The following is a 72089-nucleotide window of genomic DNA, read 5'->3' on the forward strand; positions in this document are numbered from 1 at the left end:
TGTCTTACTACACTTCTGAACCTAACTCTATGGGTAGCATACCTTTTGTCAGAAAAATGAATACTCTTTATGAGGATATTGGTGTTTGTTTTCTTGAAGACTCACCACTAATGGGAACCTTTGCACTCCCTCCACCGAAATTTCCTTCTAATTTTTCCGAGGTTAACATGATTACATCAAGAACTATGGAATCTTCTGCTCCGTGGATAATGCCTTCAGAGTTTGAATTGACCTCCTATGGAAATGAGATTCCTTTAAGCCCATTTGAGTTAGCATACCAGACAATTCAATCATTTTCTAACCCATCATTTTATGAGATTGATTGATTGAATACGGTAAATGATGATTATTCTCCTTTACCTTGATTAGAACCAGTTTCACTCCTGATCCTTTCGACCATATGTTTCCGAGTGATGAAAGTATTATGGAGGTCATGACTTCGGATGAAATTCCATGGAATGATTATCATCATCATTCTTATTTTATCCCTAACCCTGATAATATCGAGAATGAATTTTCAACTATGTTTTCTCCTGAGATTGTAGATAGTCTGGAACGGCCCATGTCAATTTTCCAAGCTGACTCCAAAAGGAAATTGGGAAACATACCTACAATGATTGCCATTGATATCTTAGTCAAAACAAGAATTATTGAAAATATTCACATAGGTGCTTCTTCCTCATTCAAAGATGTTCGAACGTATAAAGCCCTATTTCCAGAATTTCGTGACGTTTTTGCTTGGTCCTCTGAGGAAATGCTAGTTGTCACCTACTACAAAATGTGTTTTAAGCTGCCCAAAGTACAAAAGAGAAGAAAATTTTGCAGTCATCTTCCAAGCCATAGAAGGAATCAAAGTCTAAATCAGACCACCTCCATTGGATAGTGCTCGGAATAATCTTTCCAACTATATGTGGAAGTCCAAAAATGGACTTTTGGATCAGAAGATATGGCCTGTTGAAGTTTAAGGGTTTTGTTTCTTTTGAAATGAAGAAGAAGAGCATATCAGAGGTCCCTCAATATCAATAGTCGGTAGGTCCAAGCCATATCGCATATATCAATGATTGGTGTTTTCAAAATGTCAACTTTAACAAAGTTGCAATCAATAAATGCCGATAGTGTTAAATCGCCGGGATTGTGCCTTAAATGTTGAAGTGCCTAGAAAGACCGAAGATGAATTAACAAAGGACTTTAGCGAAAAACCATAGTAGGTTCGGACCTTTTCTCTTTCCTCTAACAAGATGCATGGAAATGTAATATTGGTTCCGATAAGGGACACATGGTGAACAGAGAATGGTTGTTATAAGGGGCATATGGTGAACAAAGATTGGTTCCGATAAGAGACATGTGGTGAATAGGGATTGGTTTCGATATGCTACGTGGCGGCTGACATCATCATGATGTGGAAGTATGGTGGACATGTGGCAGGTAGATTCGACATTTTCAAGGGTCATAAGGGGCCAAAAAAATGGTGACACATGTCACCACTCATGAGGTTCCATGTGGTAGAGGATGACGTCAAATCGCAAATTGACGTTCGCAGGTTGAGGCATGTTGTTTCATTAAAGTAAAACTTCTAATTGAAATATTCCAATTGAGGGCTCTAATATGAGGGTTGGCATGCGATCGCGAAGAGTTAAAGAACCAAGGGCTAAGGCTGAACATAGAGGGATAGTTGGCAATCAACGATTGGTGAAATTGAAATGCCGTAACTCCAAGTTAAATCCTCGATTGGAAATCACTGATAAGGGAGCTCTGATATAAGGGCTAGCCCACTGTCAATGGGAACTCAAAAAGCCAAGGGCGTGGGGCTGAGGCAAAGCACATAGAGATATCGAAAATCAACGATTTGAATGCCACAACAATATGAAGTTTGCGATATGGGACTTCTCCGATATTGCACTATGGCGACACTACTGGGCATATCAGTTTTTGATAGTGTAATACAGGGAGCGGTCTAAAGAGATGGAGGAGTCGGAAGACGTGATTCTGCAACACCACCAAGGCCACCACAATTAATCAACTACCATCTCCAGAGGTGGGAATTCAAGTGGTTAAGGTGACAGTGACGGGAACCGACCAAACAATAAGAGAGGCACATTGAGGCAGAGATGTGGCCTAAGAAGAGGCCATAACAAGAATGGCGTGAAGTCACTGTTGGCATGGTTTTAGTTCAGGAAGAAGAATTGAATGAAGAGAATGTGATATATTACTTGAGCAGAAATCTGACCAAAATGGAAGCAAAATATGCACATGTGGAGAAATTGGCCTTGGTAGCCGTTCAAGCTGTCCAACAATTTCATTGCTACATTCTATTGCATAAAACTACTATGATTTCCAATTCCAACCCCATGGTTTACATTCTTACGTGACAATTTCTAGGGGGAAAATATTTCGAATGGATAGTTATCATGCAGGAATTCGATTTGGAATTCATAAAATCTAAATCTAAGAAATTGCTAGTATTTACTGAATTATTGTGTGACTTTCCCCATACTGAGATGAAAATCGTGGAAGAGGATTCTCTTCTAGACGAATATCTCTTTCTTATCATTACTTTATACCCTTGGTATGGAGATATCATCATTTATCTTCAAACCCAAACATTTTGGCCAGAACTGAGTCGAATTGATCATCATCATATCTGGTACCAATCCCAACAATACAATATTGTTGGCAATGCACTTTATCGTAGTGGTGTCGATTCCATATTTAGACGATGTTTAAATCACGAGGAAGCTGAAAATGCATTGAATGACTGCCATTTTGGAGCTTATGGCGGTCATATGTCACTATTTTCCACTGCTCTAAAGATCTTGCACGCATCGTATTTATGGCCTTCTATGTTCAAAGACTGTATAACTGCGGCCTAGAAATTCCACAATTGTCAAATCTATGATCAAAAAATGCGTGCAAACCCAACTCCTCTTCACCCAATCATTGATGTAGGTCCTTGTTACAAATCCATTTGGGCACATCAACCCCAACTTACAGATCGATACTATTAGGGCCCATCAACCCCTAGTGCAATTGTTACATGCCCTAAAGAAGTTAGTCATCAGAATGCCTCACTTCCCAAGAAGTTCCATCACTGAAAACATCCAAAAACTACCTCTAAGAAGATCAACACAGGTAGGCCTTCATTAGGGTGCACTGCAATGCAAACCATACACTGACAGGGTGCTATGCAATGCACTTGGTCCCTCTTTGGCCTATGCTGGGCGAATTTGAGTGAACTTCCGTGAGGGTTTGAAGATTCCTTATCCATTGGAAGCCTCTAGAAGTTTCTCAATGCCACCTACTCCTTTGAGTTTGCATTTGGATGAGGAAGGGAGTTAAGGAACATCAATCCCCTATCCCTTCTTCCATGGAACTAATTTCTAAATTTATAAATGCATTCATTATCACCATTGATGGCATAACCTCCTTCATTCACCTATAAAAAGATCACTCATCTAAGAGATCAGGGGCTGGAAAATATTGAATTGTAGGGAGATGCTGGTGATATGAGATCAGAGTTGACTACAAAGTGTTGTATAGTGTTGAAGTGTCTTGCTTGTTATGAGGTGAAGAGGGATTGAATTGGAAGAGTGTCACTGGATCGAGCACATATGGGTTGTAATTCTTCCTCTTATCAATAAAGTCTTCAAAACTTTTTCCTTATGCTTGTGTTATATGTTGATGCTTTCATATGTATATCATGTTCTCGATTCCATGTTATTTATAAGCAATAGATCATTATCATTTGCCTTGATGGGTTTTTGTCTCTGTGATTGTGAAGGTACTTTTCAAGCGGTTTAAGTACGAAAAGGAGTGGCAAGATCGATCAAGGGAGACAAGGAGCTAGCGAAAACTACAAGTAGGTTTCTCTTCTCTCTTGTTTTATCTATTGATTATAGAAAAGGTAGAGATTACTTTGTCTGTTGTTTCTAGACCTGCTACTAAGTCTAGAGGGTTAGGCGTTTGTCCAAGAACACTAAATTTTCCCAAAACAAATTGGCGACTCTGTTAGTGATATTGATTATCCATCTTAGTAGCTTATTAGCCTCTTTAGACATTTCTACATACTATACTTGTGGTCGTTGATTGTTTTCAGTCCTCTTTCATTGAAAATTAAGTCGAAACTGTGTCAAAATTTCCTTCAGAATTGCTTACTGTCATCATCGCAGTCTAATGAAGGACATAGTGCACTGTAGTGCACTCCCTGCATAGGTTTAGTGCGATTCCTCGCACTGTCTCTAACTGTTGCCTACGCTGATCCCTTTAGTTTCCCATCTAGGGACTGAAAATTTTGCCAATTTTCTCTTGTTTGAATGAGTTGCTTAATGTCAATGATGTTTTGTCTCTGAAAATAGTTTTTCATCTCCTTAATTTGGCCCTACTTAGACTAGGATTGATAAATGTTTCTTATGTATTTACTTTATCATTTTCAATCTATAGTCGAAAGTTAGTTTTAATCAATTGATCTTTAGCGAAAGAAAGTGTCGTAAAATCGTCTTTTCCTTCGAAAGTTGAATTGTCATCAAATCTTCATTCATGAAAGATCAATTGGTTGATATGTGCATATGATTAGTTTTTTCGTTGAAAGTGTCGTAATTCCTCATTTCTTTGAAAACGAAAGTGTCATAGAGTCTTCCTTTCCTTGAAAAGAAATTGTTGCAAAATCGTCATTTTTATGAAAAGAGTTTGTTGATCGTTTGTGCATTAGTTTTCCTTTTTGAATCATTCACATTAAGGGAAATTGAAAAGAAATACATGCATCTTGCATTGAAAAGAGTTTGTGTGTGCTAGATGGAATAGTGTAGGGAATTTTCATTTAGATTGTGCTCTTTGCTCTTTGATCAAAAGAAATCTGATTGCTCTATCCCTAAGTAGTTAGGATTTTCATTGTTAAAACTGAATGGAAAGAGTGCTTATCATGATAGTTGCATTCCTAGGAATTTCAGAATACATCACGCGGTGAACTTGAAAGACAAATTCCTAAGCAAGATCAACTTAAAATAAACATCAATTTACCTAATGGAGCATTGTCATTAATGAAAACATTTAGTGGTTCTAGGCTAGAGACGTGTTCTGATGTCGTTAAACCAAGCAGCTGTTGCTAACTTGTCTGCAATACATCCCGAGTGTGATACCTCATTCCACGTACGTGAGTATATCGTAGCTCGTCCACGTACCTTTGGGTATATAGGGTGGTGTTACAGTACGTAAAGTATATGGGAATGCTCTCACTGTGCGGTTTTGCATTAGACAACGCTTATACAGACTGGGCCTCCACGTACCTTTGGGTATATATGGGAGGACAACACTAGGTTTCTATCCATCCTTAAGTAACCGAGTTGGCTGCCTTGCAAATGTGATACACCAAACACAACATTCGGGGAGATTTCCTGCCCGTACTTCTTGGTTTGCCAAGAGGTATTCTGCAGTTCACAGTTGCCTGGTAAACCTTTTGCCTAGTTATCCCTTTTTGTTTATTTCTTTTTGATAATAAAATTAATCAGCAATTGTGGAGGAACATCAACCCAAACCCCGTCATTCACGGAGAACAGCGAGCCAACCGCCTTTGCCTCCCAAAGCAACACCAATTCAGACAAAGCGGTCTCATTTAACTGAGTCTAGTACATCAAGAACTCCTAGTTCTTCATCTGGATTACCTGAAACATCTGTTTCAATAGCTACAAAGACTTTAGTTACTCTGACTATTTCTGGTACATCCGTTCCTAAAGAAGAAGTTTCACAATTACCTGAGGACATTAGCACTGATCCTAGTGAAACGATAACCGAGGTTGTCCAACAACAAGTTGATACTCAACTTGAAATTGTTCAACAAGAAAGTGATGCTGAACTTGGAACAACTCAACCAGAAGTTGGTCCAGAATCTATCCCAGTTCAAATAGAAGTTACATCTGAACCTAAAATTGTTCAGGAACCTCCATTTGAAACTGTTGTTCATTTACCGGAACATCTAGACTTTGAATTTCGACATTCAGAAGTTGTTACCCCTCAGACATTAGTTGCTGTTGAAACTAAGTTCTTCCACCAGATTTGATTGCCATAGAGGAGGAATTAGTAGAAGATTCCACATCTCGAACCCCGTTTCACTTTGGAACTGGGCTTAATATTTACCCCACTACTCCTGATTACTTTGCTTCATCTGATCCTGCTTCCTTTCAAGTACCCGTCGAATATTTAGGACAACTTTTGGGCCAGTTAACTATGGCTGAACAACTGTTAACATCCCAGACTGTATCATTTGATACAGCTACAGTAGAATCTTCTGTTGTAACTCATTTGATATTTTCTACCACACCTGAGTCGCACCTGTATGGTGAATCGTCCGTCCCGATCGGTTACCAATCATTGTCAGGAACCCACTCAGGGGTTGCTTCTGCACCATGGTCATCACCCATGTCCTCAAACAAAATTCTACCTGCTTCTTCTCTAATGGGAACTCAGTAGTTTGATCCTGCACATCAGTATCATGCTGGGCAATCTGGTCAACAAAGACCCGTGTATCCATTAAATACTAGATTTCCACCATATGGAGAGCAATATGCTTATTCATTGTATCCTCCTTATTCCGGAGGAAAACCATATGGTAATTTCCCACAATATTCAAGTCAACCTGGAATTAGAGTTTGTCAATGGAAACTAGAAATTCCAACTCAACCAAGGCTTGTGTATCCAACACAACCAATGCAAACCATGTCAACTATTCCTACTACACCTGTTGTTACTACTGTGCCACAGTCACAAGCTCAAAATGTTGTATCTCAACCGGTACAAACTGATCCTTCTCCCTTGCAACCACAAGTTTCAAGTCAAGAGGTTCAAGTTTCTCAAGTTGTTATACAACAACCACTTGTTTCTGGAGCTCAGCAACAACCTCAGGTTAGTATACCTTTATTTGGATTGACCCAAGCTTACACTGGTATAGTTGATTCACAACTTGGTCAACCTTTCATTGCTGGGCAACAACAGTTGGTTCAACAACCGTGGCTGCCGCAATTCCAACAACCCAAGTTCCAGCAGTTCCAACAGTTCCAGCTTCAGTTTGGACTTGGTTCACAAGCTCAACCTAGTTTTGGTCAATATCAAGCTTACCAAGGTCCTGGGAAACAAGGCTTTGCAGGTTATGGACAACCACAAATTCAATCTGGTTATCAACAACCACCTTATACTGGTTTTGTTCAACAACCATACCAAGGTTACCAAATGCAGATGCCCTATGATGGTTTGCAAAGACCTATTGCACAGGCAATTCCATCATATCCTGGGTATGCTCAACCTGACTTGAATCGACAGTTGCCATTCGTAGCAACTTTAGAATTACCAAATTTAAACTGGCTCACCAATGATCCAATCACATATGTACCTTGGTGGCCGGTAATTCTGCACAAGTTACCATATGATATTTCGAAGTTTAATGGAAATCCTGGAGAAGACCCATTGAATCATGTTATGACCTTTCATTTATGGTGTTCATCCAACACTTTGAATGATGATTTGATCAGACTTCATCTTTTCCAAAGAACACTTACTGGTCTAGCTGCTAAATGGTACATTGAATTACCAAGAGCTTCTTTCGGTAACTTCACCACTTTAGCCACTACCTTTTTGACCCACTTCCAGTTACCTATCAGATACGAGACTGGAACAAAACTCTTGACCAACTTTAAACAGACTACTGCCACCCATATATCAGATCATATTCATGAGTGGCGGTGTCGTCGTCAAATGGTTAAGACATACGTTCCCGATCAGCTTTTAGCTGAGTGGTTCATAAAGTCCTTGTTGCCATCAATCACCAAGGATGTGGCAAAAGGTGGAGTTGTCACAGAAGAGCAAGTTATCGCTTGTGCCCAATACTTGGATTTGATTTACACACAATCCGACACGCTCTATGATAAAATCCCCAATGCACCTAGACCAGCTTACACCATTCCACCACTCCCATAATCGAGTAAGGACTCTCATGCTAGCAACGGTGTGATTGGTTCTTCAAGCACACAGGCAACAGGAAGACCATCTAGTCAAACTCTTGCTATTTCCAATCAAGCTACCAATGTGTCAGAAAACACTCATGCCTTAGAGATTAATTCCGTGGCATCTGACAAAGGAAAAAATCCAAAGCAACCAGGAGGTAATAAAAAGGGGAAGAATAACAAAAAGAAATAAGAAAATTCCACCCTAGAGAAATCATCTGATTCCCCTATCGTGGCTAGGAAACCTTGTTATCCATGTCTGATATGTAATGATGAGCATTATACAAGATATTTTCCACATCGCTTCAAGGTCTCTAAATTTTTAAAGACTTCAACCACATCAGCAGTGTTGACAGATCCGTTTCCAACCCCAAAGACACATTTGGTTGCAACTGACCATGCTTCCACATCCCAAGTACTCATGTTATCCATCACAAATCCACAAAATGATGTTTTGGTGTCAACAAGAAACAAAGATTATGGAAATTCGTTGTCGTCGAATAACCAGGCCACTGATCAACCTAGTACTTCGACCTCGACTTCATCAGAAGTTGTTCCACCAATTGTACCTGAATTGACGATAAAGCCACCAAAGGGAGTTGTGCACAAATCAACATTTAATCCTCGCACTTGAGCATATCAAAACTATAATATAGTGGAAGATCTAGCTCAATCACCTTCCGCTATGTCGACACTCGAGGTGTTGCAAAACTGTCCCTCCCAGAAACAAGCTTTATTGTCAACAATAGGTGAAATAGATCCTACGGATTCAAATCTTGTGGTTTTTAACCATGCGAGATATTCACTATAGTTACCAGCGCAATTAGCTTTCTTAATACAAGTAAAAGCTCTCAATAAGAATGTCCACCGAACTATTATTGATGAGGGGGAATCTACTTGCGTTATGTCCATGAGATGCTGGAAAACACTTGGTTCACCGCCATTGTCACGATCACCAACTATGTTAAAAGCATTTTATGGAAGAACATATACTCCATATGGGATTTTGAGTAACCTGCAAGTTGAACTAGGGGGCAAGATAGTTACTATTGACGTTGAGGTAGTTGACAGACTCCTCAATTACAACATTTTGCTATGAAGGACTTGGGTATATGCTATGGCTGCTATCGTTTCCACATACTTTCATACAATTTCATTTACTTTCAAGGGTGGAATCATAGTCATTGATCAACTAGCCTTCTTTGCCAATAGTTCATAGGCTACGGGAAGCATTTCGTTGATACACAGAAACCCACTGTCACTTAAAAGTGTTGGAGTAGGTCTCCTTAAAGATCCTTCCTTGATGGGCACTTTTACCCTCCCATCACCATTTGGTTTGGCGGAAATGGCAAGAGTAGAGACCTGCAACATGATTTCTTCTACATCATCTGACTTTATGAAGATTTCCAACTACTTTGAAACTGATGGTCATAGTGAGGCGTTGCCATTATGCCCCATTGGATCATCATAACAATAAATTTTTCAGGCTTGTGTGACAAACCCTAATCCACACTCAACAATTGTATGGGTAGATAGATCATTAGAATATGGTACCTATTTAGATCCTTTTTCACGTATACATTCTACCGATGGAGGAATCATCTAATCAATGATGATAGGAGAGATGTCGTGGGAGGATTATCATCATCGTTCCCACCTTCGAGATGACAATGAAGATTATTCAAATGAACTAAATCACCCATCGATCGTTGATCTCTTGTCAAATTCTGTAAATAATATAGATTCTGAGCATAATTTGTCCAACATAGAAGAAACGATTTCGATAAACATTTCGACCAAGCCTAACATTGTAGAAAACATTCATGTTGACAAATCCTGTTCTCCATTGGAACTTCATAATTACTGTGCTCTTTTTCACGAATTTTGAGATATCTTTGCATGGTCTTATGAGGAGATGCTAGGCATTGACTCAAGTATTGTTGAACATGAGATTAAAATGTACCCTGATGTCAAACCAGTACGACAACAGCTTCGACCTATTCATCCTAAGAAAGTCGCTACCATTAAAGCAGAGGTTGAAAAGCTTTTGCGTGTTGGTTTCATTTTCCCTGTACCTCTTATTAATTGGGTATCTAATATTGTTCCAGTGATGAAAAAACAAGGGACAATTCGAGTGTGCGTCGATTATAGGGATGTAAACCAAGCATGTCCAAAAGACAATTATCCTACACCTTTTATCGACCAGATTATTGATGAATGTGCTGGATGTGAAATCTTTTCATTCATGGATGGATTTTTTGGCTACAATCAAATCAATATCCGCCCACAGGACCAATCGAAAACCACTTTTATTTGTTCGTGGGGCACATTTTCCTATCGAAAGTTACCTTTTGGTTTGAAGAATGCAGGGGCTACATTTCAGAGGGCGATGAATTATGCTTTCCATGACATCAAGCACATTGTTCAACCTTATCTTGATGATTTTCCTGCTCATTCACGAAAACGGACTGATCACCCGCAACATTTGAGAGCAATATTCTTATGGTGTTGACACTACAAGATAAGACTCAATCCACATAAATGTGTGTTTTGTGTTGGCTCTGGTCGATTGCTTGGATTCATAGTTTCAAAATATGGAATTTGACTTGATCCCATTAAGGTTCAGGCAATCCTTGACTTGCCTCCACCTTCAAACTTGTTACAGATACAAAGACTTCAAGGGAAGGAAAACTTTCTGAGGAGGTTCATTCCAAACTATGCTGAATTAGCTAAAGGTTATACACGTCTATTGAAGAAAGGGGTACCCTTCCATTGGGACCAAGTTGCGCAAGCTTCTTTTGATGCTCTCAAAGATTCCCTGATTAGAGCATCATTAATGTATGCCCCAAACTATCAAAAAGACTTTTACCTGTATCTCGCTGCTACAGATACAACCATTGGTATGGTTTTAGTTCAAGAAGAAAGTGGAATTGAACATCCTATTTATTATTTGAGTTGTAATCTCAACGATACAGAAAGTAAGTATTCACATGTCAAAAAGTTAGCCTTGGCAGCCGTTCAAGCTGTGCAGAGATTTCGTCATTACATCCTCCTCCGCAAAACTACCATTATATCAGATTGCAACCCTATGACATACATTTTGTCACGTCAATTGCTGGGGGGCAAGTATTCTAAATGGATAGTTATCTTGCAGGAGTTTGATTTGGAATTCATCAAATCTAAATCAAAGAAATCTCTTGTCTTTGCTGAGTTACTTTGTGATCTTCCCTCATCCTCCAATGATTTAACATTAGAAGCATCAATCTTGGATGAGTCTCTGTTTCTTATCTCGTCAAGTGATCCATGGTATGGAGATATACTGGTCTATCTCTAGACCCAAGATTTTCGGCCTAATACCTCTCGCTCTGAATAATGATGTACTCGATACTAAGCCAAAGATTATCCAATTATTGGTGATACACTTTATCATCGTGGTGTCGATATAATCTTACGTAGGTGCCTTACTCATGAGGAGGCTGAAAAAGATTTGAATGAGTGTCATTCAGGTGCTTGTGGGGGGAATTTATTTGGTTACGCAACTACAACAAATTCTACATGCTAGTTACTTCTAGCCAACCATATTCAGAGATTGCATTATTGCTGTCAGAAGTTGCCATGCTTGCTAGATATTTGACCGTAAAACCAGATTACCACCTGCACCATTGCATCCAGTCATTGCTATTGGCCCATTCGCAAAATGGGGCATTAAATTTATGACATGTAACCCCACCTCAGCCGGGGGGCATGGGTATATTATAGTCGCCATTGACTATTTTACCAAATGGGTCGAGGCAATGCCAACATTGAACAACAGTGGCGAAATGACTACTCTATTTTTCTTCAACCATGTGGTTGCCAGGTTTGGTGTACCACAAGCTATAGTTACAGATCATGAGTTGCATTTTTGCAATCACATGATGGTCAAATTAACTGCGAAATTAGGATCGTCACATGATAGTTCTACTCCATACTACCCGCAAGCTAATGGACAATTTGAGGCTATCAACAAAATCATTAAGCGCATGTTGCAAAGAATGATTGGAGTTCATAAAAGGAACTGGAATTTAATCCTGTACTTGGCTTTGTGTGCGTATCGAACCTCGGTGATAAATGCGACCGGATTTACGCCTTTTCAATTGGTGTATGGTTTGGAAGCAGTCTTACCAATCCAATGTGAAATCTCGTCTCTCAAACTCACGATTGACCTACTACCTAACACTTCTGAAGAAGAAGCGCGTTTCTTGGAGTTAATCCATCTGGATGAAACCCGTCGTGATGCTGCAGTGGCTAACGAGGCACATAAAAAACACATTAAAGCGCAATATGATAAAAATGTTAAGCTTCATGTCTTCTCAGAAGGTGACCTGGTCTTGCTTTACGATTAGGATTCTGATAAACTTGGAGCAGGAAAATTTGAACCACTATGGATGGGCCCTTATATTGTTAAACGTGTGTTGACGAAAGGTGCCTACGAGTTAGTGGACTATGATGGGATTCCATTGTTGCAGCCCCGAAACGGGCTGTACCTTAAATGTTACTATGCTTAGTTAAGTGTAGTAAAACTCACTGTATATATGCTTTTATTGCATTTGTGTGTGTGTTTTCTTTTAGAGTTTTTATTTGGTTAGGTAATCCACTTTGCATTTGTTGCAGATGTCGAAATTTTCGGAACCATTTGTTGGTTATGTTGATGGAGCTAGTCGTAGTACGCAGAATTTATCTTCTGCAGCATGGGCCATTTTCGCTCCAAGCGGTGAGTTAGTGAGTTTTAGAGGGATATGTATTGGACGATCGAAAAACAATATCGCTGAGTATAGCACGTTGATTGAACTCCTCTCTGATGCCATTTCACTTGGCATACACCGAATCATCATTAGGCTAGACTCACAACTTGTTGTACTACAACTTACTGGCGTCTATACCGTCCGAAACCCAACAATTCATCGCATGTTCCTTAGAGTTCGTATTTTGGAAAGGTATTTTGAGTTTATTCAATATCAGCATATTTCCAGAAATCTAAACACATTAACTGATTCTCTAGCAAACTATGTGTTAAATAGACATTTGCGACATATGTAAAGTAAACATTTTCAATTCACATCATCATTTGAATAGGATTGCATCACTTAACCATAATAAAACTCTGAAAGTCAAATAGATAGCTGTATATAAGTTTTTACAAATAGTTTGTGTCCAAGACAAAAATTGGTCATCTGACCCAAAAAACTCAAAAATGTATGCAGAAAATATCCAAGTAGACTAGTGCTGCTCATGATAACAGGTCACAGCCTATGCTATCATGCGTAGGAGTCTCATCCAATGACTCGACATGCCAATGGTATGGCGCTGCAATCGCATAGGTAACTCCTCGATCCGGACATCTGGAATACCTAGGGTCAAACCCTCTATGTGATCCTGTAGCTCGACCAATGTCTCTGCTAAATCCAAGTCTCAGAGAACTGCTCTCCCAACAGCTCTCTGTATTGGCGCACCTGCCTCTCATTGGTGTCCCACAGGTCAAACAGATCCAACATCTGCATGCATATAAAAATGTTTGTTTAGTCTTGGCAATAATCCAAAAAACACAAAAAAAAGTAGAAACTTTAAAAACAAAAACACTTTGGTCAAACAATTTACCAATATCACTCCACTGCGCTCCAACCAGTAACATCAGATCTGGATCACCACAGAAATCCATTCTTGAATATGGATATTCTACGAAGGCCATGTCTTGTTGGTCAAACCACTCAAAGAAAGCAGGGGTAAATGAGATCAATGACTGGCCAACATGCCTAGCCATAAGATCTACCCACCTCTGCATCTGTGGGTCTCTAGGTCCAGGTACTCCTAGTGAGATGTGTTGTGGCTGCATGAGTGGAATTCTCTCCAAGGCAAAATAAATCAAGATAGACCCATAGCCAAAATTTTTTGTCTTTCCATTCTTTACCTTGGTCAGTTGTTCTTTCATGGATGAAAGAATTGCCTCACACTAGTTGAACACTTTTGGCTCCAAACACTCTAAAGCATATTGCATATATGACCTATTTTCCAAGTGTAAAGTTGCGCTGCCAGCCAATTTGGCGAGGGTAAAAAGGATTGTTCTCAATGGTAAATCACTAACATCCTTGATGTTGATCTTTCCGTCTCTGCTAGGTTGAGCTCCTTCTCGGCAGAACTATCGTATATAGTCTCTCATTGATTCACCTCCTCTGGTAAATCCTGATAATGAGATGGGGGCACCCCGCCTCGACAGTCCAGTCAGAAAGTAAATATCATCGATGGTAAAGGGGATCATTTTGCCCCTAATGTGAAAGACCTGATCGGTAGGATCCCAAGAACGAACAAGGTACTGTAAAAGCTCAATTTGTTTCCGCATGCTAGATAATCGAAAATACTTCAATAACCCACAATTCCTTAGGGCATCAATTGTTCTTCGATTATTTAGGGCAATCATGTCTTGTTCTTCATGCTCTCGTTCTCTCTGTATAATCACCATTTTGATTCGATGAATGTCTGAAATGCAACCATTAGACAAATTAGGATCCATTTTTTGCAAAAAATAGTGGAAAATTTGGGAGAAAACAACTGTCAAAAATTTGGTTTTTACGCCCATCACACCCCTTCCTTAGAGACAGTGCGCTGCAATGCATACAAATTTCTAGGCGTGTGCAATGTAGTGCACCTTTCGATATTGAAAGGGTATGCTAATCCAGAGTGTGAAAAATGAAACCCTAGGGGCCTCAAAAACCAATTTTTTTTTGCTTAAAATTGAAAATAAATGGAATAAAATGGAAGAGAACAGGGATAGCTCCTACCTAGTCTGGACGACATGAGAAACAGTCCACTGAATCCTCCGCAATCAGCTAGTGAAATTTGAGGTGAAAAACTGCTCCAAAGCACCAAAGTCAAAGGGTAAAAATGAAATGGTAAAAATGAATGATAAAACTTGTTTTTATGTTTATTTTTTGCACATTAATTGAGTAAACGTTAGTTTTTATTCATTTTATCCATGAACATGTATTTTTAATCCTCTTTGATGGAGTTTTGAGCAGGTTTAACAACTGAAAGCAGAATTTGACGCGCTCAAGTGTAAATTGAACATCTTTGACCACAAAGCAAACTTTTGTCTCTTTTTCGAGCTTTGTTAAAAACGAAAAAGAACCCCCTTAGAGTCCTCTTTAAACTCTTTTCAGACTCTCTAAATATGAAAATATTGTCGAGTGCTTGTCTATTCCAGCTCGTTAAAGGATTGGAAACGATATCTCTCTTGTATTATTTTACGCTTTTTCGGACTTGAGAGATTATTTTATGAAAAAGAACTTATGGAGTTTCCTTTTCATCCCTTTTCAAACTCTCTAAACATGAAAAGGACCGAGTTTTCTTTGTCGTTAAACTTGTTAAAAACATCAAATAGTGACAAGCTTGTCCATCTAGACAAGGTCGAGTTTCACCTTCGCTAGACTCGTTAAAGCATCAAATAGCGATGGATTCACCCGAATGGTGAAATTATACAACAAACATATGTTATCTTCCTCAAGATTGATAAAAAATAAAGAGGTACTGGTCAGCAATGACTGGGGAAAAAGGAAAAAGCTGAGAAAACTTTATGGTAGCAAGTCGCTCTTGAACATGACACTTTCACCTCATCACCGTGACTATGTGAGTTGGGTCATTCAGCTTGATGGTTATCACACCGTTGGTCTATCATACCATCCATTACTTTGTTTTGGGTCAACGCTACCAATTCATCTTAGTGTCGCTGACATGTTCAAGAGAAGTCATTCAATTCAAACTTCATCCTTTGCAATACCGTAAACCTTCATTTTCATGACCGCCATTCCTGAACTTTGTGTCACTAGTTGATTTTTAATCTCCAAAATCATTTATCTCGTTTCGTGTCGTATATGTGGGATACATCAAGGCCCTCCTATGATGAGTTGCTTCTTGTCGACATCAGCACATCATCCAAGAAGTTGACTTAGAAACACCCCTTCAGTACCTTGAAGCTTGCATACATCAATGGTAGGTTTCTCGCTTTCGGCGATAGGTTGACATCAATGGCCTTCGACCGAAAAACTTTGTATGGTGTTAGACATAAAATCATTTATTCACACCATGCAAAATGTACTGTAGTACCTTGAGGGTCATTATCATTATCAATGATTCCTCTCGTGTTTGTTAACGACTGACGTCATTGGCTGGTAATCAGACGATGTCTTTCCATTTTCAACTTCAAAACATCTATTCACATGGTTAGACTTGTACATGAGCAAAAGATTGAACAAGATTGAAGACATCAGTTCTAGTTTCATCCATCCGGGCTACGATATTTTCAGGAGTACTAAATCAAATGTACAATGGCCTTACATTCATGGTCAACCATTCATGGGTCTATATTTGTAGACGACTATATTTGTACATGTAATGAAAGTTTATAAGTTGAGCATGGGTATGCCTTCCCTCAACTAGTTCATGAGAAAAATCAAATTATCATGATATATGTATTGTAATTGATGTAGGTCACGTTCCATTTCAAAACCTCCTCTCCTCGTGATAAATCATTTCACTTGACATATATATTTACGACTTCATGTTTTAGGGGGAAACTATTACAAATCCATTTGGGCACATCAACCCCAACTTACAGATCGATACTATTAAGGCCCATCAAACCCTAGTGCAGTTGTTACATGCCCTAAAGAAGTTAGTCATTAGAATGCCTCACTTCCCAAGAAGTTCCATCACTGAAAACATCCAAAAACTACCTCTAAGAAGATCAGCGCAGGTAGGCCTTCATTAGGGTGCGTTGCAATGCAAACCATACATTGACAGGGTGCTATGGAACGCACTTGGTCCCTCTTTGGACTGCGTTGGGTGAATTTGAGCGAACTTCCATGAGGGTTTGAATATTACTTATCCATTGGAAGTCTCTAGAATTTTCTCAATGCCACTTAGTCCTTTGAGTTCACATTTGGATGAGGAAGGGAATTAAGGAACATCAATCCCCTATCCCTGCTTCCATGGAACTGATTTCTAAATTTAGAAAGGCATTCATTATCACCATTGATGGCATAACCTCCTTCATTCACCTATAAAAAGATCACTCATATAAAAGATCAGGTGTTGGAAAATATTGAATTGTAGGGAGATGTTCGTGATATGAGATCAGAGTTGACTACAAAGTGTTGGATAGTGTTGAAGTGTCTTACTTGTCATCAGGTGAAGAGGGATTGAATTGGAAGAGTGTCACTGGATCGAGCACATATGGGTTGTAATTCTTCCTCTTATCAATAAAGTCTTCAAAACTTTTTCCTTATGCTTGTGTTATATGTTGATGCTTTCATATGTATATCATGTTCTCGATTCCATGTTATTTATAAGCAATAGATCATTATTATTTGCCTTGATGGGTTTTTGTCTCTGTGATTGTGCAGGTACTTTTTAAGCGGTTTAAGTATGGAAAGGAGTGGTAAGATCGATCAAGGGAGACAAGGAGCTAGCGAAAACTACAAGTAGGTTTCTCTTCTCTCTTGTTTTATCTATTGATTATAGAAAAGGTAGAGATTACTTTGTTGTTTCTAGACCTGCTACTAAGTGTTGAGAATGCAACAAGATGATGGAGCTTAGTGGAAAGGAGTCGCCTTCACTAAGTGGGCCCGCAAGAAAATTATGGCTCAAAGTCTATTTTTAGACATATGGATCATGGTCTATGAGTTGCAGAATGCTGTTTATGGATGATTGGTCATGTTGGGAAAAATAGATGGACTTCTATTTTTGGATCACAGCAGGAGTGATCAGAGTCTATTTTTAGACTGCTAGTCAAAAATAGAAAAGTCAAATATTATTGTCTCATAATAATATTTAGACTATAAACTTTATCTTATCCTCTTGGAGCACTTCAGTTTGAGCTACAGATGTGGCACATGCAGCTGTCAGAAGGAAATACGCTTTTCTTGTGAGTCAGTTGAGCTATTGCATGCAGGACATCAGTTAGAACTCATGCATGTGAGTTCTGTGGAGTTGGATGTGGAGTTGATGGAGTTGTGTTTAGTTTGACTTTGTTAAACTAGTTGTAATTAGTCTAACTACAAATAGACTCATGATGAGTGATGTGAATTAATTGATTAAATTAATTCACTAATTATTAACTCATAATGCAACTGAAGAATACATCAGTTAACTCAGTGCATGTATAGTTCAGTGGAGACAGGTGTTAGAGGTTGAGATTGCTATCAGTTGTGACTATAGTTGTGCATGAGATCTTGCACAAGCAATGTATTGAGTATGCCCATGAGGATTGCACAACATATGCCCAGTAGAATAGCCTGTGCTCATGTGATTTCCAGTGTGAGTGATTTTCACAAGGTAAATAGGAGTTTGGATTAGCCATTCATCATTCATTCTCTTGCAGGGTTGTGCAGTGGAGGCAGGCAAACAGTGGAGGAGATTTGAGGCATAAGATCTAAGCTAATTTGTGTGTAACAGGTGGAGATAGTGCTGGATACTTGTGAGGAGTATTGTACTAGGTATTGTTACATGTTCTCAATCATTAATATATAGATAGTGTGGGGTTTTCAGCTGTAAGCTTTCCCCGGGTTACATACTGTGTTAATGTGTGCAAGCGATTGATGTTTCATTGTTTTTAATGCTGCTAAATTGATGATCAATGTAGAGGAGGTTATGTATTATGCATGTATTCCGCAATAGTGTATAATCAGGATAATCTCTGTTGAATATGTGTTTATTATTAAAAATTTCTACATGGTATCAGAGCTGTTGATCATCAGATCTACTATTCAAGAAGTGTTTACATCTTATTTCTTCAGGCAGAGTCTGTAGTCGGGTGAGGTAGCCTCTGGATTCATCCTTCCCTTGGAAGGTGAGATATCTGGTAAAAGCCCATACAGTCAATCTCTGTACAAGAAATACTTTATTCTCACGAATCTTAGATCAGAGGCGGTTGAGTTTGGAGCTGGTGGAATTCGAATTTGCAACAATGTTTTCTTGGTGTCAAAGTTGAAATGTCTTTCAACGGATTGCGATTGGAGTATGCTCTTGAAGGCAGCTCGAACTATATTGCATGGAAAGACAAGATGGAGGCGGTGTTAGATGATAATGGGTTGAAGGATTTCATAGAGGCTGAGGTCCCAAAACCTACTGATGCTGCTAAAGCTGTGGTTTGGAAAAAGAAGATAGCAAAGTGTCGAAGGATTCTGTTAGAGGGCATGAAGGATCACATTGTGTCCAGCCTGCATGGAAAGGCTTCTCCATACTTGATGTGGAAAGCGTTGACATATCTATTCCAAAGCAAGAGTGATCAGAGGAAGCTGGCGCTCAAAGATAAACTTAGAAACATTAAGTGTGAGAATGGAGACAGTATGCCCAGGTATCTCACGAAGTTCACCCAGTGTCGGGATGAGCTGGGAAGTGTGGGGGTGATTGTTGATGATGAGGACTTGGTGAGCTTGGCTCTCCTTGGTCTTCCGAAGAGTTGGCATTCCTACCAAGACTCTATCAATGGTCGGGAGAAATTGCCAGGATGGGAGAGACTTTGGTCAGATCTTGTGCAAGAGGAGATCAGACGGAGCACCATAGATAGTTCTTCATGCATGCATGATGAGGAGAACTGTGCCTTAGCGAGTAAGGTGAAGAAGGGGAAGGTGAAGGGTTCTCTTTCTGAATCCAGTTCTTCTAATGATGGGAAGAAGGTTGAAAAGTCGAAGGTGAGATGCTTTCGTTGTCATGAGTTGGGCCATTATGCTACTAATTGCCCAAAGATGAAATCCAAGAAGGGATCCGGGGAAGGATCTGAAGGTGAGGCACTTGCTTCATAGTTTGAGTTGGATTTCACACTCTTCGCATGCATGGTTTCATCCATGGTGGGAAGTGGTTGGTTTCTTGACAGTGTAGCTTCTTTCCACATGACCGGTGACAAAAGTTTGTTCAGTACTTTGGAGGAGAAAGATCTCTAGATACTCATAGGGATGGGTAATGATGAGAAGTATAGTGTCTCAGGTGTAGGCACAATTATTTTTCAGAGGGAGCATGGAGCTCTCCTTACCTTGACCGATGTCAAGTATGTAACAAGACTGAAGAGAAACTTGGTGTCGATTGCGATGCTGGAAGACAGAGGCTATGATGTAGTCTTCAGTAAGGGAAAGGTTTTCCTTAGACACATCATCACTAGACAGGTGAAGCAGATTGGTTCACAGGTCAAGAAATTGTATGCTCTTGAGGTTCAAGATGCATGCAAAGCCTTGAGCAGTGAGGCAACTGATGGAGACTTGGTGGTTGTGAGGGAGGGTATATTACTGCTCAACATGCAGAGCCAGAAGAAGTTTCACACAATTATGGAGGAACCACGATTGGTGCAGCAGCTTCAGGAGGTTGTGGAGCAGCCACAACAAGGGAAGCTGAGAGGAGATCGAGTAGAGACATATACTCATGTAGAGACCTCCAGTAGGGGGAAACTTCGAGCTAGGTGGGCTGAGGGATCACATGCAGCCATACCTCTAGGTAGGAGGTGGGGCGATATAGAGTGATTGTCCCAAGGAGGAGGGGCAGGATCCTTGAGGTACCCAACCTCTTGGATGAGACCTTGCTACGGGAGCCCTGATGTGGAGTAGTAGGAACTGGTTGATTGGGTAGAGACAGATGCGGATGGAGTGACAGAGAGAGCGACAGTGTAGGGAATCCCAGGACAGTGCATAGCTAGCAGGCTGTAGCAATGTGAGAGGCACAAGTGTTTTGCACAGTGCTAGGTGGCACAGAGAGGTGTGCAATGGTGCGAGATGCATGGAGATGTTGCAGTAGCGCAGATGTCAGAGAGGGATCACTTGTCAGCAGCAGGTAGAGCTTCAGCATCAGAGTATGTTCCTAGCCCAACAGAGTGGTTAGTTGGGAGTGTTTTGTTCCAAGTGTTGTTGGAGCAAGTGGACTGGGCAAATGTGTTGCATGCAGAACATTCCAGAGTTGCAGGATAGGGGTTGCAGATAATCCATATCTTGTTGAGAGGGAGTGTTGAGAATGCAACAAGATGATGGAGCTTAGTGGAAAGGAGTCGGCTTCACTAAGTGGGCCCGCAGGCAAATTATGGCGCAAAGTCTATTTTTAGACATATGGATCATGGTCTATGAGTTGCAGAATGCTGTTTATGGATGATTGGTCATGTTGGGAAAAATAGATGGAATTCTATTTTTTGATCACAGCAGGAGTGATCAGAGTCTATTTTTAGACTGCTAGTCAAAAATAGAAAAGTCAAATATTATTGTCTCATAATAATATTTAGACTATAAACTTAATCTTATCCTCTTGGAGCACTTCAGTTTGAGCTACAGATGTGGCACATGCAGCTGTCAGAAGGAAATACGCTTTTCTTGTGAGTCAGTTGAGCTATTGCATGCAGGACATTAGTTAGAACTCATGCATGTGAGTTTTGTGGAGTTGTGTTCAGTTTGACTTTGTTAAACTAGTTATAATTAGTCTAACTGTAAATAGACTAGTGATGAGTGATGTGAATTAATTGATTAAATTAATTCACTAATTATTAACTCATAATGCAACTGAAGAATACATCAGTTAACTCAGTGCATGTACAGTTTAGTGGAGACAGGTGTTAGAGGTTGAGATTTCTATCAGTTGTGACTATAGTTGTGCATGAGATCTTGCACAAGCAATGTATTGAGTATGCCCATGAGGATTGCACAACATATGCCCAGTAGAATAGCCTGTGCTCACGTGATTTCCAGTGTGAGTGATTTTCACAAGGTAAATAGGAGTTTGGATCAGCCATTCATCATTCATTCTCTTGCAGGGTTGTGCAGTGGAGGCAGGCAAACAGTGGAGGAGATTTGAGGCATCAGATCTGAGCTAGTTTGTGTGTAACAGGTGGAGATAGTGCTGGATACTTGTGAGGAGTATTGTACTATGTATTGTTACATGTTCTCAATCATTAATATACAGATAGTGTGGGGTTTTCAGCTGTAAGCTTTCCCCGGGTTACATACTGTGTTAATGTGTGCATGCGATTGATGTTTCATTGTTTTTAATGCTGCTAAATTGATGATCAATGTAGAGGAGGTTATGTATTATGCATGTATTCCGCAATAGTGTATAATCGGGATAATCTCTGTTGAATATGTGTTTATTATTCAAAATTTCTACACTAAGTCTAGAGGGTTAGGCGTTTGTCTAAGAACACTAAATTTTCCCAAAATAGTCCTTTCACTAAATGGGGCATCAATTTCCTTACATGTAACCCTCACTCGACTGGGGGCATGGGTACGTTATCCTTACGATAGATTATTTTACAAAATGGGCCATGGCGATGCCTACATATAAGGATGATGGAGAAACAACATCCATTTTCATATTCAATCATGTGATTTCTAGGTTCAGAGTTCCACAATCCATCGTCACGGACCATGGTAGCCATTTTCGAAAATTTATGATGACCAATCTTACTACGAAGCTAGGCTTGCGTCATGACAATTCTACTCCATATTACCCACAGGCGAATGACCAAGTAGAAGTCGTTAACAAGGTTTTAACCACCATGATTAAACAAATTATCAGGATTCATAAACAAGATTGGCATCTAATGCTTTTTCTAGCCTTGTGGGCATATCATACCACAACAGACACTTCGACTAATTTTACTCGTTTCCAAATTGTTTATGACATGGAAGAAATTTTACCTATTGAATACGAAATACCATCTGTGAAACTGGAAATTGAATTGTTACCAGCCACTTCTGCTGAGGAAGAACATTTCTTGTACTTAGCATGACTCGATGAGACTCATCGTGATGTTGCATTAGCTAGTGAGGCCCAAAATAAATGAGTTAAGGCACAATATGATCAAAATGTAAAACCTCGTTCATATTCAGAAGGGGATTTAGTCTTGGTATATGATCAAGAGCACGATAAGTTAGGCACTGGTAAATTCGATCCCATGTGGCATGGCCCTTATGTTGTAAAACATGCATTGACAAAAGGGGCCCATGATCTAGTTGATTACGATGAGATTCCTTTAGGAAAGCCCATAAATGGTATTTACTTAAAGAAATATTATGCTTAGATTGCTCAGTGAAGAATTTGTATATTGTTGTACCATATTTTATGTGTGGCAATTTTTAGTAGCTTTTTACATTTTTCTGCTACTTCTCCTACTTATCTTGTGTTACACTTCATTTGCAAATGTTGACTCTCCCTCAACCTTACATTGGATTTGTTGATGGCACTAGTTGTAGTACTCGAAATTTATCTTCTACAACCTGGGTCATTTATTCGCTCACAAATGAGTTAGTTTCTATTCTTGGGATATGCCTTGGTTGAACAATGAATAACATTGCATAGTATAGTGCAATGATTGAGCTATTATCTGACGCCATTTAATTTTACATTCATCGATCGATCGTTTGGTTAGATTATCAACTCATAGTATTACATTTGAACGATGTCTATTTAGTTAGAATTGCTTCAATGTTAACAATGTTTTTGCGGGTTCGTCTCTTGGAAAGAGAGTTTGATTATATCGAGTATCAACACATTTTGAGAAGTTTAAACACATTAACTAATGCATTGGCTAATTATGTGTTAAATTGGCATTTATAAAACATCTGTAAAAAATAAAAGCAATATTCATCCATATATTTTACAAGATACACTGAAATAGAAATAATAGATTTCATTAGTTAAATGTTTGTAAAAAGTGTAGTTTTTACAAAAATGTCATCCAAAGACATGAGGCCCTGTCGCCTTTATTATCCAGACATACTGATACATCATCAAAAAAAAAAATTATAGCCCTAATACTAGCGGTTATGAATGATGATCATGGTAGCAAAGAACAACGCAAGCTACTCATTGTAGCAAGCGACTAATAGGTACGAGAACACCCACATTGTGCCTCTGATAGCGGAGAGGCAAGTCATCTATCCCAACATCCGGGATGTCCAGGGTAAACCTCTCAAGGTTGTGATCCAACTCAGTGAATGCCTTTGTTGGGTCTAGGTTCTGCATTATGGGAGCTACTGAATGCTCACAGTGTCTATCATATATGTGTAACCCTGTTAGTCTCACCGAGCCCACATCTGCATGATCATTTCGGATAATTAGTTTTGGATTCCAAAAAACAATAAAAAACTAAAAAAATTCAAAAACAACCAAAGTGTAAAGTTTTTACCTAGATCACCCTACTACATCCCAACTGGCAGTGGCATATCTAGATCTCCTGTGTAATATATACCCACATATGGAAAATCTTCAATCATGATGATTTGATTTTCCAGCCACCCAAATAGATCAAGAGTATACTAGATCGTTGGCCCTTCGCAACCTCCATGGCATGCTATCAATATGAACCACTTTGACATGCGACGGTCTCGAGGTCCTCCTCTCTTTATAACTACATGTGGAGTGAGAAGCGGGATCCTCTCTAGAGAAAATGAGATGACAATGGCACCATGCCCAAAATTGTTGAGTTTTCTGGTTTTGAGTCTAGTTAGTTGCCCTTTCATATTGGCAACTACAGCCTCGCATGAGTTGAATATTGTAGGTTGCAAAAACTCTATGGTGGTTTGCATTTGAGCCTTTGTAAGCAACTGAAGAGCTACACTACCACATAGTCATGCAACATTGAACCCAATAGCTCTCAAATTTATCCTCTCTATGGTTTTGATGTCAATTCTACCATCCTTGAGAGAAACATTTGGAGAGAAATGTTGCACTGGATAGGTGGAATTTGTTTCACCACCTTCCCTATGTCCATATAGAGAAATTTCAACTCCACGGTGTGGAAGCCCAGATAATAAGTAAATTTCATCAAAATCGATAGGGAGAATATGGTTTTGTTGATGGTGCTGGACCCTCCAACATTTAGGGGATCTCCCGGTATGAAGTCCCAACTAGACCTCACACCGTTTGGTGTAGGATTCCCATCCGGTATGATGGTACGGTTGCCATTATCTTAAAGATATGCCTTAGCTCTTGCTTGTCAGCACATGAGAGTGGTATACTTAGTCTTTAAACAACGAGGTTCATGTACCTGGTGAAATCTTAGTGTCACTTGTGTGAAAGTTCTTTCACTGCAGATGGAGAGGGTGAGAGTGAGTGTCAAGTCAAAAGTGAATAGTCCTAATTCTGTCAGAGACACACCCCACAACAAGATTTTTGCAACTTCCAGTAGAGTAGTCCACGCGAATGCGATAGTCACAAACACAACGTGAACAGATAACACGTACAACACGCAAAGGAGTAGTCCACATGAGTGCCATGGTTGTTATAAAAAGTTTACAAGAATGAGTCTATCGAGTGTCCGATGTAGTAGTCCACATGCGCGAGACATCGATAATAACTGATACAACACATTTCCAACAATATATGCACTAAAATAATCGAAACAATTCAATTATCTTAGTACAAGTTAAAGAAACTTGCATTACAAGTGTCTAAAGAATAGTCTTACAAACGAATACAATACATGTGTGAAAACGTGCTAGTTTGTGACAGGCTTTTGAATTGAGAAAAATTTCTAAGACACATTCGTACACCATACATCACTAACCTCGATAGCAGGGTGTTGGAGCCAGTGCTTGATCCTCAAAGAAAAGATTATAGACTCTCAACGCTATGTGGGAGGAGCCAAGGTGAAAAGTCCTTTTCATGTACAAATGAGGGGTATATATAGCCAAGGGTGAAACTGACCCTTGTGACTGTTCGACTTCCCTCATGATTGTTCGACTTCCCTCATGAATATTCGAATTACATGACTCTTCGACTTACATGACTCTTTGACTTCATCCGTGGGTCTCTTGGACTTCCACGTTACATTACATTGATTACACAGTTATGACCAAAGTAGTGATGTGGCCGAGGCGACTCATGACACAACTGAACATGACACTGCTAGTATGCACATGCTAGTTGTGCTGTTGGTGTCGAGCTGCTGTGTTGTTGAGTGATGATTGTGCCTGTGGTGTACCTTAGCTTCACCTCTACATGGAAAAGTGCGTGGAGTCTCTAATGGTCTTGGTGTTTGCTTGGTGGTTCATGCATGTGCATGTGTCTCCTTCGCTTGATACTTGGTATGCTTTGTGTGTTCGTCCAACCACGAACAAGTCTTCTAGCATGCGCTCCTTGTTCATCCCATTTGTCGTCGCACCATGTCTCATCCATGTACCTGTTTCTACAATCACTGATGATTAGATGACATCAAGTTCAGAAATACCCTAGTCTATCATGATGCATTGTCTTTCGTTTCTGGGTGAAGGTGACCGGGAGAGAGGACAAGGCTCTAAAAAAATGCATAGCACATGTTAGACCGTGATGTGAGGCTCTAGGGCACTGTCAGGAAAAATTGCGCAGAGGTCACTGAGAGGTTGGGCTGAGTATTCTGGGATAGCAGTGAAAATCAGTGAGATCTAGCCCAGCTGGGAGGGAGAACTGTGAAATTTTTCTGAAGAAGGCAGTGCAAGCAGCATGAGGCACTAGTAGTGAAAACTACGAAGATTTTCAGAGGAGGCTGAGAATGGGAGCTTGCTGGCCAAAACTGCGCAGATCTAGGAGGCATTCATGCATGACATGTCTATGCAGTTTCCGAGATGAGCAGGGTGTCGAATAGCTGATGGAATGTCAAAGAAAACTGTGCAATTTTCAGGAGGAGCAGCAGGCATGCAGACGGGGGGAATGACTAAAAAAACTGCATAATATTCAGAGATAGTGCAGTGACAAGAAGTGGGTTCCTGTCCCACTTTTATGTGAAATTCCTTTAGTCAGTGCAGGTATGCAGGCTGGTAGCTTCTGAGTAATTTTTGGGAGGAGTGAAGCCCGGGGTCACTCCCTTGTCAAATTCTCCGGTTGACTAGTGAGAGGCTTGAGGGATAGGCTTGCAAGAAGCATAGATTAAGATAACTTCTTGTGAAACTTTTGCGTTGTTCTGGGTGATCGCAAGCTGGGTTTATTCTAGAATTGTTCAGTATAGACTACCTAGAGGGCAACCTCAATCTCTACGCAGTTCTTGGAAACAGTGCTTTGCCATTAAGGGCTGAGACTGCGCATTGTAGCTCAGTGGAGGTCCCGCTAATGGAGGGTGGTCCTATCGACAAATTTTTAGAAAAATGGCTAAGTGTGTGAGCGAGTGAACTTGTATATACATGACCTTGCGAACACATGCTCAACATGACTCGATGATAGAACACCTCAAATCACAAGACAACATATGCTCAATGTGACTCGCTGTGGGACTATCTAATGGTGAAAGTGACAAGTGTGACACTTCGGATAGACCTTCTGTTATGAAACCAGCTCAAGAAAAGATAGAAAAGAAAGATCAACGCCTTAGAATTTAGCCTCTTCGAGGGGGCAACCTCCTTTACATTACATAAATGAACAATTCTTGGATGATACAAATGACAAAACCTCCTTTCTATATATAGGAGTCTAAGGAGTCACAATATAATCCAGCCGACCTAACAATAATAATATAAAGCCACAAAAATAACAATAGAGGGATTCTATGGGGCACAGAAATAACAATATGTGGGTAATAGGGGCACAACAATATAAATAAGGGGTATAACTACAATAGTAATGGGGTAATCACTAGTATTATAGGGACCCAACATGCCCCTCTCCTTCAAAAAAGTGTTGTCCTCAACGCTTGAGCAGTTCTGGATACTTCTGCATAAAATTCTCATCCTCCCATGTGGAATCTTCAGCGGATAAGTTCTTCCACTTGATAAGATACTCTGAAATTGATCGATTTCGTAGCTGTCGAGTTCTTGTTTCTGTGACTGCTTCCGGTTCCAATATAATTTTTCCTTCCTCGTCAAGTTCTGGCAATATTGTTTGAACTGGGAGCTTGTCACCTATAACCTTCTTTAAACATGAAACATGGAAAACTGGGTGCAATCGAGAAGCTGCAGGAAGCTCCAATTTGTATGCCATAGTACCAATCTTTTCCAACACCTTGTACGGACCATAATACTTTGGTGATAATTTATTATCCTTCTTAGCTTGCTTTAGGGACATTTGCTTATATGGTTGTAGCCGTAGGAATACCCAATCACCTACATCAAAACTTCTTTCACTGCGATGTTGATCTGCCTGTTGTTTCATTCTATTTTGTGCCAACACGAGGTTATCCTTTAAGAGTTGGAGGACTTGTTGTTGATGTTCGATGTGATGTTCCACTGCCTGAACCTTAGAATTTTCTCTTAAATATGATGTGATGGATGGTGGTTGATACCCATAAAGTGCCATAAATGGGGTCATTTTTGTTGCTGTATGGAAGGAAGTGTTATACCACCATTCAGCCAGAGGCAACCATTTGACCCATTGTGTCTGTTTATCAGATACAAAGCAACGAAGATATCCTTCCAAACATTTGTTTACTATCTCAGTTTGCCCATCAGATTGAGGATGATAAGATGAGCTATGAGCTAACTGAGTACCAAGACAAGAAAATAATTCTGTCCAAAAATTTCCAGTGAAAATGGGATCTCTGTCACTTACAATAATCTTTGGGTTTCCATGTAGCTTTTGAACTGTTTCCATAAATGCAGTAGAAACTGTACTGGCTTTAAATGGATGTGATAATGCACAAAAGTGTGCATACTTGGTAAGTCTGTCAACTACCACCATGATGACACTCTTTCCCTCAGACTTGGGTAAACCTGTGATAAAATCCATTGAAACCTCCTCCCAACGTTGGCTTGGAATGGATAAAGGTTGTAATAGACCCGGTGTCTTAATTGTTTCAACTTTATTTTGTTGGCAAACCAAACATTCCGCCACAAACTTTTGAATATCTGATTTAAGGCCATCCCAAAAAAATTCCTTCTTAACCCTGTGGTAAGTTTTTAAAAATCCTGAGTGCCCTCCTAAGGGAGAAGTGTGCAATTCCATAAGAATCTTTTGTTTTAGCTGGGAATTCTTACAGAGGTATAAGCGATCTTTGTACCATAACGAATCATTTTTCCAGCTAAATGTATCAGAAGTACTGGAATCTTGTTGTAGCTTTCGAATAAGTGCCCACACTTCTTCGTCATTCTTCCATTCCTCCTTTGCTTCGTTTATCCAATCTGGTTGGATAATAGAAATGGCACACAACAATGCTTCCACATCCTCATCCTTTCTTGAGAGTGCATCTGCCACCACATTTTGCTTCCCTTTTTTGTAGATGATTTCAAAGTCATAACCCAACATCTTTGTGACCCACTTTTGTTGCTCTTCAGAGGATAATCTTTGTTCTAAAAAGTATTTAAGGCTATCATGATCCGTTTTTACCTTGAAGTGTCTTCCCATTAGGTAGGGTCGCCATTTCTTAAGTGCATGGAGTATTGCCAACATTTCCTTCTCATAAATAGCTTTGCTTAAAAACTTTCCCTTGATTGGACGACTTTCAAAAGCAATGGGTCTTTCATCTTGCATTAGAACAGCACCAATTCCATTTCCTGAAGCATCACATTCCACAATAAAGGTTTTTGTGAAGTCCGGTGTAGCTAAGACCGGTGCTTGGCACATTGCCTCTTTAAGATGTTCAAAGGCCTTTGTTGCTTCCGAAGTCCATGAAAATGAATCTTTCTTCAATAATGTTGTTAGAGGTGCTGCTATTCTCCCATAATTCTTAACAAACTTGCGATAATACCCTGTCAACCCAAGAAATCCTCGCAGATGCTTTATGGATGTGGGGATTTTCCATTCCTTAATGGCTTTAATTTTGCTAGGGTCTACCTTAACTCCTTCATGAGATACAATATGACCCAAATATTCCACCTCCTGGACTCCAAAGAAACATTTGGATCTTTTTGCATATAATTGTTTCTCCTCCAATAGTTGTAGCACCCTGTCAACATGTTCAACATGATCCTTCCAAGACTTGCTGTAGATTAGTATATCATCAAAAAATACTAACACAAATTTTCTAAGGAATGGTTTGAAAATTGAATTCATCAAACCTTGAAATGTTGAAGGTGCATTGGTAAGGCCAAAAGGCATGACCAAAAATTCATAATGACCCTCATGAGTTCTAAATGCCGTTTTCGGAATGTCTTCAATCTTCATTCTGATTTGATGATATCCCGAACGAAGATCCAACTTGGTGAAGTAAATTGATCCATGCAATTCATCCAGTAATTCATCAATGACAGGAATGGGGAACTTATCTTTAATAGTGAGCTTGTTGAGCTCCCTATAATCTGGACACATGCGCCATGATCCATCCTTCTTGTGCACCAATACTACTGGAGCTGAGAAAGAACTTTGACTCGGTTGAATTATACCAGCCTCTAGCATTTCTGCAACCATACGTTCAATTTCACTTTTTTGGACATAGGGATATCTGTACGGCCTGATGTTTGGAGGAACACTTCCTGGAATCAGATGAATAGCATGATCATGATCACGCATAGGTGGGAGACCTTTGGGAGTCTCAAATACCTTGGAATGATTGTCCAGGACTTTTTGGAGATCTGGAGAAATAGATGATTCCAATGTGGAAACATCTAGCGAACATAATTGTGCAATTACACCTCTTTGCTCCTTTTTTAGAAGCTTTGTCATGCCATTAGAGCTGATTATCTTTCCTGGTTTCCCTGCAATACCCCTTAATTCAACTTCCTTTCCTTCCACAGAAAATTTCATGAAAAGTTCTTGAAAATTAAAAGCTATTGTACCCAAGGATTGTAGCCATTGGACTCCTAGTACAACATCAGCACCTCCCATTGGAATGGAAAGCATTGGGCTAGTCAATACATATTCTCCCATGGATAGCTTGATATTATGGCACTTTCCAGAACAATTTATTGTTCCTCCATTTGCAATCATCACTTGACACTCTGGTGCTGGATATAGGAAGCAATTCAATTCTTTTGCTACCCTACAATGAATAAAATTGTGGGTGCTTCCTGAATCAATCAACACTATTACCTTTTTCTTCTTGATTTGTCCTTCTATCTTGATGGTTTGAGGAGTGGTAATTCCCGCCAATGCATTACAAGATATGGTCGGATTTATTTGTTCTTCATCTAGGCTTTGTTCCTGGAATATATCCTCTTCTTTTGACCTTTCTTGCTCCTTTTCTTCTTCCTCTTCACAATCTATGTAGAATAATTTCTTCTCAGCACACTTATGACCTTTTGTGTATTTGCTATCACAATTGTAACAAAGCCCTTTTGCTCTTTTTTCTTCCAATTGTTGTGGTGTCAACCTTGTAGGTTGTGGAAGACTATGGGCAACAACACTTCCGTCTTTATAGTTGTGAATGGTATGCTTCCTAGTTGCCATAATTTTGCTTTCCATTTTTCTTGCTAACCTGAATGCCTTCTCTAATGAATCAGGTTCCCAAAGGCGCACATCATGTTGGATATTATCCTTTAAAGACCCTATGAACACATCAATCCTATGCTCCTCTGGAATATCTTTTACCCTTATGTTCAATTTTTGGAACTCCTCAATGTGCTCCATTATTGAACCCTTTTGTTTGAGACTTATCAATTGGCTAAAAAAAGTGTTGCTTTTTGTATCCTCATAATGTGCTATCAATTCTTCCGTAAAAATTGCCCAAGTGATAAATTGTTTACGAGAACAAAGCCATTGATACCATACAAACTGATTTGGTTCCAAATATAAAGTTGCCATACGTACCTTTTGTGTGTTTTGCACATTATTGAGATCGAAGAATTGCTCCATCTGTAATATCCATGTGGCGGGATCCTTGCCATCAAACTTCCTCATATCGATTTTTGGAACATGGTGAGTCTTCGATCCAACATTAGAGTCTATGGAATCATGATTAACATTTCTTTTGTTCTCATCATGAGTTTCCTTTAGTACTCTTTCACCCTTAGTGACCATTTCTTGTAGCAACTTATCCATCTTATCATCCATGCCATCAATTTTAGCGTCCATGCCATTCACCTTAGCTTCCATGCCATCCATCTTAGCTTCTACACCTTTCTTTAAACCATCCATCTTAGCTTCTACATCTTTCCTTAAACCATCCATTTTAGATTCTGTTGCTTTTTGTGCAAGTGACATTTGTTGCACTTGTTCTTGTAATTTTGATATATCATGTAGCATTTCTTCCTCTTCTTCATGAGTCATGCTAGAGCTTTCAGGTTCCTTACTAGGTGTTTGCATTTTCTTTCCTCGGGGCATCAGTTACCGATAATAATGCTCTACTATGCCCTTTGAATTCCTTCAAAATAAATTTTCAAACCAAGCTTAAGCAAAAATTAAAGAAAATCTACACACCTTTTTTCACTTTGTAGGAGCTCGATATTGCCTCTGATGTATCTCTGTACTTTCTGATCATCTAGTTCTAAATTTGTGACCTGTAGTAGCCCTCTGTGTCCTCTTTCCAATGCCACAAGTCTGACCCAAATTGGATTCTCCAAGGAAGAGTTATGCGAAATCTCCCACAGTGACTTGATTATAGACTAGTTCAGTAGAGCGAACTTGTACGACGTGCCACGTGTCACTGTTTCAACCTTTGACTCTGAAAAATATATAAAGAAAACTACAGTCCGTCCTCTTTCTTAACTTCTTACGAAATTTCAATCCGATGCTCAGAAGAAAGTTATGACGATTTTCCCCAGGTCACCTGTTTTGAATGTAATTCAGGAGTCTGCAAAAAGACCAACTTCCTCAGATCATATCTCCGAAAATATCACGCAAAAAACTCTGAAATTCGGACCCAAGGTTCAGCGCAATTTCTTCTCAAATGGGTTTTTTTTGCGACTTCTGAAACGTCACAGAAAAAAAGTTATAGCGAAAATGCCACGATGACCTGTTTGGAGCAGCGAAACCCTAGAATCCAAAGCTCTGATACCAAATGTTATGAAACCAGCTCAAGAAAAGATAGAAAAGAAAGATCAACGCCTTAGAATTCAGCCTCTTCGAGGGGGCAACCTCCTTTACATTACATAAATGAACAATTCTTGGATGATACAAATGACAAAACCTCCTTTCTATATATAGGAGTCTAAGGAGTCACAATATAATCCAGCCGACCTAACAATAATAATATAAAGCCACAAAAATAATAATAGAGGGATTCTATGGGGCACAGAAATAACAATATGTGGGTAATAGGGGCACAAAAATATAAATAAGGGGTATAACTACAATAGTAATGGGGTAATCACTTGGAAACAGTGCTTTGCCACTAAGGGCTGAGACTGTGCATTATAGCTCAGTGGAGGTCCGGCTAATGGAGGGTGGTCCTATCGACAAATTTTTAGAAAAATGGCTAAGTGTGTGAGCGAGTGAACTTGTATATACATGACCTTGCGAACACATGCTCAACATGACTCGATGATAGAACACCTCAAATCACAAGACAACATATGCTCAATGTGACTCGCTGTGGGACTATCTAATGGTGAAAGTGACAAGTGTGACACTTCGGATAGACCTTCAGATGACACTTGCGTGAAACTGCTTACAACATTGTGTGGGAGTGCGACGGGTGTTTACATAGTTGAAACAACTCATGCACATGAAGACAAACCTTAGGTATCACTAGAACAAGGTTGCAATCATGACCTAGCAAGCAACATGCCGAAGACGACAATTGGTCAAACAAGTGAAAAGGAAGCAAGGCATGTAAAGGAAATGTGTGAAATGACTTTTGTGTTTGCACACATGCATGTTACTGAAGACATGATGATATGACAATGACAAGAAGTCCTACAAACTCAACTAAGTGGTGTACTTCGAAAGGTGTTCTTTACTTACCATACTTACCCTTGAGCTGATCATGCATCCGACAAAGTTCTCATGCGGTCCTAAACTATACCATCATTTAGTCTTCTTGGTCCTTCTCCTCAACTCCTTGGGAGTGATCTCAGCATGTCATGTTTTCTTGCTGTCACTAAGATATAGATCATCGTTGTTTCAACGGGTAGTGACTGCTATTGAAATGAGGCCCTGGGAGGCCCATCTGTAGAGTTTCTACATGCAGTGCAACCCAGGAAGCTGAGAGGAAATACTGTGTAGTTTCTGGATGCAAGGAACTGCTGCGGGATAGGTTCTAGGAGGACACATTTGCGCAGTTTTAGGCCGCAAGGAAGATTGAGCAGCTGAGGTACAATACTGTGCAGTTTCTGATGACAACGGGTTCCAGCTGAGGGAAGGACACTGGAGGAAACTACTGCGCAATTTTGGATGCCAAGGGATGTTGGGGTCTCTATGCACTGCGGGGTTTCAACAGGCAAGGGAGGAAGCTTGATGGTTCTAGAAGAAAAGTGCATAGTTTTAGGAAGCTGAATGAGGCTAGGTTGCTTGGGAAAATGGCTAAGTGTGAGATTAGTGAAACATATGTAAACATCGATAAGACTTGACTGTGATCGCACACGAACACTTAGTGATGCAACATAGACCATCCAAAATGTATAAAACATACTCTGCTTGATGCAACAACCTTCATGACAAGAGTGCATGAAGTGAGTGTGAAACATGTCTATGTGATGATAGCAACTCATGCACACATGCTTTCCCTTGAAGCAAAACAACATTCCCTTTACATGACAAACAACAATCCCTATGCCCAAAGATGACACATGCTGCATAAATATGAGAACATGAACAACTCTTAAGATCAAGGAGGGGAGCTTGAAATCATCATCTTACCAATAAGTGACCAAGTATGATCGATCACAGGATTCAAGGTAGGCTTCGAAATTTTCATGTGAGCCAAAATTTTGGAGGGTGATTGTAGCCGTTACAACATTAGAAATACATTGGTAGAATCCCAGCTCTCTGTATGGACCTTGTTTCATGAAAAAGCGAGTCTAACCCTTCTAGAAGTATTATTTGATTATTTGATCATGATTTCTTTCACACTAGCTTGTGTGAAAGATGTAGTCCCTACCATTCTCTTCATCGGTCAACACACATTCCAAGCCAAGTCAACTTAGTTGTTTCGATTGGGGATGAGGGGTATATTGATGCACAAGTAATATAGCTTTCAGAATTTCAATTTCAACTTTGGTGTTGCTCTGCTGCCAGCAGACTTGGACAGTACCCTGATAGAGTCATGCAAGAACACAAACATTGCTCCACTGTGAGAAAGCCTAGTCAGTACCCTGGCAGAGTTACTTGTATCACCTCTCTGCGCAAGAAGTCTTTCTCTTCTTTCTCCTTATTCATTTTTTCATTTTTTCGAAGAACTATGCATAGGCACTTATTTATTTCAGAGGCAGAAGAGGAATCTCGACTTATTGAGAGCAGAAGAGGTTGTTCCTTTAGAGAAATATGCTATATATACCTTTGACATAATTGTTAAGGTTTTCCCCCTTACCTTACTCTACTTGATTGAGCTAACAAGGGCTAACCAAAAAGAACTGATTAGAGTAGGCAGTACTAGTTAACAATCCAAGTGTTGTGTTTTCACCAAGACTCACTCTGAATAGAACGTATTTTCCATCAAGGCATCATCGACTAAAGACAACAAGATCTTCATAAAGAGAGAGGAAAATAGATAACCAGATGTTGATAGTTGTACAAGTCCTCTTAGATTTTCCTGACTTGTCTCGAGAGACAAACATGGTTTCAAACGAGGCTAACCTACGAATACAAGCAAGCAAAGAAAGAAAAAAGCAGAAGTAAAGCGAAAGCAAAACAAGTAACCAAAGAAAGCAAGTAAGTAGACAAAACCAAGTAAGAAAGCAAAGCAAATATGCAAGGTAGGAAGCAAAGCAAAGCAAGAAAGCAAATGCTACTCCTACTCCTACGCTAAATAGTGCATGGGCCTACCCATGTGAAGTGATATTTCAAATGCAGCGACCGACACATTGGCTTTCCCATGTTGGCGAAGGCATGGTAAACAAGAAAGATATGCATGTAAACGGGTGAACAAAAAATATTTTACAATGAATACCAACACACTCCAAGTTTAAACGCGTCCACAGAAAAGAAAAGAGTGAAAGTGTAAGACAAGCATTTTGTGAACTTAACATGGCATTGTGACACACCGCGTGCATATGATAAGCATGCATACTCTTTTGACTGTGACAGACAAGAAAACATGAGAAAGAGAGATAACTTACGCTTTGCAATTTTGCTTGTTGTGTATGATTGCTCCAATACATAAGTGATGGGATCATGTGATTCTGTTGGAGGAAGTGAAATCTGTGTGTTGGATTGATCTTTAGTGCATAAAGATGAGTAATGAGGAGTCTTGGCTGTTTCACAAATTTTCTGATTGAAAGTGGAACTAACCTCAGGACAATGAGGGCCTGACATAACCATCAGCTTAGGATGAAGTGCCTTGACAACCTACGGGGTTTCCACTTCGTCAATAGATAAATTGTCAGAGACCAGTGGCTTAGGAAGATTAACAACGAGTGAATCAACATCATGATCAAATGAAGAAGTAAAGAGATCACGACAACCATGATCAGAAAATTTAGGATGTTCATTGGCATCCTCATGATCTGATGAATCATGTAGAGGGGTAGATGAGAAATAAGGATGTTCACCCTCTGTGTTTTCAGAAATGACAGATGATATATGGGACAGATTTTCAGAGGAAGATATGTCCTCTCCACAATGTAATGACAGGCTGATATCTGATGTGTCCTTTGAATGATAAGAAGTAGAAAGATTCAGAGATGAGTTTTCACAGGGAAAATCAAAAGTGGCAGAATCATAAGAGATGTCAAGATAGAGCGGATGAGGCGCGGATTGAAGGGAGTCATCCTTCACCGTGGGTTCTTCTTCAGATTCTCGCACACACTCATCATGAATGATAGCGCAGGTTGGCTGCAAAACACCAACTCTGTCAACAAATTGATCCTCATTCACAACAAGTGTAGAGTCCGGAACAGAAGAACACAAGACAGTACAGTCCGGAGGATCAACAAAACACAAAACGTAGGGATGGAGGTTGAGGTAACAAGTCCACATGACAACTTGTTATCACCCCAAGAAACTCTCTTAGGTTGTATCTCAAAGATGCTCGGGAACATTACAAACTCAACAAAATGTTTTAAATGGATGAATGGAAGGAATGATGCATATTCAAGCCAGATAACCACTTCTACTATGCTTAACTCCAGACATGGGTGAACACCCCTAGACTATAAGACTTTAGACCGCCAATTACTCACAGTTTGAGGATTAGGTGAACATGAAGAATACTGACCACACCAGCAGATGCACAAGACCATGTGATGGCCGGCTGCAACCAGTAAAGAGGTCTGCCAATCTATTTCCTAATGCACAGACATGATGACAGCTCTCTGGCATCAAGTAAACAGAAACTTGCATAACACATTCAATGATACATACTAGACTTCAACACAGAGGTGGGATGACAGCCCCTCTAATGCTAAATATCAAGAGCACATGAACAAATGCATAACATGCATAGCCTAGAACAGAGTAGAAATTTTATGGAAAGTGAGCAATTAACAACAAAAGAAGCTTGTATTAGCTGAAAATGAAGACAAGACACTGCAAGTATCAAAGTAGTTACAGTCTCCAGAAGTTGAACCTTACATCAAAACTACAACCATCAACCTTGATTACATCTGTTTTCTAGGTATATATAGAGTTTCTTTACAAAAATGCTCTGCTACTCTATGCGTGGATGGGTCATAATGGACCACCAACCACTTTAACTATTTGATATGGGTCTCCGCTACAATCTGATTGCTTCAATGAATTAATTTGACATTTTCTGGTGCTCTGTTGTCCTTCCCGAACAGGTGGAGTGTTGTACAGAGGAAGTTCCATAACTGATAAATGCTTTAACTGCTCGAGGCTGGTCCTATTTCCACTCGGCCATTCTGTTTCTTGAATGCAGTTGTTGAGGAGTAACTGCACGGGTACTGGATACTGGCCGCCTTCGTCCTTTGGGAGCACAGAACAATCAAACGTGGCGTGCTGCATGGCGGATGGAAGATCTGGTCAGCGGGGTAGGATCGGCTATCGGATCGCGCAGATCGATGGTGGAGAGTGTTTTGTAGGAGGAATCAGGCAGAAGCGGGAGAAGGCAGTTGTGAGCCGTTGGATCTGGACACGGCGGATCCGACGGTCATCGGGTGGGAAAGATGCGTGGGGGTTAACGCGCGGGGAAGGCGGTTTCGGTGGCGGGCGGTATTCCCCGCACTGCTTTCAGAGGATGGCGGTAATCGTACGCGGGCGCGTGATACCATTCAACGCGCGACACGTGGCGGATGGGACGGGACCAAAACCACTTTCCCCACGAGCTAACGCGTGGGCAACTTAAGGGCGCGGGAGGTGCGAATGCCGTCTGATCGCGGCGGGGTAGATCTTACGGTGCGGAGGAAACAGGCAGGTTATTTGCGGCGGGGACCGTTGGATCGGGCGATGGATGATCGAATGGCAGGAACTTAATTGTACGACTTTTGATTGATGCGACGGAAAGGGCTTGTGAACAACGCACGGTTATGTGATCGCGGTTACATGACAGTTTAAACTCGGTGCCCGGGAGCTAAAGAAAAATGGGTTTATGCTGGGTTTTGGAAGAAAACAGAGATGGCAGGGGGTTATGAAAGTATAAGGAGAATGAAGGAGTAGGAGAAGAATGACTAATGCAGGTCCCTTGTAAGCATAACTAGCACTGCCAGACCTATTTTTGATTCATCAAATGTTGAATAATGTAGCAGAGCTAACACTGGTTCCTTCTGGGGATGAGATCATCCTTGTGAGGTCTCAAGAACCTGCGAATTAATGCCTTTCAGATGAAAACAAATTAGCAAAATTCCTAGTGTTCCATTGGGCATGGAGTTTGACTGAACCTACACTACGACTAATAAAATCAAATATTTACAATTTTAAGGCCAAAAGACCTTAAATCACTTAAATTTTCAGAAAACGCCCATTAACTGGGCCATCAAAAATTGTTTCTCCTCCCATACTTTTCAGTAGGAAGGTATTGTTCCCTTGAATCTGAGAAATGATAAAAGGCCCTGTCTAGAAAGCATCAAACTTCCCATGATTGCCTTTCTTTTCCTTCAATGCATCCCACTTCAGAACCAAGTCTCCCACCTGAAAATTGTCTGATTTGGCCTTTCTGTCAAAAGCTTCCTTGATCTTCTTTTGATGTGCTGCAGCCTTTTCAACCAACTGTTCCCTGATTTGATGTACCTCCGCTAAATCAGTGATCCTTTTTTCCATGTCGTCCTCCTCATTCTGTTCTGGTTGCAGGAAATTTTCCACAGGGAGAATTAACTGGATTGGGAATACAACTTCAGTGCCATATACTAGCTTGAATGGAGAATTCCCTGTGGGTTTCTTAATGGTCACTCTGTCAGCCCACAGTTCATACCTGAGCTTAGAATCCCAATTCTTTTTGTTGTCCTCCAACAGCTTTTTGATTATCCTTAGCAGGCTTTTATTAGAGGATTCTGCTAGACCATTGCCTTGAGGGTAGTATGAGGTGGAATGAAATAGCTTAATGCCCATTGAATCACACATTTCCACCAATTCTTTTGCCCTGAAGGCTGTTGCATTGTCTGTGACTAGTTTATGTGGACAACCAAATTTGGTAAAGATATTTTCTATCAAAAACTTCATGACCACATTATGATCAGCCTTTTTGGTAGGGATTGCTTCAATCCACTTAGTAAAATAATTAGTGGCTACTAATATCCACCTGTGCTGGCCACTAGAATGTGGATTGATTTCTCCAATGAAATCCAAGCCCCACTGCTGAAAAGGTCCTTTTTCATGTATGGGTTTTAAGGGCAGGGACTTCAACTGCTGTTTCCCTTCAAATCTCTAGCACCTGTCACAAGACTTAACAAATGAAAACACATCATAGAATAAGGTGGGCTAGTAGTACCCGGCTCTGAGAATCTTATGGGCAGTGGCTTTCCAATAGTGATGTCCTCCACACATGTTGGAATGAAACTACTGCATAACCTCGATTGATTGTTCTTTGTCCAAACACCTCAAAAGCATTCCAGCTGGATCCCTCCAGTAGAGCAGATTTTCATGGATACAATATTTTGCTGCCCTAAGTTTAACAGTTCTGACTTGACTTTGAGTAAGGCCTGAAGGGATTTCTAGCTTTAGCAGGAATTTAACTATTGCAAAACACCAATCACAAGAAGCTAGATTTTCTACCACTGGCTGCTTTCTCCCTGGTTCAGCTGCTTCCTCTTCTTCTGTTTGACCATTTTCTGAAATTGAGCCCATGAGGTTTATGTCCAATGTTCTGCAATTTTCTTCAGCTAACAATCTGGAAAGACCCTGACTTCTGACAAGTTTGGTGGGCTTCAGTTCTATATTTAATTCAATTGACTTTGCGATCCATTTAGCCCTTCTTCCATCAGCATCAGGTTGTGTTAGGACATCTTTTATTACAGTAGAGGGTACATATGCAATTATCTTGGAATGCAGAATATAAACTCTAAAAGCTTTCAAAGACTTGACAAGAGCATATGCTTGTTTCTCCATAATATCATACCTCAGCTCAGCATCCCTTAATGTTTTGCTGAAAAATGCCACCGGATGCTCTGAACCTTCTTCATCTGCTTGCAATAAAACTGCTGCAATGGTGTCTTCAGAGGCAAATGAGAATACATGGAACTCCTTGCTGTAATCTGGACTTATTAAAGTGGGAGCCTCCATAATAGCCTTTTTAATGGACTCAAAGGATTTTCTTGCTGAATCAGTCCACTTAATCTCTGACCCCTTTTTCAGCATGGAGGTAATGTGCTTTACCAGCTCTGCAAAATTTGGTATAAATCTCCTTACAAAATTTATTTTTCGCAGAAAGGACTGAATATCTTTTTTTGATCTTGGAACAGACAGGGTCTGTATTGCTTTTACTCTTTTTGGGTCAATTTGGACACCTGTAGCAGAAACAACATGTCCTAACAACTTGCCTTCTTCTCAAGCAAATTGTGAGTTTTTAGGATTGACTGAAATTCCAAACCTTCTGCACTTCAGGAACACTTTTTTCAAATGCTGCAAATGGTCTTGATGGCTGCTGGAGTATACTGTTATGTCATCAAGGTAGATAAGGACAAATTTATCCTTCTCTCCCACAAATGCTATATCCATAGCTCTCTGAAAAGTGGCTCCAGCATTCATCAGCCCAAAAGACATCTTGGAATACATAAAAGTGCCCCAAGGAGTGGTGAATGCAATCTTTTCTTGGTCATCTGGATGTACAACAATCTGGTTATAGCCTGAAAATTCATCCAGGAAAGACATCACTTTGGCTCCTGAGACCCTCTGCAGTAAATGCTCCATCTTGGGCAGAGGGTAATTGTCTTTTTTAGAGCACTTGTTCAAGTTTCTGAAATCAACACAGAGTCTGATTTCTCCACTTTTCTTCCTCACCACAACCAAATTGGCTACCCACTTTGAATATCTGAGAGGGACTATGATTTTGGCAGCCAACAACTTTTTAATTTCTTTTTCAATCAGAGGGAGGATCATAGGATTTATCGGTCTCAGCTTCTGTTTGAAAGGTATGGTATCTTTCTCTAGAGGGATTTTATGCTGAATAATATTTTTATCATATGTTTTCAGGTCACTATATTCCCAGGCAAACACATTAGCAAATTGCTTCATTAAATTGCAGTATATAGCACTTTGGTCAGCAGAAACGTGAGTGGACAGATTTATATATCTAGGCTGGTCTGAACTCCCTATATTATGTTTACAGATTGCAGATGGGTCTTCTTTCTGTGCAGCCTTATAAGGCACATCATTCTGGTCAAACAGTCTTTCTAAAGGAATTAAACCCTTAGGAATATGATTGCTGGGAAGTTGGACAATGCTATCTTTGCCAATTTTGTTTCTAAGCTGGGATTTGGGGCTTTCTTCCAAGGCTTCATTTTCTTGGTCAATTTGCATTTCGGAGAATTCATCAATGACTTGCAGAAACCTATTTATTTCATCATCATCTTCAAAAACTTTCCAATGCTGGACATTATCAGGCAAGGATGGCCTATACTTCATTTGGACTTCATAAACTAATCTGGGAGGCATGGGAGGGATAAACATGCTAGCAGACACAACAAGGGAATCAGCAAGCTGATTTTTGGCTCTAGGGATATATGAAATACAGAAATTATCAAAAGAATCTCTGAGTCTCCATACCTCATCTCTGTACACTTTCATCCTTGGGTGTTTTGCCTGAAATGTTTTGTTTACTTGCTGAATGATAAGATCAGCATCTCCAAACACCTTTATGTTCCTGATTTCTCTGTCTTTTGCTGCATTAAGGCCCAATAGCAGAGCCTCATACTCTGCTATATTGTTTGTGACTTGAAAAGCCAGCTTAAAAGACAGATGTGTGCTTTCTTGTTCTGGAGATACCAGCACCACCCCTGCTCCTGCAGTCTCCCTGGAACATGCTCCATCAAAGAACATCTCCCAAACCTGACTTCCTTGCTCTTCCTCGGCCTGATTTGTTGGTTTCTTGAGCTGCATTGAGGCCTTCTGGGATTCTTCTATTTGGAGGATACATGCTCCAAAATCAGTGTCCACAGCATATATGGGATGATTAGTAGGATTCTTTTCATCACTGATGATGTATGCCAGTTGTGCTTCTCTGTATAATCTCCTGCTTTCTCCTCCAAAAACTGGGACAGTGGCATAAGATAGATCATTCTGTAATGTCCCACCTAGTCTCTTAATCCATCCTCTGGACAACAGCATGCCAAACTTGGGAGGGACATCTGCTACCACAATATCCATCATCATACTCTTCATGGGCAGCTGAGTTAGGGTAATGGCCAGATCTTTGATTAATCCTAGGCATTTCACCTTTCTTGAATCAAATGAGAATAAATCATGATATGGTCTGGTGATGTCAAGGCCTAACTCTTCCATGACAGCTTTAGGCATTAAATTGTGGCTAGCCCCTGTGTCTAACAGGTAATTGTGGAAGATTTTGTCATGAATGGTCAAGGAGACATAAAATGATGGAGAATTATTATCAGCAGGTTCGATCATAGGGCTAAGCACAACTGCAGGCTTGTCATCTTGCAAATTGACAGTGTCAGTGGAGGTTTGTGTGGTTTCTAGTTCAAGAGCTTCAAGGATAGGCTTTCTAAACACTTCACTCTTTAACAACTCTACCAGAGGCACAGATATTTTTAACTTCCGGACTTCTGACTCAAAGCTGAAAGAGGAAGGTAACTTGTCAAAACCTCTTACCTCTTGAACTGGTGCTTTGAGGATGACTGGGTCAGCTGCTGGTCTTCTTTGTCTAATATTCTGTGATTCTGTTTGGACAACAGCTCCTTGGGCAGGGTTATCCTTGACATTGTTTGCTTTTGACCTGAGATTATATCTTTGTTGTTCGCCAGTCTGCAAAATAGCCTCTCCGTCCCATCTTTGACTGTCTTGTTCCTGCAGCAAATATTCTTCGTATGCAGACAATGTTAAAAAGGCAGCACTGCATTTATCTTCCATACAATGAATTTCATCCTCATCTTCAATCTGCTCCTCCTCCATGACCACATTTTGAAAAGGAGCTTTAACTCTTTGATCCTCGTTAGTTTCTTTACCCTTCTAAATGATTTGCATTTTCTCATTTGCTCTCCTGAATGGGTTTGGATTTTTTGGAGCAAATGTGTTTTGAAACCTTGCTTTCCCAGAGCTTTGCTCAACTTTTAGCTTGGATATCTCGGCAGCCAATGACTCTATCATTTTAGCCATTCTATCTAATTTAGGTTCTGAAGATGAAGCAGAGGAAGAAGAAGCCTCACCTCTTTGCCTCGTTCTATCAGCATGTGTTTTAAGCTTTTCTACAGCCATAATATTTGATTCCACCTCCAGTGCTGCATCCTGCATATCAACTAGAGTGGCACATCTTATTTCTCTCAAAAGCAGGTAGAAATCAGAGTCGAAAGCATTGGCATAAGTGAGTTTGGCAGAGGTGGGAGTAGGCTTTACTTCAGCTGGTATCTTACTATACATATGATTGAATCTTTTATTAAAATCAGGCAAAGACTCCCCTTTCTCCCTCTTTAGGTTTCCAAACTCTGTATGGTAATAGAGCAAGTCCTTCTTATCTCCCCAGTGTTTCAAAAATGCTTCATCTAGGGCTTCAATATCAGCAATAGATCCAAGGGCCAATTCTCTGAACCACTTTCTGGCCTCTCCATCAAGGCTCTGTACAAAAACTCTCATCCACACATCATTTTCACTTATATCTAAGTTATCGGCATAAATATAAAAAGCCTCAAGGTGTTCTTTAGCTGTTACTCCCTTTGTGCCAGTGAACTTAGGCATATATTTTTGATATTCTCCTGTAGCCATAGCGTTCAAAGGAATGGGCAAGACCAGAGGTCCATACCTGGCAGCTACAATTCTTTCTATCTTCGTAGGTGCTTGCTGGTCTGCCATGACTGGGGTATGTGGAAGGATACTGGCAGATTGAGTAGTATGAAACAATGCAATGGATGACAGAGATGAAGGGATGTTATGGACTGTATGGGAAGCTTTCTTTGGACTGAGATTCAAAGGGGAACTAAATGGCAAAGGAGCTTTATGAATCTCTGTAGGTGTTTCTTCACTAGGAATACTAGGCTCTAGATCTTCAAACTGTGTATCCTCAACTAAAAACTTCTCATGCAGAGACAAATAAGATTTCTTGGGCTTACCTGATCCTGATGCTCCTTTCTGTGATGTTTTCTTCTGTTTAACAATATTCTCAGGGTCTGGCACTGGAACAACTGGTGATTTATGAGGATTTCTTTGAGTGTGTCTCACAAACTGAGCCAGGACTATGACACGGAGTCACCAAAGGTTGGTCTTCCCCAGTGGAGTTGCCAGATAGATGATTACAACCAGAAATGTGTCCAGACTTTGTCTATCATCAAAATCTGGAACTGTGTCATCTCCCAGGGAAGCTGAGCTTCAATCTCCTCTCCCCGGCAACGACGCCAATTAATGTTATCACCCCAAGAAACTCTCCTAGGTTGTATCTCAGAGATGCTTGGGAACATTACAAACTCAACAAAATGTTGGAAATGGATGAATGGAAGGAATGATGCATATTCAAGCCAGATAACCACTTCTACTATGCTTAACTCCAGACATGGGTGAACACCCCCAGACTACAAGGCTTTAGACCACCAATTACTCACAGTTTGAGGATTAGGTGAACATGGAGAATACTGACCACACCAGCAAATGCACAAGACCATGTGATGGCCGGCTGCAACCAGTAAAGAGGTCTACAAATCTATTTCCTAATGCATAGACAAGATGACAGCTCTCTGGCATTAAGTAAACAGAAACCTGCATAACACATTCAATGATACATACTAGACTTCAACACAGAGGTGGGATGACAACCCCTCTAATGCTAAATATCAAGAGCACATGAACAAATGCATAATAGGCACAACCTAGAACAGAGTAGAAATGGAAAGTGAGCAATTAACAGCAAAAGAAGCTTGTATTAGTTGAAAATGAAGACTAGACGCTGCAAGTAGCAAAGTAGTTACAGTCTCCAGAAGTTGAACCTTACATCAAAACTACAACCATCAACCTTGATTACATCTGTTTTCTGGGTATATATCAAGTTTCTTTACAAAAATGCTTTGCTACTCTATGCGTGGAGGGGTCATAATGGACCATCAACCACTTTAACTATCTAATATGGGTCTCTGCTACAATCTGACTGCTTCAATGAATTAATTTGACATTTTCTGGTGCTCTGTTGTCCTTCCTGAACAGGTGGAGTGTTGTACAAAGGAAGTTCCATAACTGATAAATGCTTTAACTGCTCAAGGCTGGTCCTATTTCCGCTCAGTCATTTTGTTTCTTGAATGTAGTTGTTGAGGAGTAACTATGCGGGTATTGGATACTGGCCGCCTTCGTCCTTTGGGAGCACAGAATAATCAAAGGTGGCGTGCTACATGGTGGATGGAAGATCTGGTCAGCGGGGCAGGATCGGCTGTCGGATCGCGAAGATCGATGGTGGAGAGTGTTTTGTAGGAGGAATCGGGCGGAAGCGGGAGCGGGCGGTCGTGAGCCGTTGGATCTAGACACGTCCAGATCCGATGGTCATTGGGCAGGAAAGATGCGTGGGGGTTAACGCGCGGGGAAGGTAGTTTCGGTGGCGGGCGGTATTCCCCGCACCGCTTTCAGAGGATGGCGGTAATCGTACGCGGGCGCGCGATACCATTCAACACATGACACGTGGCGGATGGGGCAGGACCAAAACCACTTTCCCTGCGAACTAACGCGTGGGCAACTTAAGGGCGTGGGAGGTGCGAATGTCGTCTGATCGCGGTGGAGTAGATCGGACGCTGTGGAGGAAATGGGCAGGTTATTTGCGGCGGGGACCGTTGGATCGGGCGATGGTTGATCGAACGGCGGGAACTTAATTGTACGACTTTTGATTGATGCGATGGAAAGGGCTTGTGAATAGTGCACGGTTATGTGATCGCGATTACATGACAGTTTAAACTCGGCACCCAAGAGCTAAACAAAAATGGGTTTATGCCGGGTTTTGGAAGAAAACAGAGATGGCGGGGGGTTATGAAAGTATAAGGAGAATGAAGGAGTAGGAGAAGAATGACTAATGTGGGTCCCTTGTAAGCATAACCAGCACTGCCAGATCTGTGTCTGATCCATAAAATGTTGAAGAATGTAGCAGAGCTAACACAACCAACAGGATTTCCAGCCAAATTTGTGCAAACATTGAGAGCAGGTGGGGTGGGAGGATGTGACAGTTCAACAAATGTGCGCGCACCTTCTCCCACCTTGCACTGTGGAGCTAGAGTTGTTTGATGAGAAGAGGATGGACAATCACTTGTGACAATGACCTTGTCCATATTAGATTTGACATCTCTAACACCGAGGTATGCTGGGAGGGGTTCGAATGATTCTAAGAATTTTGGATTTTTGGATATGTAAAGAAGATACTTAAATCTTCCATTGAGAAATTCCCAATCAATTTCATCTTCAGGAAATCGGCATGAAAGATTACTAAAGCGTGTGTGAAATTGTTCAACGGATTCATCAAGTGCTTTCCGTAATTCCATAATTTCTTTATTGAGTGCTTTATGATCAAAATGATGGACATCACGGTCTATCTCTACAATTAATTGAGTGAGAGAGTGAATAGATTTCCGGGCAGCGTGGCACACCATAGTAGTGGGTGCCCTCGAAGCGTGTATACAAACAGTCAGTAGGCCATGCAATCTTCATGGATTTTATACTTGTGACATATAACTATAATGGCCATTTTGTGTTCAAGCCAGGCCATTCCACCTTCACCTTCATATGTGTGTTGTGACAAGGAATTCTAGAGCTCCTCTGAGATTTCAAATTTGTTTCCATAAGACATACACTTTGGAGGAAGAATTATGTGGGTAGTCATGATAAGTATGTGAAGATTCAAAACAGATTGTGAGGACTCAACTTGTCATTTGGCCCTCCTTCTAGCGCTAAAAATGTTGATGGTGTTGGACCCATCAACATTCAAGGGATCTCCCCAGTACATAGTCTCAACTAGACCTCACACTGTGTGTGGGAGTCCCATCCGGTATGATGGCCCGGTTGCCATTATCTTAAAGATATGCCTTAGCTCTTGCTTGTTAGCACATGAGAGTGGTATGCTTAGTCTTCAAACAATGAGGTTCATGTGCCTGGTGAGTGCTTAGTGTCGCTTGTGTCAAAGTTATTTCACTGCAAAGGGAGAGGGTAAGAGTGAGTCTCAAGCTGAAAGGGAATAGTCCCAACTCTGTTAGAGACACACCACACAACGGGATCTGTGCAACTTTCGGCGAAGTAGTCCACACAGATGCGACAGTCACAAACGCAAGGTGAATAGATAACACATACAACACCCAGTGGAGTAGTCCACACGAGTGTGATGGTCGTTATAAAAAGTTTACAAGAATGAGTCGGTCAAGTGTCCAACGTGTAGGTTTTAACCCCATACAAAAATTATCTGCATACAAATTCGAAAACATAGAAAATAAACAATGCGAGAGAATAACACATAAAACACATAAACACAGAGATTTTTCCCCGGATCCCAAAATAGGGACTACCAGATTGGTTTTTCATTATATTCCTTTCAATGTTACAATACATACTTATACATGCCGAAGCATCCAATACCATGGACTGAAAACTATCGTGTTCAAAACCATGTGCAAAAACCATGCACAAAACCATAGGTAGGTCCGCCCAACCTAATATAGGGTCCAAAATTTTTTTCCCCGGGGTGCTGCCTCGGACCTCATAGAGGGGGACTACCCACCCCCCTCAAACCTCCCGGACAAGGGGGGATGCCATCCCCACTATGCAATCGACACAACGAAGGGGGGGCTTTGCCCCCACTCTAACCCCTTGGTTAACTACATGGGCTAGTCGTGGAAGGAATATAACACAACCCAACAATGGAATAGTCCACAAAGACGAGACAACAATAATAACTGATACAACACATTTCCAACAACATATGCACTAAAACAACTGAAATAGTTCAACTATATTAGTACAAGTTAAAGCAACATGCATTACAAGCGTCCAAATAATAGTCTTACAAACGAATACAATACATATGTGAAAACGTGCTGGTCTGTGACAAGATTATGAATTAAGCGAAAGTTCCAAGACACATCCATACACCATACATGACTAACCTTGATAGCGGGGCATTGGAGCTAGTGCTCACTCTTCAAAGAAAAGATTACAGACTCTCAAGGCTATGTGGGAGGAGCCAAGGTGAAAAGTCCTTTGCATGTACGATTGAGGGGTATATATAACCAAGGGTGAAACTGACCCTTTTGAATGTTCAACTTCCCTCATGAATGTTTGATTACATGACTCTTTGACTTACATGACTCTTTGAATTCATCCATGGGTCTCTTGGAATTCCATGTTACATTACATTGATTACAAAGTTATGACCAAAGTAGTGATGTGGCTGAGGTGAATCATGACACAACCCGACATGACACTGCTAGTATGCACATGATGGTTGTGATATTCGTGTCATGCTGCTATGTTGCTGAGTGATCAGTGTGCCCGTGGTGTACCATAGCATCACCTCCGCATCGCAAAGTGCATGGAGTCTCCTATGATATTGGTGTTCACTTGATGGTTCATGCATGTGCATGTGTCTCCTTCGCTTCCTACTTGGTATGCTTTGTGTGTTTATCCAACCGCAAGAAAGTCTTCTAGCATGAATTCCTTTTTCATCCAGTTCATCATTGCACCATGTCTCATCCATGTACTTGTTTCTAGAATCACTCATGACGAGACGACATCAAATCTAGAAATCCCCTAGTCTACCATAATGCATTGTCTTTCATTTCCAGGTGCAGGTGACCGGGAGAGAGGACAAGGCTCTGAAACAACACAAAGCACATGTCAAGCCAAGATGCGAGGCTTCAGGGCACTATCAGGAAAAATTTCATAGAGATCACAGAGAGGCTGGGTTGAGCAGTCTGGGACAACAATGACAATTTTTGCGATCTGGCTCAGCTGGGAGGCAGAACTGAGCAATTTTTTTGGGGAAGGCAATGCAGGCAGCAGGAGGCACTGGTAGTGAAAATTGCATAAATTTTCATAGGAGGCCAGGTTCGAGTTGGCCAAAACTATGAAGATATGGGAGGCAGTCATGCAGGACATGTCTACCCAGTTTCTGTGATGAGCGGGGCGCCTAGAAGCTGATGGAATGTCCAAGAAAACTGTGCAATTTTTAGGAGTAGTAGGCCAACTAGTAGGGGGATTGACCGACAAAACTACACAATTTTCAGAGACAATGCAGTAACAAGAAACGAGTTTCTTTCCATCTTGTCTGTGCAATTCCTTCACTCAGTGCAGGTAGGCATGCTAGAATCTTCTGCGCAATTTTTGGGAGGAGTGAAGCCCGGGGTCACTGTTCAGTCAAATTCTCTGGTTGACCAGAAGGAGGCTCTATGGATAGGCTTGCAGGAAGCAAAGATTGAGATAACTTCTTGGGAAACTTCTGCGCTATTCTGGGTGATAGTCAGCTAGGTTGATTCCATAATTACGCAGTGCAGATTGCCTGGAGGGTAGCCTAAATCTATGCACAGTTTTGGGCAACAATTCTTGGTCACTGAGGGCTGAGAATGTGCAGTGCAACTCAGTGGAGGTCCGACTGATGGAGGGTGGTCTGGTCGACATATTTTTAGAAAAATGGCTAAGTGTGTGAGTGAGTGAACTCATGTATACATGACCTTTTGAACACACACTCAACATGACTCGACGACCAAACACCTCAAATCAGAAGACAACATCTGCTTAGTGTGACTCACTGCGGGACTGTCTAATGGTGAAAGTGACAAGTGTGAAACTTCGGATAGACCTTCAAATGACCATGACGACACTTGCACGACAATGCTTACAACATTTTGTTTGATTGCGATGATTGTTTACATAGTCAAAACAACTCATGCACACAAAGAAAAACCTTTGATATCACCAAAAAAAGGTCGCAAGCATGACCTAACAATCAATATGCCGAAGACGACAGTTGGTCAAACAAGCGAAAAGGAAGCAAGGCATATAGAGGAAACACATGAAATGAATTTTGCATTTGCAAACATGAATGTTATTGAAGACATGATGATATGACAATGACAAGAAGTCCTACAAACTCAACTAAGAGGTGTACTTGAAAAAGTGTTCTTTACTTACCATACTTACCCTTGAGATGATCAAGCATCCTACGGAGTTTGCATGCAATCCTAACCTTTATCATCACTTAGTCTTCTTGGTCCTTCTCCTCAACTCCTTGGGAGTGATGTTGGGTTGTGTTATATTCTTTCCACATAGTGAACAGGGGGTTTGAGGGGCACCCGTAACCCCACTTTATGGGGTCCGGGGTAGCGCCTCGGAAAATTTTGGTTTTGGACCCTATGTTAGGTTAGGTGGACCCACCTATGGTTTTGTGCATGATTTTTGCACATGTTTTTTGGATGCGATGGTTTTAGGTCCATGGTATTGGACACGATGGTTTTTCAGTCCATGGTATTGGATGCTTCGGCATGTATAAATATGTATTATAACATTGAAAGGAACATAATGAAAAATCAAGCTGGTAGTCCCGGTTTTGGGATCCAGGGGAAAATCTCTATGTATATGTGTTTTATGTGTTTTTCTCTTGCATTATTTATTTTCTGTGTTTTAGAATTTGTATGTAGGTAATTTCTGTACGGGGTTAAAACCTACATTTGGTATCAGAGCAGATTTGGATTCAAGGGGACGCCTTTGTTGTTGAGGGGTTTCGCTCGGGCCTGTGGTAGACCCTGTTCAGTGGGATATCTGCGAGATTGATTTCGGTGGTGAAAGAAGATCGCGAGCAGTGGACAGATAGAGATCGAGAAATTTAATGGTCAAAGTTTTGAGTTGTGGAAACTCAAGATGGAGGATCTATTGGTCGATAAATATCAGTGGATCGCGGTAGATCTGGGTACTAAACCAACGGGAGTGTCCGATGAAGAATGGAAGAAGTTGGATCGGAAGGCAAAGAGCACAATATGATTATGTGTATCAGATTCAGTATTGCTGAATGTATCAGGGGAAGCTACAACAAAGGCTTTGTGGGACAAGTTAGGGACTTTGTACCAATCTAAGTCTATGGTGAATAAATTGTTCCTACAGAAAAAGCTGTATAACCTGAGGATGAAAGATGGAGACTCGGTGACAGAGCATCTGAATGCATTTAATACTGTGGTAAGTCAGTTAGAATCTATTGATATTAAAATTTCAGATGAAGATAAGTGCATCAGTTTGTTGTGTTCTCTACCAGATTCATGGGATAGTCTGGTTATTGCAATAGGTAGCAATGCAACTGCCTTGCAGTTTGATGAAATATTCTCAGCCTTGCTGATGGAGGAGATAAGACAGAAAAATATGGAGACCCAAAATGGTGATGCCTTGTCTATACGAGGACGGTCCCAAAACAGAAACAAAAATAAGTCATCGAGTGAGAGATCTAAATCTAGAGGGAGATCTAAATCTCCAGGAAAACCTATAAAGGTGGTGTGCTGGAAATGCGGAAAGGAAGGCCACTTCAAAAGGGACTATAAATCTAAATCTCCTGACAAAGGAAAGGGATCTGATGAGGCTCCTTCTGCAAAGGTGAAAACCACCTCAGATGAAGGTGGGGATGTGTACTTGGCTTCTTCAAGTACACATGTAGATCATGAGGCATGGTTGATTGACTCAGGTGCATCCTTTCACTTCATTCCCCATAGAGAGTGGTTCTGTGAGTATGAGAAATATGATGGTGGTGATGTCTTCTTGGGGGATGACAGGAAGGCTAGAATCATTGGTCGTGGAAAAGTAAAGTTGAAGCTGCAAGGTGGAAGGGTTAGAACACTTTCGGGTGTTCTGCATATTCGTGCATTAGCCAGAAATCCGATTTCTGTTAGTAAGCTGGATGATGCAGGTGTAAAAACATTGTTCGAGAAGGATACCTGCAAGATGGTTCGGGGAGCACTGGTGTTGATGCGGGGAGTCCGGATTGGAACTCTGTACAAGCTGTAAGGTAGCACTGTTATTGATGGGTGCAATAGTTCTATGGTTCCTAAAAGTGGAGCAGAAAATCTAGTAGTCTCTAGAGAGAAGACCATGTTGTGGCATTAAAGGCTTGGTAGAAGGTATGAGTAATAACTCTCTGGATTTTGATTTCTGTGAAAATTTTGTATATGGGAAGCAGAATCGGGTGAGTTTCCCCTTTGGTGGTAAGAGGGCGAAAAAGATATTAGAACTTGTGCATAGTGATGTGTTTGGACCTGTGAAGGTTCCATCACTGGGTAAGTCTGTGTACTATGTATCATTTATAGATGAATTCTCAAGGAATACATGGATATATTTCCTTAAGAAGAAATCTGAAGTCTTTGACAGGTTTAAAGAATTTAAGGCTCTGGTGGAAAACCAAACAGAGAAGAAGATAAAGGTGCTGAGGACAGATAATGGTGGAGAGTTTTGCAGTAAGGAATTTGAAGAATTCTATAAGAAGTGTGGTATATCACGGTAGAAGACTACTCCATATACACCTCAGCAAAATGGAGTTGCAGAAAGAATGAACAAGATGTTGATGGAAAGGGCAAGAAGCATGCTCAGTGGTGCCGGGTTAGGAAAAGAATTCTGGGCAGAGGCGGTGGATACTGCATGTTAACTGGTCAACAGGTCACCTTCATCAGCGTTGGAGGACAAGACTCCACAAGAGGTATGGACTGGTAAGAAACCCTCTCTTTCACATCTAAGGGTATTTGGATGTGATGCATATGTACATGTTCCAAAGGAGAAAAGAACCAAGTTGGATAGTAAATCTGAAAAGTGCATCTTTATTGGGTATAAGGATGGTTTAAAGGGTTATAAGCTTTGGAAACTAGTAACAAGGAAGGTTATGTACAACCGAGATGTGGTGTTCAGAGAAGTGAAAGATGTTATTAAACATGAAGTCCAACCAAAGGAACCTGAGAAGATAGAGTTTGAGCTAAAGGAGGAAGAATCAGACTCTACAGCAGAGGAGGAATCAGAAGATGAAGAGCCACAAACTTTGGCTATGAGAAGATCAGTTCGAGAAAGAAGGTAGCCAGAAAGGTATAGTCCATCTGCTTTCTGTTCAAATTTTGCTTTGTCTGTTACTGATGATGATCCCAGAACTGTGAAGGAAGCAGTGGATTCAGAGGATGGAAAACTCTGGAAAGAGGCCATGGTTGATGAAATGGCATATTTGCACAAAAATGAGGCTTGGGATCTGGTCGAGTTGTCGACTGGAAGGAAACCCATTGGCAGCAAATGGGTCTTCAAAAAGAAGACAAATGCAGAAGGAAAAGTGGAGAAATGCAAAGCTTGGTTGGTAGCAAAAGGTTATTCCCAGGTGCTGAGAATTGATTTTGGTGATATTTTTTTTCCTGTTGCCAAGGTAACTTCTATTAGATTACTTTTATCTGTTGCTGCTGCTTTTGATTTTGAGGTAGAACAGATGGATGTGAAGACAACATTTCTTCACGGGGATCTGGAAGAGGAGATCTACATGAAGCAACCTGAAGGCTTTGCGGTGAAGGGTAAGAAAGAACTGGTATATAAGTTAAAGAAGTCTCTATAAGGGTTAAAACAATCACCAAGGATGTGGTATCAGAAATTTGATACATTTATACGGGGACTTGGCTTCACCAGAAGCAAAGCAGATCACTGTGTGTATTTTAAATTAATTGGTGACCGTGTTATTTATCTGGTCTTGTATGTGGATGATATGTTGTTGGTTGGAAATGACAAATAAGTTATCCAGGATTTGAAGACCCAATTGTCCTCCAAATTTGACATGAAATATCTTGGTGCTACAAACTACATTTTGGGCATGGAAATTAAAAGAGATCAGGCAAAGAGGAAGCTCTGGTTAAACTAGAGGAAGTATGTCGAGACAATATTGCAGAGGTTTAATATGCAGGATAGTAAACCAGTGAAGGTTCCTATTCCTGTAGGTGTGAGGTTATCTGCTGAACAGTGTCCCAAGATACAAGAAGAGGAAGAGGACATGTCCCATGTTCCATATGTAAGTGAAGTTGGTAGCCCAATGTATGAAATGGTTTGTACTAGACCAGACATTGCACATGCAGTGGGAGTATTGAGCAAGTTTATGTCAAAACCAGGGAAGGAGAACTGGACAATGGTGAAGCGGGTTTTAAGGTATTTGCGTGGCACTAGTGATTATGGTTTGTGCTACCAAGGAAGACTAGGATTGGACAGAGCGTTGGATATTCATGGCTTTGTTGATGCAGACTGGGCTGGAGATCTGGATCAGAGAAGATCTACAAGTGGGTATGTGTTTAACCTATTTGGAGGTGCAGTTAGTCAGATGAGTAAGAAACAATCTGTAGTGGCACTGTCAACTACAGAGGCAAAATACATGGCAGCCACTCATGAAAGCAAGGAAGCAGTTTGGTTGTAGAGATTGTGTTCAAGTATGGGGTTAGTACAGGAAGCTATAAGGATAGACTGTGACAGCCAAAGTGCAATTTTCTTGGCAAAGAACCCTGCATATCATTCAAAGACAAAGCACATTGATGTTCAGTATCACTTTGTGAGGGATATGATAGAAGACAAAAAGGTGTTGCTGGTAAAGGTGGACACTTTGAAGAATACTGCAGATGCATTGACAAAATCTGTGAGCTCTAAGAAGTTCTCTTGGTGTAGAGAGACAATGGGCATTTCAGGGCTGGAAAAATGACTAAGCTCTCTTGTGGCCCCCTGTGGAAAGAAAACAAAAAGTGGGAGAATGTTGGGTTGTGTTATATTCTTTCCATGTAGTTAACAAGGTGTTTGAGGGGCACCCGTAACCCCACTTTATGGGGTCTGGGGCAGCGCCCCAGAAAATTTTGGTTTTGGACCCTATGTTAGGTTGGGTGGACCCAACTATGGTTTTGTGCATGATTTTCGCACATGTTTTTTGGAGGCGATGGTTTTCGGTCCATGGTATTGGACGCGATGGTTTTTCGGTCCATGGTATTGGATGCTTTGGCATGTATAAATATGTATTATAACATTGAAAGGAGCATAATGAAAAATCAAGCTGGTAGTCCCGGTTTTGGGATCCAGGGGAAAATCTTTGTGTATATGTGTTTTATGTGTTCTGCTCTCGCATTATTTATTTTCCGTGTTTTAGAATTCGTATGCAGGTAATTTCTGTATGGGGTTAAAACCTACAAGTGATCTTAGCATGTCACCTTTTCTTGTTGTCACCGAGAGATAGATCAATGTTGTTTCAGCGGGTAGTGACTATTGCCGGAATGAGGCCATGAGAGGCCCATCTACAGAGTTTTTGCATGCATTGCAACCGGAGCAGCTGGGAGGAAATACTGCGCAGTTTCTGGATGTAAGGCACTACTATAGGATGAGTTCCAGGAGGATACATCTGCACAGTTTTAGGCTACAAGGTAGACTGAGCAGTTGAGGGACAATACTCGCAGTTTCTGATGACACCGGGTTTCTGCTGGGGGAAGGACACTAGAGGAAACTACTGTGCAGTTTTGAATGCCAAGGGATGTTGGGTCTATGCACAATATGAGGCTTCAAAAGGAAAATGAGAAAGCTTGAGGGTCGCAGAAGAAAAGTGCACAATTTTGGGAAGCTGGATGAGGCTAGGTTGCTCAGGAAAATGGCTAAGTGTGAGATCAGTGAAACATGTGTAAACATCAATAAGACTTGATTGTGATCACACACAAACACTTAGTGATGCAACATAGACCATCTAGAATGTATAGAACATACTCTGCTTGATACAATAACCTTCGTGACAAGAGTGCATGAAGTGAGTGTGAAATATGTCTATGTGATGAGAGTAACTCATGCGCACATGCTTTCCCTTAAAGCAAAACAACATTCCCTTTACATGACAAACAATAATCCCTATGCCCAAAGATGACACATGCTGCATAAAGATGAGAACATGAACAAATCTTAAGATCAAGGAGTGGAGCTTGAAATCATCATCTTACTAACAAGTGACCAAGGATGATCGATCACAAGATCCAAGGTAGGCTCCAAAATTTGCATGCGAGCCAAAATTTTGGAGGGTGGCTGCAGTCGCTATAACAGGTCTCTAATTATGAAGCATTCTTCTTGTACATTCCACTTGTTCACCATCCACTCCAAAAAGTCTAGTTGGGCATTCATGCCCGAAATAGTGAAAAACTTATGCAGACCATAATTTGTCAATGCTCGTATGGTCTCTGGATGGTTCAGAGTAGCTATGTCTTGTTCTTCATGTTCACTCTCTCTCCACTCCATTTTTGCGGCTCAAAACCCTGCAAATAAACATGGAGGATCATTAGGAAAGATTGTGGTTAAATGTTGCAAAAAATTTGGGCATTTTCAATTAAAATTTTTATGCCCTCGGCGTTTTGCGGAGTCGCATGAGAAAAACAATGTGGATGTGTGCATTTCTAGCTCTATAAACTACGCACATCCCACTTTTTAATGTAAAAGACTTAGTCGATGTGAACATGCCTGATAGGGTTGAACTGCGCACATTGAGGGCAATTTTATATTTGAAAACCTTCCCCAAAAAAACTAAATACGAGTTCAAAATTCAAAATAAAAACCATGAAAACAAAGATATCAAATAGATGATTTACCTAGAGAAGACAACTCACGATTTCGTCTAACAGTTGCTCAGAATCAGCCTCTAAATTTCTTCGTGAAAAATGCACTCTATCACTCTCAAAGGGCGAAAAACACAAATGGTAATTTTTTTTTACTTTTTTGAATTTTTATAGGTTTTTAGGCCTATTAAAATATTATTTTTTTCCTATTAGCCTTTAAAATCCAAATTTATAATGTTCTTGACTATATTTTTGAGCAGTGGTGATGATTTTTGAAACCCATTTGCCTCTCAGTTAACCATACCTCATTGAAAGACTTTAGTTGCATTGGGTACTGGTTTTGAGCCAAATGTTGCCAAGTCAAAATGTCGTGTCACCAATATGTTCAAGAGAAGTCCAACCTTAGTCAAAGTACTTTGCTATTCATAGCCTTCAATTGCATCGACCATCCATGAGTCAGTCCTGGATTACTCCAAACTGTTGTTCTTCAAAACTTGACATGAGTTTCGTGTCATAGGCCCTCTTGCGACAGATCGCTTCCTATCGACTTCAGCTCACTATCTAGGAAGTTGATTTAGAAACCTTCAGTACCTTGAAGCCTACATGCCTTAATGGCAGGTTTCTCACCTTCGATAATAGGTTCTCATCATTGACCTTTGATCGAATGATTCTATGAGTGTTCGACATCAACACATCGATTCACACTTCATAGATTGTACTAGAAGTACCTTGAGAACCATTGTCATTATTGGTGGTTTCTCTCGCACTTGTTAATGATTCACATCATTGACCGGTAATCAAGTGGTTTCTACCATGTTCGACTACAAGACATTCACTCACATGGCTAGATTCATACTACGGATCGAGAGATGGAGATCAAGACCCTGGATCTAGTTTCATCCATCTAGGTTGCATGGAGTTATTAAATATTCATGATTGTAAACATAAATCCATTGATGGCTACGTCCATACTATGTCATCTATTGACATGGATCTTCAGATGTATTTCCATACTGGTTCTTTGAGACATTTATACTCTGATTATGGGAATGCTTACCTCAATGATGATTATATATTATATATTACATTGTAACATTTGATTGATTGTTTCAGGTCTCCGACTGCAGTCTCTAACCCAAACCTTGACATGATAAAGCGCTTCAGTCATCAAACATCTCTTCTAAATTTTCACTTTAGGGTGGAATCTGTTACACGTCATTTTCTTGCATTAGGAAAATTACCATCGGTTTGGATCTTTTGATATCCATAAATGTGTTACAAAGCAACCCCTTGCAAGGTTGGAATCCAAACTATTCCAAAGAGAATGAAAGTCCTGGATCCCATGGTTTAAAATCCTAATTTTGGCTTCCGACATAGTTCCCTAGTCAATCTTTGTGAATACGCATAAAGGTCCATTAGAAACTGTGCATAAGTGTGCTCTGTCTTACACTGTGACCTATGCACATGACTTAATGAATGTAAAAATAAAAAGTAAAGTATAGAAGAATTGTTAGCCAAATATTTCCGAACTAACAATCTTCGAATGGATGCCTATTCAGCCCCGATGCCTCCAATCATGGAGCTACATCCCTCTCTTTGTGGAACCCCTATCCTAGCATTAGTGGATCTCATCCCTTGGGAAATGGAACCCAAACCTCCCCTCGTTGGCGTATAAATCTAACACAGGCCTGAGAATTGAAGAAGGACTATTGGAAGTAGTCTTACGTTGTAGGAATAAGGCTAGGAGGCTATTCATTCAAGGAGAAGGTTGAAGATTGTGAGAAGGGACTTCTAACATCAAGGCTTCAAGGTTGTAAGTCTATTCTCCATTTTATTAAGATAAAAGAAATTTTTCTTCCTCAATTATGTCCTTGTTGATACAATTTGTGGGATTCCTTGATCACCCACATAAGTTATGATTGCGTATTGATAAATTTATTATATATGATTGAGTTAATTAGTTCATTTATCTTTTATGCTATATACCAGATGCTTTGATCTTGTGTATGTTTCTGTCTATGTAGATCTCTTTCAGGACATCGCGGGGAAGCTGTGGGAAGCATTGGAACAATCTCTAACGCATCGAGGATAAGCGAATGGTGGAAAGCTTTGAAAGGGACTTCATCATACATTTCGATTAAACAGTAAGTGACCTCTATCATATTGTTTGTTTTAGTCAATCATAATCTAGGGAAAGGTATAAATTCTTTGTTTTTTGTTACTAGATTTCTCTGAGGTCTAGGGAGATCGCTCTTGTCCGCAAGAGGGATTTTTCCACCTAACACTTTTCGCTCAAGTCCTCCTTTAGGGAGGCCAATGATTATTTGCTGCATAACTTTTAAGGTGCCATGATGAAAATGGCCCAATCTCCTTTGCCAGAGCTCACCAACATCACGACTCTGCACTTTCTCTACCTTACTTCTTAATGCAACACAATATTCCACATCAATTTTATATAGGTTCTTCACAAAAATCTCGATCTTCTTCACCTATCCAGTAGCTATGTGTTTGAGAAAGGCTTTACCTTTACTGAAGATTACATCATAGCCGCGGTCTTTCAAAACTTATATAGGGATGAGGTTATTCTTTAGGCCTGGAACAAACATGACATATATGAGGTGAAGAGGTGATCCATAAACTGCCGTGGATATTCCACTGGACAGTTCGTCACAAAAGATATGATAATATTATATTAAAAATATGAGATTCTACACTATTACAATTTTATTTAATTCCTAGATATATAAAATTAACTGTAATTAGTGCATGCATGTAAAAGTAAATAAATCGGAAAAGTAGAGAATGAAAAAAGAAGCTCACACACACATAATACACAAGATATGCTCTCTAGGAAACCCTTCGGGAGAAAACCTAGTTGGAAGGTGAGGTCACTTCACTCTCTTTCTCTGTCTGGAAATATGGCTACAGATACAAAGAATTAATGTATGTGGCCTGTGGGCTACTACAATGCACAAATCCTCTCTGTGTGCTCTACCTCCTATCTCTCATGGCTATCTTTTCTCAACTATGGAACAAAATTCTCTCGAAAGAATGGAATGCCTCTTCCTCCTAGTGGCCTGGTTATAACACAACTCGATAGCCTACTAGTGGTTAAGTTTGACTACATAAACTCTTAACTAGAGTTAAAAAATAGACTCTTCTAGAGTATTTTACATCAAAAAAACACAGCTATACCATTTTCCATGAATAATGGGGGCTGACGCGGCATCCTCCCGAACTATAGGTGTGAAAACATGAAGGTCAACTTCTGAGTGGCATAACTTTTGTATACAGACTCCGATTGACGCGATTCTTGCGCCGTTGGAAAGATTTATGTGTGTAGAATAGGATGAAAATGTGATTTACCTAGGAGGAAAAATTTTAAGCCCAAAAAACATCATTTTATGCCTCAAAACGCTCCCAGAAGGTTTTAGACCCCGTTTTTCCAAATTGGGTCCCACCGATAAAAACGGTCCCATGAGATGATTCCTGCAACCACTCTAAATGCATTGATATGGATGAAAAATAATATAATGATCAATTTAAATGAAGAGGGGATCCCAAATCCCTCTTAAAGGTTACTATACGAATCCCAATAGCACTATACCTTCCGTCGTCCCCAAGCTTAATATGCATCTAGAGATCTTTCTCCTTCAGGTCAATGAAAAAATATCTACACCCTGTCATGTGGAATGAGGAACCTAAGTCCAAGTAACACACACTCCTCATCACCATGCCGTCCATGCATGTGATAAGAGTGAAATATAGCTCGAATTGTGAATCTAATGCTTCACCTACTACTCCTCCTGAGTTCTTCTTGCTAGAATTTTTGTGTGGAAACTTTGTAGCATAGTGCCTAAATTCATGACAATTGAAGCATTTTATTTTGGACAAGTATTTCTTATTGCCCCCTTGACTGTATTCTAGTTTGGTTTGATATTTCTTCTCTTTTCCCTTCTTTTCCTTTCCAACCAATGCAATTTTTTCTTCATCCTCTCCCTTGGATGAACTTCCATATTTGGTGTTTCTCCTGATCTCTTCTTGTAAAAAATGAGACCATAAGAAATTTCAATTCGATAATTTATCACTCTCATTCATCGAGTCCTAATAGCTATGCCAACTTTTGGGAAGGCCTAGAAGAGCTAGGATCACCAGGGTATCTTTTGTAACATTCACACCAACCCCTCCAAGCTCATCCCAAACTTGTGTAAATTTGGTGAGATATTGCAGAATAGTATCATTCTTTTTCATCTTAATGTTTTAAAGTTTTTCTTTGAGGTTCAACTTTCTATGGTCACCGCTATTCTCGAATAGATTTTTTAGTGCCTTCCACATTTCAAAAGAAGTTTCTTTCCCATGGATATTTGAGACAATGTGGTCTCAGACTCCCTCCAAGATTATTCTCCTCATCTTGGATACATCTTTCTTCCATTGGGATAGGTTTTGGGCATCAACTGATCCTGATTTTGGAATGTATGTCTTGCAATATTCCGGAAATCCATTATCATCAAGAATTTCCTCCATGAGATCCTTCCATGCAATTAAATTCAAGCTGCCTTCCAAGGCATACTCTAATCTCAGTCCGTTGAAGGCCATTCTCCCAACTTTGAAGAACCCTGCTACACTGAAGCTGCAAATTCGAACCTCCTGAGGAACAACTTAAAAAATATTGTTCTAATGTGAATCTTGCTCTAATACGATGTATAAATATGGCGATAGAATTAAACTTCTTAAGAAATTTAATCTAAATCAAGAGAAATAATTCTACTCTACTGCTCTGCAAAAATTAATTCACAAGTTAGAACAACATTCACAAACATGCATCAATCACATACACAATTACACAGGTTTATCTAGGGGAAACCAACTGGTAAAAAACCCCTCAATCCTACTTGCATTAATCAAATGAATAGAGAATGTATTATAATTGCTTGCTCAGTTTGAGCTCAACTTGTAAGTGAATAACCTATCTCTCTACTCATGGAGAAACTTTGACCCAAACTTAGTCAATTTATACCTCTGCTTGAGTCCCTATTTCCTTGCGCAAATCCCGAGGAATTAGGCCCCTATTTTTTATGAATTTTTCTCCAATTGATTGTGCAATTCCCAAGGTTGTATCTTTAACTGCATGCAACACATGTACACTCAAGACTAGTCTACAACTGATGTTACACTGCCTTGGAATCTCCACTAGAGCTGGGGAACTCGAATTATCTGCATGCACTAGATATTTTTGGTTGATTGATTATTTAACTGGATGATCATTAAGTTAGACAATTGTCCCCTTACACAACTGACTTCCAACTAGTTCTACAATAGTTAGAACTAGTTTAACTGAATACACCTGGAAATAATTTAATTGGATTGCTACAAGTTAGTAATCACACATGCATAACTAAACTCTGATACCTCTAACTCAAATTTACTAAGCTGAATGAGTGACAAGAGCCATGTCACCTCAGTTAACTACCTCCAGGTTGTCTGCTGATGTGGAAATTCGAATTTTCTCAATTTGACCAAGGCAAAGTCAAATTGAGTCTTTCTTTATACACTTCTCAACAATACTTGGGAATCTTATTAGGCAACAAAATGGTATTTATTTTATCCTTCTCTCCAATTAACTAGGATTCTAAGGCAAAAATTACATAATCCTAGTGATTTATGAGATAGATGCTACCAAAAAACTTTGTCAAACTCCTTACCATGAAGAGTTGTTATTCCCCAAATGAAGCATAAACATGGAAGACTTGGAGTTGATTCAGAACCTAATGATCAATCCATTTCCCATAATGCCATGTGTTAAACAATAAAAGTTATTAACCTATTTAGTTATTAAGATTAATTCACTTGCAAACTAGTAAGTCATTGATGGAAGTTCTGGTTGGAATTTGAAATCAATTCCACTTGTTAAATTTGACAATTATAACAAAATTGTTAAACATATTGCACATTCCAAAGAACTGTTATGATAGGTGTGCCAGGGCATTGGTTGGGTATCCCAAGGCATTAGTTTTATTTGATGACTAAATTACCTTATGACAAATATTTTACTCATTAAATTCCATCACTAGTAGCATCAATTTTCCATTTTCTAAATAATATTCCATAATCAAAACTCAACACAATAGACCCTACTCTACGTCTATATTTAACTTTTTTAAATATTAGAACATTATTTGATAGTTCATGTTACTTATATCTTGTTTTTTTCATCTAGAGTTCCTTTTCCAAGTTACACACTACGGGAAGCCCCGAGCACATCATATTTTGAGGATGGTACTTAGGGTAAATTTAAATTCTTCAGGACACATGATTAATCAACAAAAATTATTTAAGACATTATAAAAATATACTCAGTATGAACTTAACATGTCACGAACAAGAATTTAACCTGGGTGGGGAGGATAATAATCGTTCCTTCCGACCACTCAAAATAAATTCAATGACATTTTTTATCACCTAAATCATATCATAAAATTATTATTTCATATTGCTTATGTACATGAGCCTTGGTAAAGTATACAAAAGTAATAATAAACATCTCACATTACAATATTATTATATACAAAATTCAAAGCTTAAATAAGTTACAATAAGTATCTCATGTTACAATATGATTATATAGAAATAAACAAGCGCAACCATATAAATTAACCGGATGGTAAATGTTGATAGGCATCATAACACTTACATCTCACATTACCAAAATTAAAGAGTGGCAATTGCCCCTAAAAGGTGTAAAGGTACACTGAAGGAATATGCCAACTAAGCAATATGCGACCAAGTGTCAACTAGCAAGAAAATAAAATATGAACTAACATGCCCATTAACATGTTGAAATACTAACTTCCCTTACAAATATATATAAATTAAAGTATTCCAACAAACTTCAATAAAAAAAAAGAGGCAACTAAAAATGTAAATATCATTATCACTTGTGAAGAAAACATTCAAAATTCAAAGCGAAAGAAAATGGCAGGTGAAAACTCAAACATCATAAACTTCATTGCAAAAGAAAATGACAAGTGAAAACTCAAATATCATAATCACTCATGAAAGAAAAATATAGTTTTGCATTAGTAATATCATCTTTCATGAAGTCTCCCAACCACTAATACAAAGAAGAACCCTCATATGTTTTGTAAAGTACCTTGGATTTAAAAAAAAAACATGGTCCAAAACCCAAGTTAAAATAAAACTTCATGCATAAGCCATAAAACTTTCAAATATCTAAAGAGGTAAGATATAACCACTACTACACAATTGTTTTAGTTTTTTGGGAAACACACATAACTAAACTTAAAAAACAATTTCCTATGGTCTACCTTATATCCATCCATGAGCATTATTCAATTACCACTAGACAATGTATTGAGGAAACCATGAACATTTGAATTCAAGCTAAGAACTATTGAACTCTTCTCCATAACATCCCAAGATCTTTTTGAGTTTGTTGTGGTTCCTGTTGATGAAGAGCTTCTCACTTGTGATGTCCTTGTCATTCCTTAAGGGGCTCCCGATACATATCTGAGGTGGACATGTAGTTCCATAGCTCTTTTCAACATGATCTTACAAGTGCTACAAAAGTATTCTAGAATCCCTTGTAATTGCATATCATAGACAACTCTTTTTTTGAGAATAATCTTCTAAGAAATGCTTATCCATTCCATACGTTAATCAAAGAGCTCTCTCAATTTGATAACCTCCTCAATACTTTCTTTTGAGAATCATCCTATGTGGAGCCTTCATCCAACCCACATATGAATCGAAGAGCTCTCTCAATTTGATAACCCCCCCCCCCCCCCCAAAGCAACTTCCCGATCCAGAGGTGCACAATAGCTCTCAAACATATTAACAGTTACTTGCAGATGAAAATATAACATGAACAAGAACTCAATTTCAAGATGATTAATATCCTTGGTGGAAATACCACCTACTTTTGCATAATACACATTGTTGTAGTTTTTGTCCATAAACAAAACGAAGTTCTTTGAAATCAATAGGTTGATAAAACATTAAAATTTTGAAATTTGAATCTTCTGCTAAAAAGAAGACGATGATTCTAGACACATGTTAAACATTTACAACCAAAGCTTCAATTCTAGAGCTTAGAAGCATTAAGCATATCACTTGCATGATATATAAAGTAATAAAACTACAAAACATGGCTAGAGCTATGTGATTGTAGAGGATTAGAAACCCTGGCTCAGTAAGTTTTTTTTTTTCCATGAAAGGTGCTCAACCCATAGGTTCATGGGTTCAATAAAATTCTAAAGTTTAAATTTGACTGAAATACAAAACAACCTTACTCGTGTACCAATAGTAGAGAAAAATGCTTGTGCGAAAGATACAGGAAAAAACATGAGGAAAAAAAAAAGAAAGATATTAAAGGGTTCATTTAAGTCCCGTTTTCTTAATTTCAAGGTCCCCAGTAACATTTATATTCAAGGACTCATTTACATATCATTTTATTTTACTAGGGATCTCTAATTAATTACAATATCGAACTTTAAAATGGCTTTCCATTATGAAACAATTTTCATTTTCCTAACATATGTTGAATGAAAGTATTGGTGCAAATATTCTTCAAGCTAACATCCCACTCTACCTCCACTGCAGAATGAAATTATTTTGAAGTTAATGAATCAGATATTAATTAGAGATTCAATCCTACTTCATCAAACTGTTATCACTCAGGTTGTCCCTTTTGACTCCTAAAGGGATACGGCCGAGGTAACCACAAACCAACTTTGGACTGCAGGTCCTAGCCTACCTGCAGTCAGAGAGGGCTCTCTCTTTATGATTTCTTTGTTGAAGAGGGTGATTTTAGGCTAGATATGATGCACAGGGGCTTTGATTGAGTTTTGGTGGGAAAACTGACACTTTCAGGTAGAGAGGCAGAGTATAGTTTGAATGTTTCAAACCATTGGGCGTGGAGTCGAGGAGGGGAACTGCTGGTGTCTTTTCTTAATAACAGTGAGGGAAAAATGGAGCAAGATAACTGAAGCAGAAGCAACTTTCAGGTTCCAAGGATGGAATGAATGCTAAAGAAAGAGAGGCAGTTAAGAATCTCTCCAACAAATTAGCAGAGAAAATAACAGGGCGCTACCCAGGGGCAGTTAAGAATCCCTAGATAATTGGCCAGCACAGGTGAATTGGGGTAAACATGAGCCGGGAGGAATTCAATGTTCATAACCAATTCTTTTAGAGGAAAACATAAAGAAACAACAGAAATTGAGCATAGAGAGTGTTTAAACTAATTCTAGGCTATTCCTTTTTTCTGCTATTTAGATAATGGCAAACACATAAACAGAGATAAGAGGCACTTATTGCTTCAGACCGCAGCGCAGGAATTCCATCTTCAACTCTTCAGAACATTCATCAGCAACAGACAGTTCGCTCTCCAAGCTTTAAGCAATCTTTGATTACAGAAAAGTTCAGGTATACACAGCGAGTCTCTAGTGAAAATCTCAATTAACCAACCCTTAAAACTATACAGAGGGTGGTATATATAGGGCAAAACTTTCTATCTACTGCTTTTATTACATCTTGACCTAATCAGGTCACAAGAATAATTTATTGACCTAACTCTATCTGGAATTAAATGCATGAAATCTCTTGAGCGGCGTTGAGGGTCGCTGTATCAGAAATAAATAAATGATGTGGTCCTTGATGGCTTGCTGTAGTGTCCTCTGAAGTAAATATGCATGGGTTCCTGCTCCTCGATGTCTGCCTGCATTTAAAGTTTAAGCTGTGATTTGAGTGCAGGAATGGGCTTCAGCTGCTTGATTTGACTTTCCGGGGGGCTCATTAATTCTTAGCTGCTTCGAGCCACTAAAATATCTTCGGCTGATACTCTTTGGCGTTTTTCCTTTTCTGATACTCTTTAACAAAATCTGGACTGTTGATCTGGCGTCCTGCGGGTCTAATCACTAATGAATGGCCGCTGTTCGGCCTCTGTATCTTCTGAAATGATCTTCTGCTCCTTTTGGTGTGCTCTGTGAAGAAAACGGATCATTTTTGCGCCTTTTCGGGCTTCCTGGGGCCGCATGGTGAGAAGATTCCTTAAAGATTCCCTGAAGATTCTCCATTTTGGTCCAAAAAATCCTGCGATGAGCTCATCAAAAAAACTGCCTCAGAATTCGATTCCGGGGCTCCGAAGTGCGACTTTTGCGCCCAAAAAAGTGCTGATGACATCAGCATTGTACGGCGGGTGACGTCAGCATGACGTCAGCAGGGTGACATGGCGGGATGACATCAGCATGATGTCATCATGTACAGACTATGATGTGGCAGGTACGGTGGAGGGGACACGTGGCAGTGACGTGGCAGGAGGCCACGCAGGCAGGTGACTCATCGGGTGACTGGGCAGGGCAGTGACGTGGGCATGTGACTGTGCAGGGGGTGACGTGGGGTATGACGTCACTGGGCAGGGCGGTAAGCGGTATGTGGCGCACCGCTTTTCGGGGATGGCGGTTTCGGAGGGAGGGGCTCCGCCACAGCCCAGCGCCTGACGCGTGGCGGGAGTACGGCGGCAAAACCGCCGAACTCCCGGACGTTAAAGGCCGGGCGTGTCGGGAATGGGGATGCCCGCCCACCGTCGATCTGCGGGGCTGTGGATCGGACGGCTGGCGGTGGATGCGAAGGGACGGCGGGTTAAGTGCAGGGTATATGCGCGGAATATGCCTTTTTTAATAATGCGCGCGGGGTTTAGACCTTCGGGAAAGTGGGTTATGGGGTTTTAAAAATGCGCGGGTTAATACTGATGCACAAAACTTTGGTTTGGGGGTGAGATGTGGGTTTTTTACAGCGTTAGGGTGAAATATTACAAGGGGAAAGGTTAAAACATGGGTTTTTGGGCTAAGGAAGAGGTTACTAGCTGACCAGATGTCAAACTAGCTCCTTAATGACTCGGATGGGCTAAAAATAGTCCCAGATAGACTGAGATTTCCCGGACTTATAAAGAATATGGCTATATTGCCAGGGAGGGGTATTTACATAGGGGGATTTATATACATGATTTTAATAGGGGAAGGGAAAAACTAATAGGGAGTTTATATAATAAGGGTGATGAGAAGAAGAGAGAGGTTAGTGAACTCCAGCCTGAGTACCTCCAACTGAAATACTGCCTTAAACCGAAAAATGGATTGCTTATCAAAATTGGAACACAGCAGTGGCACTTAGACTAGCATACTCTTATGGACACTTCTTTGGCCATCTGTAGCAAATATGGAGCATTGCAGCATGCATAGTACGACATATTTGGCATGTAAAACTGTCGATCATGAAAGATGATTAACCTGTTGCAGTAGGAGGCTAACACAAACAAACCCTAACTCATATTCTCCACTAGCACAAGTACAACATTGAGCTAGAGAGTATCAGGAAATGATTGTAAACATAAATATGGAACATAGAACTTCCAGTACATTTCAAGAAATTTAAAATCTGTGGAGAATTTCAAACACTATCTCTGATCTCATTGTTATAATTTTTTAGATCTTTAAGAAATCCTAAAAAATAGTGCCACAATTTTTTTACTTTTGATTTCTTTGATTTCCTTAAAATATGGAAACATGCATAAAAAATGTAAGTATTACAACCAATAATGAATAGCCAAGTCTAAGATACTTACATATCATCAAGAAACTCAGTAGAAACCATCACACTAGTGATTGGAAGTCTATGTACATTCTAAGAAGTAATTGAAAATCCTGAATTGAGTTGAATCAAGTGGTCGATATATCTGTATGCAACTACAAAAGAAAAGGGACTACAGTGCACAACTTAAAATTACTCTCCAAAGACTGCTCAATTCTAATGTCTAGAATTCAAATGCCATGAAAAAATCCCAACCTTGGTGGTGATAAGCACTAGCCTGCAGATGTTGATTGTTTCTCATTCCTAACCACAACCCTCTTAAGAAGGGATGAGATAACTGAAAGGATACAAGGACTACTTGGTTCTACAAAACTAATACCAAAAGCTAAAAATGAGTATATGCTAGATCAAATCCTTCTTGGTGAGACGTTCCTCCTGACATAAGCCATTTTTATGCAAAGATACATGAATTTATGTTTCAAAGGCTACCACCATCATCACTGACCAATTAAGATGAGAATACTACTTGTGAAACAGGTCTATTATTCGGTATTTTGCGATGGAATTCAGAATTGAGGGAAATTAAATACAAAACCCATAGCAATCTAAAACTACAGGAAATCAAGTGCAAAATTTGCAGAAGCGAGGAACATAATATGTCCCTAATCTAAGCTGAATGGTGCACAAGGTGAGTTGTGAAATATGTAGAACAATAAATTGTTTTAACCCCAAGAAATTAGCCCAAAACCCATGGTCATGTGCATTATCTTGCACAAATAATGGGTCTAATTTTCCCCAAATGAAAGCCAAACCCAGGAACATGTACAAAAAGGAAACAATGATGAATCGGAGTTGCTCCAAAACCCAAACTTATTTGCAAAAACTGCATAAATAATGATCTTTACTTGCAAATAAGTTTTATGTAATGGATATCGAACTAGTAGGTTTTAAACCATAAAGGAATTCTTTATAAAAAGTACTTCCAGACATTCTAACACCAAGAAAATATTCTTGTGGCAACATAATGATCTTTTCATTTGCGAAAATAGGTCAATAGGCGCGGAAGGGATTTTGATGAGAACAAAAAACATGTAAAGGCCAATGGCATCAAACCCTACCTACCTACCTGCATTGTTTCTGGAAAAGTTCACACTAATTTCTAATAGAAGCACACCACCAACCTCAAGCATTATCTTTTCCATTCAAAGAGACTGGACATGGTCAAAGGGGATTTCTATTTATGTGAGTGGACCTAAAAATATAGAAAAAAATGAATCATCTTCCATGGATAATTGAAATCATAAATTTTTGTTTTACTGAATCTAGGCTAAGGTTTTCGGAAAATGGTTTTTTCTTTTTCAGTTGCTTATCCAAAATGCAACCAAAATGAGATTCAACAAACCATCATAAATATACTAAGATTTCACTAAAACTACAACTTGTGATTGATTGAGAGATAGTTAAATAAAGTACTCATGTGTTCACCAATGGCGGAGTGGAAGTGGGTCTCTAAAATCCTGCAGGCCTCATTACCAGTTGCAAAGGCCTTTAGAAAATATTCATCCAACTCTCAAACCACTGCTTCGAGATCATTCCTGGTCCTTGAAATAACCATGGCCAAACCAGAGTCTTTTGTATACCAACTACTGAACATGGGGGATTTATCGTCTGTCTGTGGCTCTGGAGACTTTACATTCTCATGATGGACCCTCTCTTGCTCATATTCAATATTTATGGTGGTGGTGACAATGGTGTTGGTATATTCCCACTCTTGCGCTTGCTCCTCTGCCTCTACCTCCCATTCCTGCACGCACCTACACTCCTCCTACGAAATGCTAAACCTCATCAACCTCACTATTGTCGTCACTGCCCTCCTTTCCTGATCAATAGGAGGAAAATATGCCCACAATGGGTCCCATAACTCCCATGCTGAAGCCTGTGGTGGCACGTTCAAATGTTGGGTCCTAGCCACGTGTCAAATTTTAATTGGAGGTAGGAAAATGAAAATAGGACTCTGCGACTAGCTAAGGTGAATAAGGAAGGAAATTAAAAGGACACTAGAAGGAGTTTCTTGTCAAGGGGAAGGGAAAAGGAAGCTATCAAGAAAAGGCTGACGGTAAAGACCCATTGAAGACCTAGAAGGATGGTTTCTACATTATATGAAATCAAGTCTACATTAAGCTCGCATCAAAGGAAAGTATGAGAGAAATACTTTAAGAAGAGTGTTAATCTCTCTCTGGAAGAAGATATATTTGAAGGCATCTTTGAAGGAAGCATCAAGGGACTTTGGAAGTTGTTACCAAGGGCACTTAAAGGATCTTGAAGGAATCAAGAATGTTGAAGACATCATCAATATGAATCTTTGTCATCAAGTAAGTATCATATTATTACATAATGTTTGAATCTTCAAGTCATATAGATTCTTTCTGCAAGGAGAGAAATAAGCTCGTCGGGGCATCAAACTATCTTGCATGGAAGAAAACAATTGAATTGATACTGGTAGACAAAGAAGTAATGGAATATGTTACTGGGAAATTTATTAAACCTAAGAAAGATAAGACACAAGAACTAGAAAAATACAAGAAAGGGGAAGTAAGGGCACAAATGATCATAGTCGAATCCATTAAATATTCTCTTGTTTCATTCATTGTAAACATGAAGACTTCCAAAGCTATGTATTCCAAGCTAGTGAATTTGTACTCTGTGAGTACAACATGACAAAATATGTCTTTGCAGAACAATATATGTAGAATCAAGAAATCAAAGGATGAGGATGTCGCATCCTTTCTCATGAGAGTATCTCAACTAAGAGACCATCTGCAAGGACTTGGGGAACCTATTACTGATTCAGAAGTAACCATCTATGTACTAAATGCATTGCCACTATAATGGAGCAACTTTGCAACAAGCATCTACTCCAAGAAGGATTCAACTCCCTTTGATGCATTGTGGGCTTAGTGCATATTAGAAGAATCAAGGATCAAGGTCAAAGATGACATTGGATCAAATGAGTACTCTCAAGACTTTCGAGCCCGAGTCAAGAAGCTGAAGAAGGGAAATTTTGGAAAGTCCAAGACGAAAGATATGTCCAAGGTTCAATGCTTTAACTGCAATGAGTTTGGACACTTTAAGAGGGACTTTCAAAGCCTAAAGAACAACAAAATAAAGGAAAGGAGTGAATCTTATTTAGCTGAAACAGTGGGAGAACCTGAGAAGAAGGCAAAGAAGGAAGAAGTGAAGGCTCTTTACTACTGAAGAAGGTTCACTAACTATTAGGTTCTTTATAACGATTAATCTTTCCTTTAGGATAATATGTGTTGAATAACATCATAGAAAGAAGCATATGCTAGTAGAATGTCTAGAATTTACACAATTAAGTTTCTTTGTAAAGATCATCTAGATAGATGAATAGATAGATCATTTTGCATATTGATCATCTAGGTATTATATAACA

Source organism: Pinus tabuliformis, chromosome 3_1 (assembly GCF_031772625.1).
Source record: "Pinus tabuliformis cultivar Carrire ecotype Pingquan chromosome 3_1, CPIR1, whole genome shotgun sequence".
NCBI classification, from domain to species: Eukaryota; Viridiplantae; Streptophyta; class Pinopsida; order Pinales; family Pinaceae; genus Pinus; species Pinus tabuliformis.